Genomic DNA, 71,461 nt, shown 5'->3' on the forward strand with positions numbered 1-71,461 from the left:
CAAGCACTGGCAGAGAAAGCGCTAGTACCATTCAAAAGCCTGGAGTACTTTCCTCTATAGCCAGGTGTGATAGTGGGAAGTGCTGCCACTGAAATGGGCTTCCTGGTTTTGATGAGGTGTGGCAGAGTCTAAGTGGCAGCACTTACTGCCAGAGATGAGTTGGGTGCAAATACTCCACCATGGCAGCAGAGCCATAGCAACCACTGGAATATTTTGACCCACAGGGACTTTTACTGGAGGTAAATTAATCATATTGTCCCTAGAAATCAAACATTTGAGCAGTTTACTAAAGTCTTACTTGCTCTGTATAGTCAGAAAAACTTTGGATCCAGTGAGCAGAGACCTAACTTTAAGTGGAGATACGGTTTGGCTGTGTCCCCACCAAAATCTCATTTTGAATTCCCACGTGTTGTGGGAGGGACCCAGTGGGAGGTAATTCAATCATGGAGGCAGGTCCTTCCCGTGCTGTTCTTGTGATAGTAAGTCTTACAAGATTTGATGGTTTTGAAAAACTGGAGTCTCCCTGCACAAAGCTGTCTGCCTGCTGCCATCCATGTAAGCATGCCATCCATGCTTCTCCTTGCCTTCCACCATGGTTGTGAGGTTTCTCCAGCCACGTGGAACTGTTAGTCCAATTAAACCTCTTTCCTTTGTAAATTGCCCATTTTGGCTATGTCTCTATCAATACTGTGAAAACAGACTAATAAAGTGGTGAAACAGACTCACCATGCACTGGCTACCAACTTGTCTGAATCTGATGGGACAGAACACTCATATTCACAAGTTACATGAAGCAGATTTATTAGTTACAGATAGGCAGCAAAGGACAACAGAAGCCTGGTCCCCCAAGCCTCAGGAATGCCACCCAAGGTGGATAATGTCTTGACTGTGTATGCCTCACTTGCACTGCAGCAGTGGGAACCCGGAAGTAGCTTGGCTTGGGTTTTATGCCCCAGGGCAATGTGATCACTGGGCTAAAGCACTGAAGGGCATCCTGTTCTGGGCGGGCTTTGGGGGGATTGGAACAGAGCCCAGGAAGTTCTGGCTAGTCCCTTCTTATGTGAAGATATTACATTCCAGCACATTCTACTGTTATTTTAGAGAATTGTAAACACGAAAGTGGGGAGAACTGGGTCAGTCCAAGGACACCCAGAGAACTGTCCTGCAGAAGTGACCTGCAGAAGTAATCTCTTACCCAGTTGAGTGTCCTGGGGCCCATGAAATGTAGGGAAGGCTAGATCTCCTTGAGAAAAGTTCCTGTGACTGTCACAAGTATAAACTATCTTCCTTTAAGCTCTTCGGAGAAGCCTGACACTTACCTGGGTGTATCCCAGAGAAAAGGAAGAAATTTCAAGAAAGAGAGAAATACCCAAAGCTTTCAAGGTATATTCTACACTGGCTCTGAGTTGAAGCTACTCCCTGGGGACCTAAAATGCTACTGAAATCAAAAGCAGGGCTTATTTCCAAACTCATTCTATGAGATCAGTATTACCCTCATACCAAAACCGGACAAAGACACATTAAAAAAAAAAAAAAAGAAAGAAAAGAAAACTACAGGTCAGTATCCCTGATGAACATTGATGTAAAAATCCTCAACAAAATACTAGCAAAAAGAATTCAACAACACATTAAAAAGATCATTAATCATGACCAAGTGGGAGTCATCCCAGGGATGCAAGGATGGTTCAGCATATGCAAATCAACCAGTGTGATACATTATATCAATAGAATGAAGGACAAAACCACATGACAATTTCAACTCATTCTGAAAAAGCTTTTGAAAAATTCAACAACCCTTCATGATAAAAAACCTCAAAAAACAGGATAGAAGGAACGAACATATCTCAACGCAATAAAAGCCATGTATGGCAGATGCACAGCCAGTGTCATACTGAATGGGGAAAAACTGAAAGCCTTTAAGATCTAGAACAAGACAAGGGTGCCCACTTTCACCACTGTTATACAACTAGTACTGGAAGTCCTAGCTAGAGCAATTAGACAAAAGAAAGACATAATGAGCATCCAAATTGGAAAGGAAGAAGTCAAATTATCCTTGTTGGCAGATAATATGAGCTTATATTTGGAAAAAACAAAAGACTCCACCAAAAAACTATCACAACTGATAAATTTAGAACTGATAAGTTGCAGGATGCAAAATCAACATACAAAAACCAGTGGCATTTCTGTATGCCAACAGCAAACAATCTGCAAAAGAAATCAAGAAAATAATCTCATTTACAATAGCTACAAGTAAAATAAAATACCTGAAAATTAATTTAACCAAAGAAGTGAAAGATCTCTATAATGAAAACTACAAAACATTGATGTAACAAGTTGAAGAGGACATACTAAAAAAAGGGAAAGATATTCCATGTTCATAGATTGGAAGAATTAATACTGTTTAAATGTCCATACTGCCCAAAGCAATATACAGATTCAATGCAATCCCTATCAAAATACCAATGACTTTCTTCACAGAAATAGAAAAAATAATCCTAAAATTTATATGGAACCACGAAAGATCCAGAATAGCCAAAGCTATCCTGAGCAAACAGAATAAAACTGGAGAAATCACATTACCTGACTTCAAATGATACTGTAACCAAAACAGCATGGTACTGGCATAAAAACAGACAGATAGACCAATGGGAAAGAATAGAGAACCCAGAATTAAATCAGTACATCTACACTGAATTAATTTTCAACAAGGGTGTCAGCACTAAAAGGCCGGGCATGGTAGCTCACGCCTGTAATCTCAAAATTTGGGGAAGCCAAGGCAGGAGGATTGCTTGAGTGTAGGAGTTTGAGACCAGCTGGGGCAACATAGTGAGACCTTGTTTCTACAAACAAAATTTTAAAATAAAAATACTAAAGAGGCCAGGCACAGTGGCTTATGCCTGTAATCCCAGCACTTTGGGAGGACGAGGTGGGGAGATCACTTGAGGTCAGAAGTTTGAGACCAGCCTGGCCAACGTGGTGAAACCTGTCTCTACTAAAAATACAAAAAATTAGCCAGGTGTGGTGGTACATGCCTGTAGTCCCAGCTACTTGGGAGGCTGAGGCAGGAGAATCACTTGAACCTGGGAGGCAGAGTGAGCTGAGATCGTATCACTGCACTCCAGCCTGGGTAACAAAGTGAGACTCCATCTCAAACAAAAAACTAAAGAATATAATTGGATTGTTTGTAAGACAAAGAAAGGATAAATTCTTGAGGTGATAGATACCCCATTTGCCCTGTTATAATTATTATGCATTGTATTCCTGTATCAAAGTGTCTCATGTACCCCATACATACCACAGAAATGTAAAAGTAAATAAATTAACAAATAATTTTTAATGAGGCTTATTGGGATTAGGTGATAAATGGAGTTTTGGTTTGAAACCATCTCATAGTGAGTGGACCAGTGGCTCTGTGAACCCACCTGTGATTTTTACCCCAGGTCCTGAATATGTTGTTGGAACAAAAATTTAACAACTAGCAGAGCCTACACAGGACTCCTTGACCCATGGAATGAGGACTACTTAGGGTAAAAGGGCCAAGAGAAAGCTCCTGGAACTTCACACCACCACCACCTCACACACTAGACTAGTAAACTAAAAGCAATACTGTAAAAGGGGTGGGTCCAGAAGAAGGATAAGGTTTTACTGTGAACCCCCTCAGGTGGTAATTCAAACTGCAGTTTTTTCAGATGTGGTTTCTTTATTAATGCAAATCAACACAGTCTTTAGCACTTTGTATCCAGCTCTTGGTCTAGAAAACATTTATTCTATATATCAAATTAATAAGAATCACCAAAAGTCTTTTTTTTTTTTTTTTTTTTTTTTGTGATGGAGTTTTGCTCTGTCACTGAGGTTGGAGTGCAGTGGTGCAATCTCAGCTCACTGCAACCTCCGCCTCCTGGATTCAAGCAATTTTCCTGTCTCAGCCTCTCGAGTAGCTGGTATTACAGGCACACGCCACCATGCCCAGCTAATTTTTGTATTTTTAGTAGAGATGAGGTTTTATCATATTTGTCAGGCTGGTCTCAAACTCCTGACCTCAGGTGGATCCACCTGCCTCGGCCTCTGAAAGTGCTGGGATGACAGGTGTGAGCCACCGTGCCCAACCTTATTTGCTTTTACTTGACAGGGCAGTAGCATATCACTTTCTTCCACAGGACTATATCAGCTTTTCTTTTTCTGTCATAATCTAGTGTGTAGAGACCTTGATTATCTTGATTATCTATAACAAAACATTGATCTGCTACATTGATGACTCATGCTGTAACTAATGAGCAGGACGCATCAAGTACACCAGATGATTCACTAAGATCCAGGCTCACCAGAGGGTGGTATGTAAACCCCATGAACATTCAGAGTCCTGGAGGCTTGGTAAAGTTTTTAGCAACCCAGGGATCTAGGAAATGTCAGGATATCCCCTCCAAGTGAAAGATAAGTTGCTGCACCTCCTACTAAGACACAACTGGTGGCCCTCTTTGGATTTGGGAGGCAACATACACCCATTTGTTTTTATTTTTGTCTTTGTTTTTGGTGGGAGTGTTACTAAATTGACCAGTCTGGTCTCGAACTCCTGAGCTCGAGTGATCCTCCTGCCTCAGCCTCTCAAGTAGCTGGGATTACAGGCATGTGCCACTGTACCTGGCAGTACATCCATTTGTGTACACTGCTCCAAACCATTTACTGAATAACCCATAAGACTGCCAGTTTTGAATGGATCCCAAAGCAAATTCAGGCTGCCATGTAAGATGTTCTGTGAGTTCAGCCTTATGACCCAGCAGATCCAGTGGTGTTTAAGTCACCTGTGACATAGGCATCCGGTATGGAGCTTCCAGCAAGCACTAATAGGAAAATCTCAGTGCACATCCCTAGGACTTGGAACAAAGTCATGTCATCTTCTGCAAACAATAATGGTCCTCTTGAGAAATAACATCTGGCTTTCTACTGGGCCCTGGTAGAGACTGCACACCTGACCAGGAGACACCAGGTGACTATGCAACCTGATCTCCCCATCATGAACTGGGTATCATCTGATCCATCAAGCCATAAAGCTAGGCATATACAGTAGCATCATTCTACCATCAAGTGAAAGTGACATAGCTCAGACGATGGCATCTATTTCACCACATTGCTGCCTCTCCCTCAGTCAACACCAGAGGCCTTATGGCAAATGCCCTATAATCAGTTGGTGGAGGAAGAAAAAACTCAGGCCTGGCACCACCTGGAAGTGGATAGTTGCAGCACTACAGGAATGCTCCAAAAGACATTGCAGAAGGCAAATCCTCGCAGTGAACAGAATTTCAAGCAGTATGTCTGCTTGTCTGCCCTATCAAGCTAGAGACAGAAGTCCAGGAATACAGATCTGTACATATTCATGGGACGGATGGTTTGGGTGGATGCTCATGAACATGGAAAGAAGATTGGAAGATTGATAATAAGGAGCTCTGTGGGAGAAGGAATGTGGATGGGCCCCTAACAATGGACACAGAATGGGAGGGTATTTGTGTCCTATGCACATGTTCCCCCAAACAGTACCCACTGCAGAGGAAACCATTGTTCAAGAAACCAATGGACAAGATGCCTTGTTCTGTAGCTGTCTGTCATTCTCTTTCCCCAGCCACTCTAGTGCTTGCTCAATAGGCTGATGTACAAAAGGGCCATGGTAATTGAGCTAGAGGTTATAGATGGATACAACAACACGGACTTCCTCTGATTAAGACTGATTTAGTGAATACCACTGCAGAGTGCCCAGTGTGCACAATTCCTAATATGACACCGCTCGCCATAGGAACCAGCTATCTGAGAGCAGATAGGTCACATTGAACCCCTTCCATCACAGAGGAAGCAGCAGTTTGTACTCACTTATTCTCTGTATGCGTTTGACTTCTCCGACCACTATATCCATGGACTTATGAATGCCTTGGTTCCAGTATTGGTATTGCAGATAACATTGCTTCTGACGAAAGAGTTGATATTACCACAAAAGAAATTCAGCAATGTAGTTATACCCATGGGATATTGTGGCCTTACCATGTACTCTCTTATCTAGAAGGAGCTGGTCTTATTGAATACTGAAATGACCTCTTGAAGACTGTTACGGTGACAGCCAGGAGACACTGCAATGTGGAGTGCTGTCCTACAGGATACAGTATGTACTTTGAACCAACCACAGTGCTGTTTCTCCCACTACCAGAGAACACGAGTCGAGTCTAGCAATGCTGAGGTGGAAGAGACTCTCACTATTATACAAATAACCCATTCCTAAAACTGTTGCTTCACATCCCTGAAGCTTCGGATTTTAATTAATAGTTTAGAAATTATAGCTCCTAAGGGAGGAGTCCATCTATTGAGGAATAATTCAGTGGCTCAATTAAGTTAGAAGTTGAGACTGCCACTTGGCCATTTTGAGCTCCTCATACCCTTGAAACTGCAGGCAAAGTGTGTTTCTCTACAGGCTGGGATGATTGAGCTGATTACCAGGGCTAAATTGGGTTACTCCTGCACAACGATAGCATGGAAGAATAGGGGATTGTCTGCGGTGCCACATAATACTTCCACATCCAATAGTAATCGAAGACTGTAGCAATCCAAGGACCACCAGAGTCTGAGTCATGTCACTAGGTAAAATACCCTAACTAACTGAGGTGCTGGCTGAGGGCAAAGAGAACCTAGAATAGCTAGTGAGAAAAGAGAAATTATAAATATCAACACTGTCCTTGGAATCAATTACAGAAATGAGACCTATAGCGGTTCTGAGTATTTTCTTCTTTGCTTGGGGGTGGTGTGTGTGTGTATGTGTATAATTGACTATAGGGAATGCTAGTGATGGTCAAATTTATGTTTTCATCTGTATATTATAGTAGATTGAGGTATGGGTGTGATCTCTAGAGCTAGAGGAGGAATGAGAAGAGAATCCACCATTATCTAGAGCGATGTTACTGACTGATAGGGCTTGTGAGTCTCATTTTTGGAGAGAGGGTTAGCACATTCTCACTGCAGGAGGGCAGTAGATCCTGTGAGGATTGAGTATGTTGTTGTTCTTGAGCAGAAATTGAATGAAGAATGGGGAGGATCTGTGTGAATGCTTGATTTTTTTGTTTCTTTGGTTTTTGAGATGGAGTCTCGCTCTGTCACCAGGTTGGAGTGCAGTGGTGCGATCTCAGCTCACTGCAACCTCCGCCTCCTGGGTTCAAGCGATTCTCGTGCCTCAGCCTCCTGAGTAGCTGGGATTACAGGCACGCGCCACCACACCCAGCTAATTTTTGTATTTTTAGTGGAGACGAGGTTTCACCATGTTGGCCAGGCTGGTCTCAAACTCCTGACCTTGTGATCCGCCCGCCTTAGCCTCCCAAAGTGCTGGGATTACAGGTGTGAGCCACCACACCCGGCCTGTGTGAATGTTTGATTAGCCAAGGGGATGGATGGTGCCAGACAGTGTTCATGGTCTATAAGTTCCACCTTTGCCCTGTCTTGGCCCTGGATGACTAAGCTTTCTTTTTACCTTGATGAAAAAGATGTGCAAATTCTTAATTTTTTTTTTTTGCAAAATAAAGTAAAACTATGCCTTATATTCTATACATTATACTCCTGATTTAATGTTACTTGGGCATTTAAAATACATTTTTCCCTCTGGGAAATTGGGGTGGGGGGCATGTGCCCTGGGTGCCCCCTGAGGTCCATATATAGGTTTATTTTATTTTCTAGAGATGGGGTCTCGCTATGTTGCCCAGGCTTGTCTTGAACTCCTGGCCTGAAGCAATTCTCCCACTTTGGTCTCCCAAAGCACTGGGATTATAGATGTGAGTCACTACACCTGGCCCTTGCACAGGTTAATGAGAGCAAAGGGTTGTAAACATGCCCTGTAACCTGTAAAATGCTGTGCCTAAATGAGCTGGGTTGATGTTAAGGTCAGAGCCCTGGAAAGTCAATCTGGAAGCCAGCCCTAGACACAGCAACTTGAGACTGGGAGTCAACTCTTGCTTGCTCTTGTGAAGAACTGAGACTGAAACCTCACATCTCTCCCCTTCTGGCTCCAGCGCTTGGCAATGAGAACTAGATGGACAACACAGGTTTAGACATGAAAAGCAACTGCTCCTCCTGGATGCTTTATTGGGGCTTTCGGTGGTTTCTGTGCATGAGCGGCAGTGACACCAAGACCCTTTCCCAACATGCAAAAGGCACAGGAAAGTGAGACCCAACCGGGGTGGGTGGCGTGGATGCAGAGACTTCCCCCCTCCCCCCGGCTCCATGGCACGGTGTAGCATGGGGGCAACCCTGGTGGGGGGGGGGTATTGAAGGAGGTGGCTTGGGCAGAGGCTGGAAGGGGGACATAGGTTTGTCCACCTCCAGATCCGCCCCTGCACTTGGGCTGGACTGACCTTCTGAGAGAGGGTCAACGTGGCTTTTACTGAAAGTCCCACCTCACAGGATAGAAAAACTCAAGATAGGAAGAGGATGATGGCTGCTGCCTTCAGAGATTTCTATTAACGCCAAACCCAACACATGGGCCAAATCTGAAGGGCAATGAGAGGGTGTGCTCATGGTGTCCGTCCCCACTGCGGCCTGGTTTTGGAGTGCCACTGCCTTGGCTCAAGCCAGTCCATGTCCAGGAGAAGCGTGAAGCCCCTTCTGATCTTCAGGGACCTCCCATGGGGTCTCCAGTTATCCAGCCCCATTCAGAGGTACCGGTTAGAGGAGTTGAGTCTTGATGTTGGCTTTGTCCTGTGGAAGAGTTCCCTGGGCAAGAGGGAAGGGGAGGCGAGGGGTCAGGCCCTCTGAGTCCCCAGCACATCCCAGAATCTGGGCCCTGGTGGATGAAACATCCTGGGACTCATCTCAGATTCTAACCAGTCCCCACAGTTCCATCTTGAGACCTTGCATCGAAAGAAAAGGCATTCGTGTTTTGTTTCTGGTTTTTGTCTTTCTCTCTCTTGCTTCCTCTCTTTTAGTAGAGCCGTGGCCTTGAGTCACAGCATTGGCAATGTCTACTTCTAAACTATGGAATGTTTTCACACTGACGATATTATTACTCAGAACAAAGGGCGGGGAGGGCTGTCCAAGTGTTCATGAGACAGTGAGTTACTGAGAGCTCACGGGGAATCACACAGCACAGAGACACCGACAGTCAGACACCAAGCCCCAGGCCTGGCCCTAGATGTATTTTTTCTTGAGGTACCAGTAGGCAAAGTAGCCCATCCCGCCCAGGGAGCCCATGAGGAAGGATGCCCCAAAGAAGGATGGGGGTTTCCTCTTGACCAGCCGGAAAGCATTGGGGATGACGGCCGACAGCAGGGTGGTGTGGATGTCACCCAGGACTTTCCGGAAGGCAAAGCGTCTCTGGACCCTCTCAAAGAAGGACTGCAGGTTGGGCCGGCTGCCATCTTCCCAGTATTTCTTGGATAGTCCCAGGAACTTGAGGCGGTGCAGGGTGGCCCCCAGGAGGACATCAGCAAGGGTGAAGGCACAGCCACAGAGCCACAGCTCGCATTTCTGCCCTAGAGTGGAAGAGAGAGGAGGCAAGGGGATCAACCTCCCCTAACACGCACACTCACTTCTCTCCACGAGCTCCTCCGGCTTCTGCACCCCTGCCCCAGTATTTTCTGAGGGTTACTCATTCCTGTACAACTTCAGTGATTTTTGCCATATCCTTATGCTACTTCTATTATTATTTTTTTCTTTAAATTGAATTTTTTTTCTCTTTTCTTTTCTTATCCTCATTTTATAGCTGATACATCGGCTGACTTTTAAAGTGCAAATACGTGGCCAGGTGTGGTGGTTCACACCTGTAATCTCAGCACTTTGGGAGGCCAAGGTGAGCGGATCATTTGAGGTCAGGAGTTCAAGACCAGCCTGGCCACCATGGTGAAACTCCATCTCTACTAAAAATATAAAAATTATCTGGGTGTGGTGGTGCACACCTGTAATCCCAGCTACTCAGGAGGCTGAGGCAGGAGAATTGCTTCAACCTGGGAGATGGAGGTTGCAGTGAGTCAAGACTGTGCCACTGCACTCTAGCCTGGGCGACAGAGTGAGACTCTATCTCAAATAAATAAAGTGCAAATATGTGTCATGAAGCTCCAGACACATATACAACTACCCCTTTGACAGCTCCATTTGGTGTACGCTCTGCATTTCAAACTCAAAATGGAATTCCTGATTGTCGCCCCCAGAGCCACTATGCTCATCCCAATCTCAGTAATGGAACCTCCACCCTTGCGGTTGCTCTGCCCAAAATCCTCAGAGCCACCATGAATTCTCTTTTTTTCCTTCTTTTTTTTTTTTGAAATAGAGTCTTGCTGTGTCACCCAGGCTGGAGTGCAGTGGCACGATCTCAGCTCACTGCAACCTCCACCTGCCAGGTTCAAGCAGTTCTCCTGCTTCAGCCTCCCTAGTAGCTGGGATTACAGACATGCACCACCATGCCCGGCTAATTTTTGTATTTTTAGTAGAGACAGGGTTTCACCATGTTGGCCAGACTGGTTTTGAACTCCTGTCCTCAGGTGATCTGCCCACCTCAGCCTCCCAAAGTGCTGGGATTACAGGCATGAGCCACTGCGCCCGGCCCCACCATGAATTCTCTTTCACCCCCCACATACAATTTGTCAGCAATTTCCAACAGTGTTATCTTCAAAATACATCCAGAATCTGATACCGCCTCTACTTGTACCGTCCTTGTCCAAACAACCATTATCTTCTAAGTTATCATAATGTCCTTTTAAAAGTTCTCCGTTTCTGCCCTTGTCCCCTAGAATCTATTCTTGGCACAGCATCCAAAGGGGTCATGTTAAAATTTAAGTGTCGGATAACGTCACTTCTCCCTTCTCAAACCCCTCTAATGATGATGCACCTGTTGGGGCCAGAGTAAAAGCGGGAATCCTTCCAAGCCCTGTAAGGCCCTGTGTGATCTGGCCACCAGGTACCTTTCAGACCTCAAAGTCTGCTTCTCTCCCACTTCCTCACTCTTCTCCAGCCACATCAGACTCCTGCAGCTCCTCACATCTGGGACATTCCTACCACAGAGCCTTTGCCCTGGCTGTTCCCTCTGCCTCAGTCTTCTCCTGCACAGCCTCAGAGCTCATTTCTCTGCCTCCTTCACATCTTTACTCACATGCCATTTTCTCATGGGCTTCCCAGATCACCAATTTAAAATGGAAGTTTTGGCTGGGTGCCATGGCTCACACCTGTAATCCCAATCCCGACACTTTGGGAGGCCGAGATGTCTCTACTAAAAATACAAACATTAGCTGGGCATGGTGGCAGGTGCCTGTAATCCCAGCTTCTCGGGAGGCTGAGGCATGAGAATCACTTCAACCCAGGAGGCAGGGGTTGCAGTGAGCCAAGATTGTGCCACTGCACTCCAGCCTGGGCAACAAGAGCAAAACTCCGTCTCAAAATAAATAAAAATAAAAATAAATAAAATGGAAGTTTTAAATGGAAATTATAAATTGGTGGTCTGTGAAGCCCAGGAGAAGCTGGCATGTGAGCAAAGATGCGAAGGAGGTGGAGGAAGACCTTACCCAGCAGTCACTCTCCCCTCCCCTGCTTTGTTTTCTTCCATAGAATGTAGCGCCACATTTCACCATCTACTTGACACTCTCATTTTGTTTATTGTCTGTTGTCCTCTTCTAGAGTGGAAACTCTATGAGGGCAGGGATTTTGGTCTGTCTTGTCTGTGCCTGTATCCTCTGCATCTAGAACTGTGCCTGGCATACAATAGGTGCTCAATAAATCTTTACTGAATTATTGATGAATGAAAAAATAAACTGTATCATTAACTGTAGTATTAAATGCTTCGCTATAAACTATCTACAATGGTAAAAGTAAACATAACAAAAACAAAACAAATGTAATTAAATTCCAGCTGGATACTACTGCCTGTCAAGGTCTCTGCACCCAAGACTTTCTCTCTCTTTTTCTTTCTTTTCTTCCTTCCTTCCCCTTTCTTTTTCTTTCTTTCTTTCTTTCTTTCTTTCTTTCCTTCCTTCCTTCCTTCCTTCCTTCCTTCCTTCCTTCCTTCCTTCCTTCCTTCTTTCTTTCTTTCTTTCTTTCTTTCTTTCTTTCTTTCTTTCTTTCTTTTTCTTTCTCTCTCTTTCTTTCTTTCTTCTTCTTCCCTCCATCCCTCCCTCCCTGCTTGCTTGCTTTCTCTCTCTCTCTTTCTTTCTCTCTCTCTCTCTCTTTCTTTCTTTCGACAAAGTCTCACTCTGTCACCCAGGCTGGAGTGCAGTGGTGCAATCTCAGCTCACTGCAACCCACACCTCCAGGGTTCAAACAATTCTCCAGCCTCAGCCTCCCAAGTAGCGGGGACTACAGGTGTGCACCACCATGCCTGGCTATTTTTTTTTTTTTTTTTTTTTTTTTTTGGTATTTTTTACTAGAGACAGGGTTTTGCCACATTGGCCAGGCTGGTCTCGAACTCCTGACCTTAGATGATCCGCCTGCCTCAGCGTCCCTAAGTGCTGGGATTACAGGTGTGAGCCACCATACCTGGCCTCATTTTGTTTTTAAGAAAGGGGCAGATATTAAACACATGTTATAAAGGGGTTAAGCACTAATATCTTACTAATACTCTTTCTTTGATGTAATCAAAAGAGGATAACTCTCACGACGTGGTTTTACATTATTTATCACCATGTTTTTGTGTCATCTAAATTTAGCCTGACTCTCGCATTTGGGATTAAGAAAGAAACAATTAGCCTCATTTTTAGGAAACTCTTGTTTGTGCAATATTTTCTCCTAGTTGTTTTGACCTGAAATTCTTCAGCCCCTTTGGTCTCTTACATCGCCTCTTTGCTCAAAAATCTTTAATTCTCCCCACTGACTGCACCTTAATGTCCAAGTTCCTGTGCCTAGCTATTAAGCCCTTTCGAGAGTGAGTTTAGCTTTAATATACGTCTCTAATCTTGACTTCTCATGAATTGCCCATTGGTCCACTGTCTTCAGCCTCCGGGCCTTTGTCCCTGCTGTACCCCATGCCCGAATGCCTCTCCCTTCCCTTCCTGTGAGGGCTGCTTTCCTGGGAGGCTTGCCTCTGCACCTTTGAACAGGTTGCTCCTTTCAGTTCAGGAATTCCATGAATCCAGTGCTCCCTACCATCAAAACCTGAGCCCCCTCCTTCCGCTCTGCATCTTCTGGGTCACGGATTCATTCATTCAGCAAGTGGTTACCTGGCAGTATGTGCTGGGCGTGAAGACATGACACAATACAATGTCTCCCCTCGAGAGGGTCACCGTCACGGTGAAGGGCTAAAGTGTAATGAAGGCTCTCATCAGAAGGTTATCCATGAATAGGTAACCTTCAAGGCACCTGATGAGGCCGGGCGCAGTGGCTCACATCTCTCTCTCTTACTTTAGGAAGCTAAGGCAGGAGGATTGCTTGAGCACAGGAGTTTGAGACCAGCCTGGGCAACATGGCGAGACCCTCTTCTCTACAAAAAAAATTAAAAATAGCCGAATCGGCCGGGCGCGGTGGCTCAAGCCTGTAATCCCAGCGCTTTGGGAGGCTGAGGCGGGTGGATCACGAGGTCAGGAGGTCGAGACTATCCTGGCTAACATGGTGAAACCCCATCTCTACTAAAAATACACACACACAAAAAAACTAGCCGGGCGTGGTGGCGGGCGCCTGTAGTCTTAGCTACTTGGGAGGCTGAGGCGGGAGAATGGCGTGAACCCAGGAGGCGGAGCTTGCAGTGAGCCGAGATCACGCCACTGCACTCCAGCCTGGGAGCACAGCGAGACTCCGTCTCAAAAAAAAAAAAAAAAAAAAAAATAGCCGAATCGGTAGCATGCATGCCTGTGGTACCAGCTACTAGGGAGGCTGAAACAGGAGGTTGGCTTGATCCCGGAAGGTCGAGGTTGCAGTGAGCCTTTTTCACACCACCGCACTCCAGCCTGGGTGACAGAGTGAGACCCTGTCTCAAAAACAAACAAACAAACAAACAAAGAAGACACCTGATGGGCCCCCAGAGGGGAGATAATGAGTTGGGAGTTAGTGATGCAGGTTCTAGGCTCAGAGAAGCACCATCAATGTGGAGGTGGTATTTAAAGCCAGGAGAGTGGACAGTATCAGTATAGCCAGACTTGGAAATAGGGCAAGGGACTGAACCCTGGGTCCCCCTGCAAACTTTAGATATTGACACCAAGAGAAACCAGCAAAGATGACAAGAAGGAGCGGCCTTTGAGGTAGGAGAAGAACCAGGACAGTGTGGTGTCCGGCAAGCCAACTTAGGACAGGGTTCTGAGGAGGAGACAGTGCTCAACTGTGTTCAAACACTGTGTTGAGGTCAAATAGGAGGACTGAGAACTGGTGACTGCGTTTACCGACTGGCGACCCTGGCAAGAGGAGCTGGAGTAGAATGCTGACTTAAAAGCTGGTTTGGAGGGAGTTCAAAGAGAAAGGGAGGAGAGGAATTGGAGATGGGGAACAAAGATCATTCTGCCACGGAGTTTTGCTAGAATGGGGAGGATGGGCCAGTAGTGAGATACAAGTCAAGAGCATTTTCATAAGCTGGGAGGAATAAAATAGCATGTGTTTGTGGATGATGCCGCAGAGAAGGGAAAGATTCTATGGGGAAGAGTGGATAGAATGACGGATGTGGTGTTCTTACAGGGATGAGAGTGGATGGGATCTGGTGCACTAGGAAAGGGATTGGTTTTAAAGGACAACCCCTTCCATCCTTGGACAAGGACAAGAACAGTCCATCCCTGGTAACAAGAGAGCATATGTGCTACCATATTTCATCTAATCTAAGTTATTATTAAATGTAAGTACCTATCCAAAAGTAAGAAAGGAGAATCAAACTATTGACTGGAAGAAACATTCCAGTGTCAGAGATGCTAAGATGTGCTCTAACAAAGATGCATCTTAGAATTGATAGATACAGTGGGTGGATCATTGTGGGGATCAGAGCTGTGAAGATCTCTTTCTAATGCTTTGATTTTCTCCGTGACAGATTGCCTTACTTTTAATGGCCAAAACCACAATTATTTTTATGCTAACCTAAAGTGATCACTCTGAGTGAGAATGTGGAGGAGGTGGCTGGAGGGCTGAGGAGGAAGGAGAAGGCATAAAGGAGTCATCTAGAGAGTGAAGCGGGGAGGCCTGGGGCAGCATTGAGGTCACCTAAGGCTTGCAATCGTGAATACAAAGTAAGTCCCGCCAGCATCCTGCGTGTTTCTCCAGCCACATATAGGTTCATAGGTGAAGGTGCTGAGTAGGTGGAGAGCTGGGTTCAACAAGGTTTGAGGTTTTGCAGAGCGAGTATGGAGGGCCAGGGAGTCGAATGTGCAGGCACGAAATTTCTCCTAATGATGAACCAGGGAATCGCCACTTGGTACAGAGGGAGGTGCGATCGTGATGGGAGTGAGGGACAGTGAAAGGATCAAGTGACATAAGTCCCCAGCTGCAGACTGCATGCTACCAGCAAGGGAGTGTGGGTAGACAGATCAGAGAACGGGCCCAGGGACTAGGTTTAGATACTGGGCAACATGGAGAAACCAGCAAGGGATGTGAGAAGGAGCAGCCCGAGAGATAGGAGATGAACCAGGAAAGTGTGGTGTAATTCCCTGGACCTTCCAACAATTCTATAAAGTAGGTGATGTTATTATCCCCACTTTACAGATGAGGCAGTTGAGGCACAGAGAGGTTAGGTAACTTGGTCAAAACCTCAGCTAATATGTGTCAAAGCAGAGCCTATATTTGAACCCAGGCTATCTGGTTCCAGATTCTGTGGTTGTAACCACTCTATTAAGCTACTTATTTCCACATACAAATGAGCATGGACACAGCAGGTATCTCCATGACCACTCAGGCCCCCTTCAGTACGTGCGTTCTTTACTCAGGTCTGTGTGCAGATCTCTCCATGCGTCTGTATCCTGCATAGGTTGCATGTTTGCCCCATGCCTGCTTGCACAAACCCATGCAGCCGATTGTGTATATGCACGTGGATATCCGCTCCCATGGGCATCTGTGTCCACGTGGTATGGGATTACCACACATGTGAGTGCAGCATAAGCCCAAGTGCATCTGGATGTTTGCCTTAGACATGTTCACTATTATGTTCATGCCTGTGTTTATGTTTGCAGGCAAATGCTGATGGCCTTCTATGTGCGTCCGTGTTTGTGTGTGCGCCTGGGCAGCGATCTGGTATCTGACCCCTTCCCTGTTCTCTCTTCTCCAGTTGTGTGTTCCCTTTGCCAACCCCAGGCCTGGATGAGCCCTTTCTGCACTTCTCTGGATCTGCCAGCTGGAGGTGATCTCACAATGAGGCCAACTTGTTACACTTTAATGTTGGACCGCAAAGCCCAGGAGGGCACTCCGTGCTGCCCAGAATCCTATTATATTTCTTGAGTGCTTCCTGCTCCCTGTGGAGACAATTGCATCTTTCCATCCTCTCTTCTCACACTTCTCACGCCCTTTCCCCAGTTCCCTCTCAGCCGATGACATCACCTCATGCTTCGTTCAGAAGACAGCAGCTTTCAGACATGAAAGCCCACACTCCCCACCTCGATGCTGCATAACCGCTCCATGCTGCTGATGCGGACACAATACAGGGCGTGTCCTAACCCCACGGCCAAGCCCTCCATGGGCCCTCTGCACCTGCTCCGCGCCGCATCCCTGCATCTCTTCAGGTTGCCTTTCTAAGTCCTCCTCCCCCTTCTCCATGTTGTTCTGCACCCCAAGAAGCTCACTTGTTGGCTCCAGTCCCCGGGGCTCATGCCCTCTGGCTTCAGAAAGTTAGGCGAGTAGGAAACAGGGGCGGGCAGCAGTGACGTCGGACTGATTTCCCTCAGCTCCTCTCTGCGAGTCACCATGGGCTGCCAGCAACCACTTCTGTCCAGGTTCCTGAATCTGCTCTCATGACCCTGTGATCTCAAGACTTCAGGCCTGGGGTATTCCTCTCTGCCTTGGGATGTCCCTGCATCCCGCCTGTGCCTGGGTAAACAGTCCCTTTATTGAGCCTTCTTCCATTTCCCCCGTTTGCAGATGTCCTCTGTTTTCTATGGGGCCCCTGCCTGAACCACACCCTTCCTGTCTTCGTGGCGTCTGCATCGTTGTCCTGAACCCCCGATTCCTCTTTTCCACTGCAGTTTCCACCAGCACGAGAACATATTTGTACATCTCCTGTCCAAAAACAATTCCTCCTGTCACCCCACGTCCTTCTTCAGCCACCACCACCTTCTTTGTTCACCTCTATCCTTCTCAAAAGAGGTATCTACACTCACCACCTTCATTCCTCGCCTCCCATGTGGTCTTCAGTCCATTAGAGTCTGGCTTTTGCCCCAGGTTGCAGTGAAATGCTTTTGGCGAGGTCACCGCCGACATCCATGGTAGAAAGCCAAGGGCACGCTTTCCTATCCTGGCTTGCTCAAGCTCCCAGCAGCACTGACACCATTCTGTCTCCTTAAAACCCAGTCCTCCCATGGTTCCTCCTAACATGAGGGTCTTCCTACTTCACTGGCCTCAGTGCACTTTGCTGATTCCTCTGCCCTGATCCCTGCTCAGTGTGGGAGAACCTCTGCATAGATATGGTAGTTATGTTTTTTATTATTATCATTATTATTATTATTATTATTTGAGACAGGGTCTCACTCTGTCTCCCAGAAGATGCCTCACTGTAGCCTCAACCTCCCAAGCTCAAGCAATCCTCCTGCCTCAGCCTCCTGAGTAGCTGGGACTACAGGCATGTACTACCACACCAGCTTATTTTTGTACTTTCTTGTAGAGACAGAGTCTCACCATGTTGCCCAGACTGGTCTGAAACCTGGGCTCAAGTAATCCTCCTGCCTCAGCCTCCCAAGTGCACATGACCATGCCTGGCCCAGGTATGGTAGTTTTAAAGTACAGCCACAAATTACTTGATATGCTCCTCCCTTCTGCAGAGCCCAAGTCTCCTCCCCTTGAATAGGGGCTGTATTTCGTGATTTCTAATGAGTGATGGGGCAGAGTGACTTCCAGCAGTAAATCATAAAAGACATGTGATTGGCCAGGCGCGGTGACTCACACCTGTAATCCCAGCACTTTGGGAGGCAGAGGCGGGCGGATCACGAGGTCAGGAGATCGAAACCATCCTGGCTGACACAGTGAAACCCCGTCTCTACTAAAAATACAAAAAATTAGCTGGGCGTGGTGGTGGGTGCCTGTAGTCCCAGCTACGTGGGAGGCTGAGGCAGGAGAATGGCGTGAACCTGAGAGGTGGAGGTTGCAGTCAGCTGAGATCGTGCCACTGCACTCCAGCCTGGGTGACAGAGCAAGACTCCATCTCAAAAAAAAGACATGTGGCTTCTGTGCCTTCTCTTTCTCTGGGATAACTTGCTCAGGGAAAGCCAGCAACCATGCTGTAAAGAAACGCAAGCAGCCTATTGAGAGGCCCATCTCAATAGGATGTTGAGTAAGGAACTAAAGTCTCCTGCCAACAGCCAGCAGGGAACAGAGGCCTTTAGCTAAGAACCACATGAATAAGGCAACTTGGAAGTGGATCCTCCGGCCCCAGTCAAGCCTTCAAATCACTGCAGCCCCAGCTGACAGCTTGAAGGCAACCTGCATCATGCAACCATGACTCGGAGCTGCCCAGCTCAGCTGCTCCAGAACTCCATATCCACAGAAAATGTGTGACATAATAAATGATTTTAAAATTCAAGACACCGAGGTTGACAGCAATTTCTTATGCCACAATAGATAACTAATACAGCAAGTCCCGATTCCTCTTTTTGTCTCACTCTGCTCTCCTCCTTGATGAAAATGTCCAATACCATATATTGGCTGAGGACTCCTGAATCTCCAAATTCTGACCTCTCCTTTGAGAGTCAGGCTGGAATATCTAGTGGTTTCTGTGACATCCTCTCTTGGGTGTCACAAACTCACTGTCTCCCAAACGCCCAGGCTGGAGTGCAGTGGCACAATCTCAGCTCACTGCAACTTCCGCCTCCCGGGTTCAAGCAATTCTCCTGCCTCAACCTCCCAAGTAGCTGGGACTACAAGCACACGCCACCATGCCCGGCTAATTCTTTGTATTTTTAGTAGAGACGGGGTTTCACCGTGTTAGCCAGGATGTTCTTGATCTCTTGCCCTCGTGATCCACCTGTCTTGGCCTCCCAGAGTGCTGGGATTACAGGCATGAGCCACCATGCCTGGCCCAGGAGTTACCTTTGATTCCCTTTACCTCACTGCCAACCCCCATGTAAATTCCTGCTCATTTTATCTTCAAACTACCTCTCAAGTCCATTCACACCTCACCATCTCCACTGCAACCATCTCGGTCCACGCCAACATCATCTCTCACCTGAGCTGCTGCACCGGCCTCCCCTCTGTCTCCCTTGAAGTCCATTTTCACACAGCCATTGGAATCCTCTCAAATATAAAACTAGAACTACTCAGCCCCATGGAGACTGCAAACAGGGCCATGAGTCCCTCCCATTCCTGTACGCATGCCACTTTGCAATGTGTGCATCTTGATGGCTTTGCTCCTCCTGCTATCTAAGACTCATGGTTTTTTTCCCAAAGACTGCAAGCTCCGTGAGAGCAAGAATGATGTCTGGATTTTGCTCATTAATTTATCCCCAGGACCTAGCATCTAGGAGATGTTCAATAAATATTTGAATAAATGAATGAAAAAGAATGATGATAATAATAATTTTTAGAACATTTCACCTTGAGCTGGGCACTTTGCAAAGTAATCAACATTTACTGTCTTAAATTTGCTGGCCCGAAATGCAGGAATGAGGTCAGCCATTCCCCATGTGTGAGAGGCAAGCCATCCCAGCTAAGCCGAGCCCACACTGCCAAGCCACATATCATGAACAAATAAAAGGCCCTTCTTTTATGTCACTCAGATTTGGAATGGTTTGTTATACAGCAGAAACTAACTGATATAATCCCCTCCTCAAAGCCCTCCAGAGACTTCCCATTGTACTTAGTATAAAATCCAAACTTGTAAATGTAGGCTCTGAGGCCCGTGATCTCACCTCACCCAGTGCAGCTCTCCCCTCATTCCCACCACTCTCCCCAGAACTCCCCACGCAGCAGCCCGTTTCTGAAGAGTTACCAGTTCTCTCCCACTCCATGGCATCCCTCAGTCTGGGTCATATCTTCCCTGATTCTTCTCTAGGCTCCTTCTCATCCGTCAGGTCTCACTTTGAATATCACCTTCTCAGGGAAACTTTATCCACTTAATCCTGTTCATTTACCCTCAATCTTAACACTTATTGCTGTGTGCACTTCTGTGTTTACTTGTGGGATTATTTGACTTAATGTCTTTTTCCTCTGTAAGACTGCAAACTCCATGAAAGCAATAATGAGGTCTGAGTTTTACTCATTAATTTATCCCCAGGACCTAGCATCTAGTAGGTGTTCAGTAAATATTTGATTAAACGAATGAAAAAGAATGGTAATAATAATTATTTTTAGAACATTTTACCTTGAACTAGGCACTGTGCAAAGTACTCAACATTTACTATCTTAACAAATCCTCCACCAGCAATCCTGCTATGACTTTGATTCTATTATTATCAATATTTTATAGATGAGCTCAGAGAGGTGAAGTGAATTCCACAAGGTCACAGAGCTAGGTAGTGGTTGATCAGGAATCTGCATCAAAGCCATCTGGCTCCATGCAAGGGGTCTCAACTGTGACATTAAAATCCCTTCCAAAACTGGGCTGTGCCCACAAGAGAAGAAATGAAAGGCATACAAGTGTTTCACCCAGTCAGGTTCAGGGAACCTGGATGAGCAACAGAGGCCATGTGGGCCCAACCAGTCAGACCTTTAAAATCCATAACCACTTCCCTGGGGCTTCTGCTACCTCCCCCAGCCCCAGAGGGATGCAAGGACACCTCTCCATCTTGAACAACCCCACTTATCTCACCATGGGACAGTGCAGTGCTGTCTCCTCTCAGAAGGCCTCAGGACAGGGGTCAGCCGCAGGATCCCAGTCTAGGAATCTCACAAGGAATGCATGTCTGAGGCTATTCTCCAGAATCATCCACCCTAGCCTCCATCCAGGTCAGACCCTGTGTCTCTCTGGATCACAATATATATAGACACTTCTGTACTGTGTGCCCAGCACTGTGCTAAGCCCCTTACATGCATTTGCTCATTGGTCCTCGCAGCAGCCCTGGGACGTAGGCACTCATGCTATCACCCCCCACCTTTTTTTTTTTTCTTTTCGAGACAGAGTCTCGCTCTGGTGCCTAGGCTGGAGTACAGTGGTGTGATCTCGGCTCACTGCAACCTCCGCCTCCTGGGTTCAAGTGATTCTCCTGCCTTAGCCTCCCACATAACTGGGCTTGCAGGTGCCCACTACCATGCCTAGGCAATTTTTTGTATTTTTAATAGAGATAGGGTTTCACCATATTGGCTAGTCTGGTCTCGAACTCCTGACCTCAAGTGATCCACCTGCCTCAGCCTCCCAAAGTGTTGGGGTTACAGGCGTGAGCCACCGTGCCCAACCTATCACCCTTTTATAGAACAGGAAAGAGCCCAGAGCTAGTGCTTCCTCATCTGTTAAACAGGATCCTCATCTGTTAAACAGGATCGCTGGTATTACCCACCTCCTGGGATTGTTACGGGGATTGAGTGAGTTGAAATCTGTGAAACACTTAGAACAGTGCCTGACACACAGTAAGGTCTATTAAATACATAGATTTTTCTGGGCTGGATTGTGACCCTCCCAAAATTCACATGTTGAAGCCCTAAGCCTTAGAATAAGGTTGTCCAACTTGCAGCCCGTGGGCCACATGCAGCCCAGGATGGCATTGAATGTGGCCCAAAACTCATTCATAAACTTTCTTAAAACATTCTGATATTTTTTTTGCGATGTTTTTAAAGCTTATCAGCTATCGTCAGTGTTAGCATATTTTATTTGCGGCTGAAGACAATTATTCTTCCTCCAGTGTGACCCAAAGAAGCCAAAAGATTGGACACCCCTGAACTCTCAGAATGTGACTGTATTTGGAAACAGAGCTTTTAAAGGGATGATTATCTTAAAATAGAGACCTTAAGGTGGGTCCTCATTCAATCGGACTAAAGTATTTATAGGAGGAAATTTGGACTCAAAGACACCAGGCTTGTGCAGCACAGGGGAAGGGCCATGTAAGAACACGGCAAGAAGGCGGCCACTTGCAAGCCAAGGAGAGAGGCCTCAGGAGAAACCCACCCCAAGGAACCTTGATCTGAGATGTCTAGCCTCCAGCTCTGTGCGACAATAGGTTTCTGCTCTTTAAGCCCCTCAGTCTGTAGTATTTTGTTATGGAAGTCCTAAGAAACTAATGCATAAGTGAATAACATATACCTGATGTCCAAGTTCTCCCACCAAGAGCATGGCAGAGCTGGGACTCTGTCCCCCAAAGGCCCATCTCTGAACTACCAAGCCTTTTGGCCCCTGAGAGCCATTAACTCTGCAACAGCTCCCCTTAGCTACCATTAGGATAGAAACAGGAAAGTTCCTTTTTGTGTGTGTGTGTGATGGGGGGCGGGGGACGGAGTCTCTCTCTGTCCCCCAGGCTGGAGGGCAGTAGCACAATCTGGGCTCACTGCAGCCTCTGCCTCCCAGGTTCAAGTGATTCTCCTGCCTCAGCCTCTCAAGTAGCTGGGATTACAGGAACCCACCACCCCACTCAGCTGATTTTTGTATTTTTAGAAGCGACGGGGTTTCACCATGTTGGTCAGGCTGGTTTCGAACTCCTGACCTCAAGTGATCCACCTGCCTCGGCCTCCCAAAGTGTTGGGATTACAGACATGAGCCATTGAGCCCAGCCAAAAGTTCCCCTTTGAGATGTGTTATTATTTTTTACTCACTTAGTCATACCAGGCTTTGTTTCCAGAAAAGATTTAAGGCAGCTGGCTTCAGTATGCATGATGATGTCTCTGTTCGAGACATGAGGTCTCTGTGTGTGTCTTGTGCTTGTGGCATCAGTTGTGAGATGCTGGAAGCAACACTGGACCCATCAAGAGGGAACAAGTTCTGGCCCTAACCATGATGTCTATGAGCTGCCTAACCTTGAACAACTCGCTTCATCTCTCTGAGCCTCAGTTTCCTCACCTGGAGAATGGGCGTGCCTTTAGCTGCCTTATGTATTAAACTAGTAATGGCACAGGCAGTGTGTTGAGTACATTGAATTTTCACAAGAGTCCAGCAAGAGAGGGTTAAGTTGTATTACTACCATCCCATCTTATAGATGAGGAAACTGAGGCTCCAATAGGGAAAGCAACTTGTCCAAGGTTACATAGTTCAGGCAGCAAAGCTGGAACTCTAATTCAAGTTGTTCTTACTCTAACATACATAGAGATATATATGTACACATAGTCATGCATATGCAGGAGGCTGTTGCAAATGCTCCATAAATTTGCATTGTTCAGGAGACAAGACTCACAGGTCTTAAATGGAGCAAGATGGGAAGGCTCAGAATGAGGTTTGAAGAAGGGCTGTGGCAAAGATGGTGTGTAACAGGCAAAATGGAGTGGAGTGGTATAAGAAGGGTGGTCCAGGAGGGAGGGGCTGTGGGGGCAAAAGTGTGGAGGTAGAATGAAGCTGGCATGTCCAAGTCTAGAGGCCCAGCTGGGAGCAGGAAGAGTCAAGGACAAGGAGAGTCTGGGTGAGCTTGGATGTCTGGCTGGAGCACGAAGGAGCCATAATGCATTCTTGGGCAGGGAAAGTGGGATGGTGTGGAGGGTAGTGGCCATCACTACTCTCATCATCATCTTCACCTACCTTTATTAAACACCTACTATGTGCTAAGCCCTAATCTAAGCACTCTACATGTATTATTTCACACAATGTCTCAACAGCTCTTTGAGGCAGGTCCTACTATTATCCCCATTTTATAGATGGGAAACTGAAGTTCAGAGAGGGGAGAACCTGAGCACAGTTACTCAGCTAGGAAGTGGCCAAGTTATGACTTGAACCTTAGTCTGACTCCATAGCCCATCCTCCTAACCACCTAGGGAGGTCCTCTGAGACCTTTAGGGAAAAAAGAGGCTGAGACTGGGCAGGGGCAGAGTAGGCTAGGTGGGCTGCAGCCCCCACCTCCCCCAGGGCTGGCACCCACCCTCGTTCTCCAGCTTCCTCTTCTCCAGCTCGGCCTCGATCTGGTCCAGCACCATGGCCAGCTCCCCAAGGATCTTCTTCAGGTAGCTCACATCATCGTGCTCCAAGATCTTGGCCTGGGGGCAGGACAGGGCCAAGAGAAGCTGAGTTGGCCTCAATAGAGCCAGGATGTTCAGGGATGGAAGGAGCTTTGCTAAACTTCTGCAAACCCAGCCTCCAAATACCCCCCAAGTGTATAGGATGCCCCCCTGTTTTGAAGCACCCTCATCTGGTGCCTACAACAGTCCTGTGAGCTTGACTGTCCTGCCTAGATCCCTGGTACATTCTTATACCCCGATGCTGGGAGGGCTGGTTGCTAGTGGCTCACAGTTGCCCCTTCTCTCAGCCAATAAGGAGCTGCATTGCCCACAAATACTTGGGAGGTTACCTGCCCTCACCCTCCCTCCAATAATCTGTAGCCAATGTCCCACTGATATGAGGGGATAAAAGACTGGCCCCTTACTTCAAGGTTGATCACCTTTGTGGTACCATTTGTGCTCCAGAGATTCCTGTGGAATCAAATGAGGCTTAGCTGCTTCCTCTTCCTTATCCCTCCCATCCCTCTGAGGTCCCCCTCAGAGCAATCCTTCAATACCTCCTTTTCCCAAGAACCCCTGTTCAGTGCTCTGCATTTATTTTTATTTATTTATATATTTATTGTAATTATTATTATTTGAGATAGAGTCTTACTCTGTTGCCCAGGCTAGAGTGTAATGGCCCGATCTCAGCTCACTGCAACCTCTGCCTCCCAGATTCAGGCAATTCTCCTGCCTCAGCCTCCTGAGTAGCTGGGACTACAGGTGCCTGCCATGATGCCTGGCTAATTTTTGTGTTTTTAGTAGAGATGGGGTTTCACCATGTTGGCCAGGCTGGTCTCGAACTCCTGACCTCAAGTCATCCACTCACCTCGGCCTCCCAAAGGGCTGGGATTACAGGAGTGAGCCACCATGCCTGGCCAATGCTCTGCTTTTAAAGACACAACCTAACACATGAGGAAACTGAGGCCCCAGGGCAGCAGTGGCTTACTCAAGGTCTAACAGCTAGTAAATGGCAGGGGACAGGATTGCAAAAGCAAGACAGGGGCTTTTCCATTTCATATCATCAGCTGATCTTCTACTTAGAACTGCTTATCTTCTACTTAGCTTCTCCTCTTGTTCATTTCCATTGAGCAGCTGGTAGGGAAGGGGACTCAGCAGGCCTGGAGGTACTCACCATGAGCTTCTTCTGTTTAGAAAGGTAGGGCTCGGAGAGCTGGGGCTCCTCTTCATGGTCCAGTTTCATGAGGTCTGTGGTGGCATTAGCTAAATGTCCTGGGGAGAGAATAGGAAAGGTCCCATCCCTCTGACACCTGGGTTGCTCCCCCATCACTTCCCTTACACAACTTGAAGTAGGCCCCATCCAAACACTGGTCAGAGGAGTAATACTGTCAACAGCCAACACTTAGGGAACACTGCAGGCTGCGCTATAGTGACGGATGAGATGCCATCCTGCCCTGAGCTCAGGCTGGTGGGAGAGACAGGTACATAAATCTCAGCCAATGGCTCACTCCTGTAATCCTAACACTTTGGGAGACTGCGGTGAGAGGATCACTTGAGTCCAGGGTTCAAGACCAGCTTGGGCAACATAGCAAGAACCCATCTTTAAAAAAAAAAAAGTTAGCCAGGTGTAGTGGCGCACACCATAGTCCCAGCTACTCAGGAGGTTGAGGCAGGAGGATCGCTTGAGCCTGGGAGGTCGAGGCTGCAGTGAGCTATGATTGCACCACTGCACTCCAGCCTGGGTGACAGAGTGAGACCCCTTCTCTAAAAAAAGGCAAGATAAATAAATAATACACTTCAGCAATATTATAAAATACACATTTAAAAAAATAAAAGTAAACTCTATGGTACAGCATGATTAATCTGTAGGGAAGAATGAACGTAAGGCAGAGGGACCTAGGGGCTGCCTGCCTAGGGCACAAGGGGATGAGAAATCTCACGGAGGAGGAGACTCTACCCTTGAGGACGAGTAGTAGATGCCAGAAACCGATAGACCCGACCATAGACCTGGTCATCTTCCCTGCCCCACTGCTTCTCCCCCTGCATTCTTCCCAAATTGCAGCATCCCCTCCCCGACACAAAGCCCAGCCAGATTCCTGGATTTGCCCTCAGCTCCTCCCACTACCCCACTCCACATCAAGTCATTCCCAGGTCCTGTTGATTCTTCCTCCTCCATCTTTCTCATATTTTCTCACATTTAACCTCCTCCATTTAACTGACTCTTAGTTCAGACCCCATTAATGTCTCACCTGGATGATTTTACCCACCCTCTGCCACCTCTCCTCTCTCCCTTACGAGCCCTTCTCCCCACCCCTGCCAGAGATATCTTCTTCACACACTTGACCATGCCACTCTCTGTTGAAAACCCATCCCTGGCTCCTCACTGCCCTCAGATAACATCCTGGTTCCTCAACTTGCCTTCAAAGAGCCTTCAGGATCCACTTCCCTCCCTCTCACCAACTCCATCTTTCACTGAGTTTCCTCAGCTGTTCCTGTCCCAAGATGTACATTTCAGCCACTCTACATGCTTGCTGTTCCCTGAATGTGCCAGATCACTCCACACCTCCAGGCTTCTGCTCGTACTACTACTTCTTCCTAAACTAGCCTTATCCTCCTTTCCTGAAAGCCTCCTTCTAGATTCAGCTAAAGATTTCCTCCTCCATGAAGCCCTTCCTGATTCTCTAGGACGTTGGCCCACTCGATGTCTTTCTTCCCCAATTTACACCCTACAGAGTTAGGCCAGGGAATGCAAACACACTAATCAGAGCTGCCAGTCACAACTCCATTAACCTTGCTGTATGTTATGGAGCCCTCCCAGAGTTGTGCAGTCCACCACCTGCCTGCTTGCTGGACATGGAGATTTTAGTGCTAACGTAGTTATCGCTGAATGTGCATATCTCCCTCTAACACTTGAGCTTCTGGAGAGAAGTGGCTACGTCAGTATGTCAGATTCATCTTTGTTCCCTTAAAACCCAGCACAGGCCTGGCACAGAGCAGGAGCTCAGTGAGTGTTGAATGAATGAATGAAATGAATTAGTGACTTAGGTTGTTTAGCTTCTGTCCTCTGAGATTTCACCACCCACTGCCCCATCTCCTGTCCTGACACAAATCCCAGTAAACACACTCCCAGATCATTCAGCTTCAGGGCTATATTAAGTCTCATTGATGTTTTATGAATGTGAAGGTCAAGGACAGCATCTTCTTTCTTGCCTGTCACCCGTGCTGCCCATGTGGCTGGCTTTAGACTCCAGGAGGGCAGGCCAGCCCAAGAGAAGATCTGAGACTGATTAAGGGGTCGCTGCAGGCTGGCTTCTACTCCTTCTGCACTCTGGGACCTCCCACCCCTCATCGCCCAGCTGGACTGGAGTCCTGAGATCCTCTCTGCCTCCTCAGAGAATGAGGGGGAGGGAGGGAGTGGGCTGGGTCTGCTCTGGCTCAGGGCAAGATTGAGGGAGTGCCCCCAACTCCCAGAAGCCCTTGGGGACTGCCTCCAGCCCTCGGCCAGGCCCCTGCCTACCAACAGCCAGGGCCTGCCCCGTTCATTCTTCCCTCAGAGGAGAGATCTTCATAAAATGCAGATCTGACCACATCACTTCCCATCACCGTGTCTCCACTGCTCTTTGGACAAAATTCAAATTCTGCCAGACCCTTGTCCCCAGACACGCACCACGACCATTTCCACCCCACCTTGGGTTACACCTGCACCACCCTGAACTTCCTCCATTCCCCAAACACAACACACCCTGTCCTACTCCAGAATGTGAAAGAATTCTCCCTCTTCCTCCCCTTCTACCTGCTACACATCCTCGGTCGCTGCTGCATTTTGGAAGGCTTCTGTGGCTCAGAGGCTGGGGTGGACATCGTGTATGTCCACAACCTCCCTGATCTCCTGCTCATAACACTGATGGGCACCAGATTAATTATTTTTAAATGAATTTATTTTTGAGCAGGTTATACGTGTATATTGTTGAAATTCAAACAATATTGAAGAATGCACTCTAAAAGTAAATTTCTGTCCTCTGCAGCTGCAGTCTCTTAGTTCTACTCCCCAAAGACACAAACTATTGGCAGCTTCTGTGTATCCTTCCAGAAATACTCCTTGCAGTGCAAGCACCTGTGTGTCCATTTAACCCCCTTCTGAGTACTAATGATAGCACACTAGATGGGTTTTTTTTTCTTTTTTTGCCCTTCACTTTTTTCCACTCACTAATGTATCTTAGGGAGCATTCCATACACCTATTAATTTTTAAAAACATCTGCACAGTATTCCATTGTATGGAAGTACCCATAACTTATTTACCCAGTTCCCAATTCGTGACAGCTTGGGTTATTTCCAGCAATATTCTTGCTCTTGCCAACTACGCTGCAGTGAATACCTTTGCTCATACTTCTTGGTGCATGTGTTCAAGTGTAACTGCAGGGTAATCTCCAAGATGTGGGCTTTTTCATGTTTGACATAGAGTGCCAGGCTGCCCTCCTGAGAGCTTGTTCAAACTCACTTAGTCCTGCACTGTAATTGCCTGGTGACTTGTCTTTTCTTCCATGGAACTTGACCCTGGGATGGCAGAAGCTGTATCTATTTCTGTTTGTCCCCAGTCCCCTGCCCAGGGCCTCATAAATGTTGTTGAGGGGGCTGTCGCTGGGAGCCAGATGTATAGGTCAATCCTGAGTCTTGGTCACATACAGTGGCTCATGCCTGTAATTCCAGCACTTTGGGAGGTTAAGGCGGGCAGATCACCTGAGGTCAGGAGTTCAAGACCAGCATGGGCAATATGGCAAAACCTCATCTCTACCAAAAATGCAAAACAATTAACCAGGCGTGGCAGCATGTGCCTGTGGTCCCAGCTACTTGGGAGGCTGAGGTGGGAGAATCACTTGAGACTGGGAGGAGGAGGTTGCAATGAGTCAAGATTGTGCCACTGTACTCCAGCCTGGATGAGAGTGGGAGACCCTGTCTCACAAAAAAAAAAAAAAAGAAAAGAAGAAAAAAAATATTCTGAGTCTTGTTCAATGACAGTGGTTCTCAAGGGACAGGGACAAGGGACAACTTAACACCGCCTCAACCCTGCCTTTGAACATTAGCCACGTTCCTTTGAGGAGGATGACATGACCATTTACTGAGCACCTATTATTTACTGAGAATCTTCAGGTGTCTTTTGGCTGTAGGACCCCATGGTGTTTGTTCAAAGCCTAGATCGTAGTCTGTAAACAGTTGCTGAGGGATTATCTGATTTAATCCAACATCCATTCACTGGGTGTCAGATACAAAAGGACAGGCTGTGAGCATGTCCAGGCTGGCCATTAGTACAGGACATGCTCATGGGTGACCTTCAATCCGAGACCCCACTGGGGGCCTTGTCACATCTGGGCAGCCTTCCTTGGTAATCCTAACCCTGAGGTCACTCAGTGCCCTTGGCCACCGAGCACAGCCCTGACTATCTAAGGCTGAAACTCGTACGGGGAGAACAAACCTTGTGGGGTCAAACAGCCGCATAGTCTCTGTATGGGAGGGCAGGACAAGAGTAGGGGGCAGGGGAGGGGGATGGGTGTGAGACTGGCAGACAGGAAGAGAGACATATTCTGTTAGAAACTGGGTGAATGCGATGGAAGGCTGGGAAGTCGGAGGTGAAGGGGATGGCAAGCAAGAGGCACAGAGAGAAAGAGCAAGAGTGAGAGAGAGAGATCAGCAGAGTCAGAAACCAACCCTGAGCACTCAGAGAGAGGCAGGGACAGACGGAGAACGCAAGAGGGAGAGAAGGAGGAGGAAGGGGAGGACAGAGAAAGGCCTGGGAGGGGGAGGACTTCCTTTGGAAGAAAGGAGTGGCAGGGAATGGGGGAAGCGGAGGGGCCGTCTCGCCGCCCCTGCACTCACTGCGGATCTCCGCCGTGGCGTACTTGGGAATCATGGAGTCGGTGGTGAGCTCGGGGTGCAGGATGCAGCCGTGTGTGTAGGCGTCCATGGGCAGCGCGTCCAGCAGCTCCCGGTACTGCAGCACCCGCGCATGCTGTGGGCTGCCCACCTCGGGCATCAGGGCCACCACGTGCTCTGTGGGCACCGCCAGGGGCTGGGCAGGGCAGCCAGAGGTGCATCTGCCCCGGCCACCTGCCCCCGGCATCCCTGAGCCCCAAGATGTCTCTGCCCAGAGGCCCCGGGCCCACCCACACTCGGGCTTGGCTGCTGGCAGACAGGGGTCCTAATGGTGGCCCGGTCATCTCTCCTCACTGGGCTCTGCCAAGCCGTCCCTGAGGGTTAGCGCCTCTCAGCTCCAGACTTGCTGCCTGGCGAGCACCTAGGCCCCAGTGTTGCGGGATTTAAGAGAAGCTGCAACCTGGGTGTTCAGTGCTTGGGTCCCCTTGACTTTTAAATGTTGGCAACCAATTCACATTCTTTTAAAACAGTGCATGTCTGGGCCCTGATGCCCTCCCAATGTCTGTCTGAGCCTCTGTAATGGGCAGTGAGTTCCTGAGCCTGATGAGGGCCTAAGTGGGGAGAGGATGGGGGCGTCTGTGAGGTTCTGGGGTATCTGGGCCCTCCCCTGTCTGCGGGGTTCTGAGGTGTCTGGGCGCTCCCTTGTCTGCAGGGTTTTGGGGTATCAGGGCCGTCCCCTGTCTGTGGGGTTTTGGGGTGTCTGGGAGCTCCCCTGTCTGCAGGGTTGTGGAGTGCCTGGGCCCACCCCTATCCACGGGGTTCTGGGGTGCTTCCCCTATCTGCAGGGTTCTGGGCTGTCTGGGACCTCCCATCTCAGGGTTCTGGGGTGTCTGGGACCATGTCTTCAGGTTCCTACGGGTTTCTAGGGAATCTATGTTCCAGAGGGAGCTGGGCCCTGCCCTTGCTCTGGAACCCCTGGAGATCTGGACCCTGTCTGTGGGGACCTAGAGGGTGGTCTGGAGCCACTCATGCTGAAGGGGCCGTGCCTGTGACTCCAGAGCTCGGGGGAAAGGGCTATAGCCCCACTGCTCCTGGTGGGGGTGGTGTCTGGGTTGTGCCCTTACAGTACCAGGGGACGGGGAGGTCTCTGGGGTCCTTATGGATCAGTAGCCACGCCTGTGGCTCTGGGACTCTTGGGGGCATCTGAACCCTGCCTGTGGCTCTGTGGATCCTTTTTGGAGAGACTGGGACTTGCCCATGGCTCCAGTGAATTTCCCAGGCTTCCCAAAGTTCTGGGACCCTGTCTGAGCCTGTGGGGGCCCCTGGAGATCTGTGGTATGGAGTGGGCCCCTGGGGGGGGAGGCAGCCGTACCTCCTGTGAAGGTGCGCTCCACATAGTCAATGATCTGGTCATAGTCACTGATGATGTTGTCGCGGTGGATGATGACGGGCACCTCCTCGCCCAGGTTGAGCCGCATGAACCACGGCTCCTTGTGCTCGCTCTGCGGCAGGCTCACGTCCCGCTCCTCGCACACCAGGCCCTTCTCGGCGATCACCAGCCGCACCTGCAGGCGCCAGGGTCAGAGCGGGGAAGGCGGGCGGACACAGGGGACACTCTGCCCAGGTGGGGCGGGGGTGTGCGGGGAGGGAGGTCAGAGGTCACACACAGGAGGGGACACGATTGCTTTCAGCCCGTTCTTGGGCACCTGGGTTTGGGGGGGATATCTCCCAGGGGCAGGTGCCTGGTGGAGGGAGGAACGCAGTTCTGCTTGGGGGACAAAGGGCAGTGCGGCCCGGTGGCTAAGGGGCTGGATTTGACAGCTGGAAACACCTGGATAGGATTCCTGGCTGTGTGAATGTGGGCAAAGTCCTTAAACTTTCTGAACCTCAGTTTCCTTATTTTAAAAATGAGTGTATTGACAGTACCAACCCAGTGTCTGGGACAAATGCTTGGCACTCAATTCGTGATCATCGTTATCACAGTTGAACACTCAGCCTGGCCCCAGGAGTGGATCTGGCCAGGAAATTCACAGAAACTCTTTTTTGTTTGTTTGTTTTTTTCGTTTTTTGAGACAGAGTCTCGCTCTACTGCCCAGGCTGGAGTGCGGTGGCACAATCTCAGCTCTCGGCAACCTCTGCCTCCTGGGCTCAAGCAATTCTCCTGCCTCAGCCTCCCGAGTAGCTGAGACTACAGGCTCCCACCCCTCCGCCCAGGTAATTTTTGTATTTTTAGTAGGGACAGGGTTTTCCCACGTTGGTCAGGCTAGTCTTGAACTCCTGCCCTCAAGTGATCTGGCCACCTCGGCCTCCCAAACTGCTGGGATTACAGGTGTTAGCCACCGTGCCTGGCCACAAACTCTTATCATTGTCATAATCAATAGCTAAATTCCTCAAATTATTTGGGATACTAAGTGAGGGGAAAAGTAATTTGCCAACATTAGTCGAGCCCTTTATTTCCGCCAAACACCTTCTCATCTGGTTGCCTGGTTGGAAACTCACAATGGCCCCTACAGCGGGGTAGATTTTTTTTGATGAGAAAACTAAAGCCCAGAGAGGGCAAGTATTCTACCCAAAGTCACACAGCAATTCAGCAGCAGACTTAAAACTGGAAGCAAGGTTCTTGACTCCCAAACCAGTGCTCTCTGCCCTGAGAGCTCCTTCCAGGGAGTTCTGGGCCTGCCCCTTCCTGAGTCTTTACGTTTCTAGGGGGTCCCAGACAAACACTTGAGCTAGTAGAAGCTGCCAGAGAGCCTTGAGGCTGGGGCATGCTCCTGACCCAGCCCAATATTTCTGAGCTAGAAGACGGTTAGAGATCACCTAGTCCTATTGCCCCCTGCCTGTGGACTGAGACTCAGAAGGAAGGATGGACTTGTCCAAGATCCCCTGGCAAGATGGCAAGTGGCCCCATTCTTACGCTTTCCTCCCCACCTTCCACTCTGGTCCAGGGGAGAGGGAGGGTATCCCCAAAAGAGGAAAGGCCCATTCCCCTTGAGTATCAGTGTCTCCACCCACAGCTGAGATGGTGGTTCTTGGAACAAGTTAAGCATCCAGAACTTGACACAAGTTAAGTGGCGTCATGGGCAGAACCTGCATGGCGTCGGTTCAAATCCCAGCTTTACACTTATTTGCTAGATGACTTGGCTTTACAAGTAGCTTCACTTATTTTTATTTTTTATTTTTTTTGAGACAGAGTCTCCCTCTGTTGCTCTGGCTGGAGTGCAATGGTGCGATCTTAGCTCACTGCAACCTCTGCCTCCTGGGTTCAAGCAGTTCTCCTGCCTCAGCCTCCCGAGAAGCTGGGATTACAGGAGAGTGCCACCACACCTGGCTAATTTTTGTATTTTTAGTATAGATGGGGTGTCACCATATTGGCCAGGCTGGTCTTGAACTCCTGACCTCAAGTGAGCTACCTGTCTTGACCCCCCAAAGTGCTGGGATTATAGGCGTGAGCCACCATGCCTGGCCAACTTTACTTCTTTGTGCCTCAGTTTCTCCTCTTATCCAGTGGAAGTCCTATAGTAATTGCCTCGGAGGCCTGTTGTGAGGATTAAGTGCATTAGTCCCTGTGGAATGGTGCCTGGAACACAGTAGCGATAATGTGTCTTAGCTGCTGGTATGAGGGCAGGTTTTGGAGGCAGACAGACTTTGACTTGGAATAAGCTCTACTGCTTATTTGCTCTGTGACCTTGAGCAAGTCACTTGCTCTTTCTGATTTCTAGCTTCTGTGAAGTGAGGAATGCAAGTGTGAGGTTGAAGTGGGGTGTTGTGGAGACAGCCCCAGCATAGAAGCTTAATATATGAGTTCTAGCATTACTTATTACACACACACACCACGCACACACCCTGGTGCGTCCTAGAGGTCTTCATGCCCCACCCTCACAGTGAACATAAACACCTCTTCCTGTTTAGTGGATCATGGGAAGGGAAAGGTAACTTACCCTGAAACACCCAACATTCATTCACAGACTTATTTGCTCCATTAGTCAAGAGCAGGTCCTATAGGTGGGGCGCATGGTGCAGGTAGAGACCCTGAGCTAGGAGGCAGGGACTCAAGTCCTCATCTTGGATATGCCATAGCAATGCTGTGTGACCTTAGAGCTATCGCTGCCCCTTTCTGAGCCTCCCTTTTCTCATCAACAAACAAGGGGGCTGGATTCAGTGTTCACGGAGTGCCCCGCAGCCCTGCTGCAAGCCGACACTGCTACATTCACAACCTTGCAGGAGGCAGGAGACAGGGCTGGCTGTGCCTCCCTCCTCGGCAGTGGGAGAGAGCTTCTGATTCTGTCTGAGAGAGGTGGAAAAACTGTTGCAGAGAGTGAGCAGCCCGGGGGCAGCATCTGTTTGGGTCTGAGTGTGTGAGTGCGTGTGTATGAGTGAGCAAATATGTGTGCGTGTCTGCGTGTGCGTGAGTGTGGGTGTGCATGGATAAGTGTATGAGTAAGTGTGAGTATTCAAGGACTGTGTGAGTGTGGATGTGAGAGTGCCCATGTGTGCACATATGAGTGTGTGCCATGTGTGTGCCTGTGTCAGTGTGAGTGTGCATGCGTGGGAGCATGTATGCATGTGTATATTTGAGCTCATAGGCGACCTGTGCCCTGGAGAAGCCCAGAGTAGTGGAGATTGGAGTTTGGCTGGAGCAGAGAGCCCCCGTCTCTTGTCTTTACCTGGCCCTCCATCCTCCAGGCCAGGGTGGGACCTCCGAATGGGTGGAAACAGCCCAAACCAGGCCTTTGCCCTTGGTAGGGCCAGACGGTTGGCCTTCCATCTTGGCAGGGCATCTGCCTCCAGGGGCCGCTCCCATGACCTGCCCTGGGTCTCCCTTGAAGCTGTCAGATAGGGCTGCTATTTGGGGAGGGGACTATCTTTAGAGGCCTGATAATCCTTCTTGGCGCTGCTTTGGGGTCACCCTGGCAGGCAGCCAAGGAGACTTTCACCTTTAGCAGAGCTGCAGGCCACAGCCATGTGTCACCCTGTGGAGGAGGGGGACCCAGAGAGGAAGCCAAGCCTAAGGGAAGGGCATTCAGCTACCAAGGCCATCTGCCATCTCTGCCCCCTGAAGGCTGGACAAGAGCTAGGTGGTCATCACTTAGTGTGATCAGACATCAACCATCTCTGGGTAAACGAGCTTCCCTGTGGGTGCCTGAAAATCACCCACAGTGCCTCGTTGTCATGGTCAGGCTCTGCTGCTCCTCACCCAGGCCCTTGTTTATGTGATGGGCTGGGTTGGTGTCTCTGCCTAGTCATGTAGTTGCGGTGTGACTTTGTAAAAGACACTTAGCATCTCTGACCTCAGCTTATTTCAAATTCTTTTTTTAAAAAAATTAATAGGTCTTATTTTTAGAGCAGTTTTAGATTTACAGGGTCAAATGGCTTTTTAACATAACACCTTACAGCTTGCAAATCCATCACTTTTCACCACTTGTTTATTGCCTGCCTACTATGTGCCAGGTCTTGTTGGAAACTCAGCAGTGAACAAAACGATGATCCCTGCTCTCAGGGAACTGACATGTTAGTGGGGGCAGGCAGATGATAAGCAATTTGGTCTGTCAAAAGATGGTGAGTGCTTCCGGAAAAAGAGAAAATAGAGCAGGGAAGGGGAATCTGGGTACCAAGGTATCAGGGGAGAAAGGTAGCAATTTTAATTAAGGTGGTCTATTAGGGCAGGCGTCTCAAGAAGGTGGCACTTGAGCAAAGGCTTGAAGGAAGTGAGGGAGTGGTCCACACCGGGACCTGGGGAAGAGAGCTTCAGCCAGAGGGAACAGCCAGTGCTAAGGCTCTAAGCATGTTGGACATACTCAAAAGACAGCAAGGAAGCCAGTGTGTCTGGGGCAGGGCAGTCAGGAATAGACAAGGAGGGTAGAAGCAGAAAGGGTTGCACACAGGATCTTTTTTTTTTTTTTTGAGACAGGGTCTTATTCTGTTGTCCAGGCTGGAGTTCAGTGGTGCAATATTAGCTCACTGCAACCTCCGCCTCCCGGGTTCAAGCAATTTTCCTGCCTCAGCCTCCCAAGTAGCTGGGACTACAGGCATGTGCCACCATACCTGGCTAATTTTTGTTTTTTGTTTGTTTGTTTGTTTTGAGCTGGAGTTTCACTCTTGTTACCCAGGCTGGACTGCAGTGGTGCAATCTCAGCTGACTGCAACCTCCACCTCCCGGGTTCAAGCGATTCTCTTGTCTCAGCCTCCCGAGTAGCTGGGATCACAGATGCGCACCACCATGCCCAGCTAATTTTGGTATTTTTAGTAGAGACGGGATTTCACCATGTTGGTCAGGCTGGTCTCAAACTCCTAACCTCAGGTGATCCACCCACCTTGGCTTCCCAAAGTGCTGGGATTACAGGCGTGAGTCACCACACCCAGCCTATATTTTTAGGAGAGACAGGGTTTCACCTGTTGGCCAGACTGGTCTTGAACTCCTGACATCAGATGATCTGCCTGCCTTGGCCTCCCACAGTGCTGGGATTACAGGTGTGAGCCACCACACCTGGCCGGGTTGTACATAGGATCTTTTAATTCACACTCCCAGGCCAAGGGGTCCATGAATTAATTCAGAGACTCCTTGAACTAGGATGGGAAAATTACATGTTTATTTTCAGTAATCTCAAACTGACAGTTAGCATTTTCTTCAATTATGAATGTAGGCGATAAAGTAGGGTAGCGTTTAGCAGTGCCTGCAATATTGTCACCACTAGCAATCAGATATTTTCATCACTTCACAGTTGTTGCAGTTGCCTCAAAATATCATGCGCATTCATCACGACTCCAACATGACAGTTGTTATGAGACCAGCCACCAGACCGTGTTATATAAGGGGTTAATACAGAAACATAAATATTATTATATAACGCCATACTTCAATATGATTGGTTTTCGTTCTAATCTAAAAATCCTATGCATTTTATTTTATTCAATTAAAAACATTATTCTGAGAAGGGCCCATACGCTTCCCCCAACTTAGGTCTTGACTCAAGTAAGGTTAGGACCCTGCAGGAGGGCCTGAGGCCATTGTGAGGACTCTGGAGTTTTCCTGGAGGGACCTGGGGAGCCACAGCAGGCTTCTGAGCAGAGAAGCAGGAGGATGTGTCTTGTTACTGTCCCCATCAGCTTTCCTCTGTGGGGATCCTCTTAGGTGAAGGGAGGCGGTAATGGTCAAGTGCAGCATGGACAAGTTGGAGGACCAGCCCTAAGAGTTTGAAAGGCAAGGGCAGGGTGGGAGAGAGACCCTTCATCCTTCACCCCTTGCTTCATCCTTCACCCCTGGCTTCTCTCCTGCCATGTCTGGGTGTCAGAACTGGCCTCTGGGAGGCCCCAGACTTGGGTCTCTTGCCCCTGGGAGCTGAAGGCTGGGCTGGGGGCCCTCCAGAGGTACATCCAAGACAGGGCAGACCCTGAGAGGAAGCAGTAAAGGAACCATGAACCAGGCTTGCTGCAGGGAGCCAGGGACAATCCTCAGAGACTCACTCTGGTGGAAATAACAGCAGTAACAGCAGCCAACTCTTATTAGCATCTCCTCTGTGCCAGGCACTATTGTAGAGCTTTACACGCATTAGATCTTAATCCCTGTGAATTCCAATGAGATTGGTACTAGTACCTCCCAGTACCCTCACTTTTAAGAAGAGGAAACAGGCATAGAGATTGTAAGTAACTTGCCCAGTCACACAGCTAGGAAGTAGCAATCTTGGTTTTTGAAAAGTGGCAGGTAGGAGGACAGATGGATGCCCCAAAGGCAGGGGGCACCGAGAGGTAGGGCAGTTCTTCCTGCCTGGGGAAGGAGGAGGGAGGCAGGCTGTATCAAACATCTGCTTCATTTCCCTCTGAGAAAACTGAGGACCAGAGAGGGTTAGGTCACACAGCCAGTTAGTGGGACTGGCAGCGCTAGAACCTTGGTCTGACTCCCTGCATTTCTGGCCCTCCTGACCTCACTCTTCCCCACAAAGGATGAGGAGGCTGGGGGCAGGAATAGCCTCAGAAGCATCCTAACATTGATCTTAGGCATTTAGAGCCTCCTTCAAACGCTGTGGCCCCAAATCATGACCTATGATAGTGCTTGAAAGCTCACTATTAACAGGCAATTATTTAAAGCATTGTGCTAAGTGTGTGAACATGCATGATATCACTCAATCTCCCCAACCCTCTCCCCCAAATATATGAGAAAGCTGCCTTAGAGAGATAAAGAAGATACTTGCACAAAGTCACATAGCTGGGAATGGCAGAGTTGGGGTTTGACCGCATGTCTGGCTGATTCCAAAATCCATGCCTTTATAACAGCACCTAGCACTTAACTGAGCACTTTCTATGTGCCACGTGCTATTCTAGGTGATTGACATGGATACATTTGCAGAATCCTTACAATGACCCTGTTGGGGAGGCACCATTAATATTCTCAATTTACAGGTGTGGATAACTGGGGCATGAGAGGTTAAGCAGCTTGCACTGGATTACCCAGCTGGTCAGCGGTAGAGCTGAGATGGAAGTCGGGCAGTCTGGTCATAGAGTCTGGGTCCTGGGCCCACACACTGTCCTCTTGCCCTCTGGGTCTGGAATGATCTCCAGATGCCCAATGGAGCCACCATCACTCCTAGACTTGGGCTATTTTTCTCCATTAACATTTCATGTGCCATTAAAGACAGGTTATTTAGATGCTTGACAATGGGGGACTGCCCTCTTTATATAATTAAGGCCCTTCAGGATTGGAGAGAAGGAAGCAAACTCACCTGCTCAGCTCCTACTACATGCCAGGCAGTTAACATATGCCTATGTCTTCTAAAGGAATTCTGCAGGGTAGGATGTAAAATCCCCCTTTCCGGATAAGGACATTGAGGCACAGAGAGGTAAAGTGACTTGTCCAAGGTCATTCAGCCAGTAAGTAGCCAAGATGCAAATAGAACCCAGGACTATATGACTGCAGAGCCCATGCCCTTTCTGCCAAGCTACACTGCTTCTAGAATCCACCATGGGCCCCTGGGTAGGGGGAAGGCCCTGGTATGGGAGACAGAAAGATGCCCAGGTTAGCTTGGCCAGAGACTTGGTCCAAAGTGGGGCTGCAGCAGATGGTCTCATCCTGACTCAGGGGCCACCTCAGCCCTGAGCTCAGGCTACATAGGAAATATTTCATGGGGCAAAGAACAGGAGACTCCCTCATGATATGGTTATGGGAGATGCCACCTCCCTGCCCCCCTCTGGTCCCAGCTGCTGGGGCCCACTTCCTGATGTTCTAGGTGGAAGGAGATTCTAGAATCTGAAGGGCAGTGTGAGTCATCTCCAAAGCCCCCATCCCCAGGCTCCTTGCACGAGACATGGCATGTGCAAGCATGTGCAGAATTTGTGTGTGACTCCAGTATGACCTTGATTAACTCTGACCCCTCCTTTACCTAGTGTTTTAATAACATCATAATGGCAGCACGTGGTGGTTCATGCCTGTAATCCTAGCACTTTGGGAGGCCAAAGCGGGTGGATCACTTGAGATCAGGAGTTCGAGACCAGCCCGGCAAACATGATGAAACCCCATCTCTACCAAAAATACAAAAAATTTAGCTGGGTGTGGTGGTGTGCCTGTAGTCCTAGCTACTCAGGAGGCTGAGAGAGGAGAATCGCTTAAACCCAGGAGGCAGAGGTTGCAGTGAGCTGAGATTGTGTCACTGCACTCCAGCCTGGGTAACAGAGCAAGACTCTGTCTCAAAAAAAAAAAAAAAAAAAAAAAAAAATTCATAACACTCATTATCAACAGTCTTGACCCCTCGCCAGGCAGTGCCATCAGTACTTTTTGTGCATCATATCACATTTCACTCTCACAATAGCCCTCCGAGGAAGTTACTGCATTCACCCCATTTTACAGATTATAAATCTGAGGCTTTGGAAAGGCAAAGGGACCTGTCCGCAGCGCCACAGTGAGTCAGTGGATAATATGATTGGTGGACCAGCTTCATCAGCATCACCTGGTCACTCGTTGGAAAAGCAGCATCTTGGACCCCATTCCAGACCCACTGAATCAGGATGATTGGGGTAGAATCCAGCAGTCTGAGTTTTAAGCAGGATCCTCCAGGGATTCTAATGCATGCTCAAGTTTGAGTAGTCCCAGTTTATAACACTAAGTTCCTAAGTTATACCCCTTCTTCAACAACGCTATCAGCAACCCTGAGAAGGGGTTGGGATTGGAAGTAGCTGTTGTTATTATCACTATCCCGCTTTCCAGATGATGAAATGAGCCTGGACCAAGACTCAAACCCAAGTCTTTGGGTTTCAAGGCCCTTTTTCTTCATGGAATCTGTTTTTCCATCTGGAAAAAGAAGCGAGTGGAACAAAAGGATCTTCCAGGAAGAACAGGAGTCAGAGTGTCAGGCAGTGGTGCCGCTTAGGCCCCGGCAGGACCTGCCTCTGGGCCCTGGCCATGGTGCTGAATCCGTGGCCCAGAGACGGGACAACCGCCTAGGATGGGAGATTGCGCCCCTAGAGGCGCCCCTGTCTGAGGGGTGCAGTTCACTGCCTCACCCCCAGGAAGCGGGAACCCTGAGAATCCAGCATAAGACTGGATTTCCAACTGCCCCTCAGCTCCCCTAGGTCCTAGAAGCATTTTAGGGGCTGAAGCCACTCTGTGCCTTTAAGAGCAAAACAGAGACCTGATGGGCTGAGCCGAGCTGGTGTGAGGGGATAGTTTAACTCCTTCCTTCTCAGCCCAAGACACGGGGTGGGGGGTGGGCGACGACTGGGGACAGACCCTCCAAACCCCAGCCAGAAGAAGGCCCGCAGACAGAGGGGCAGAGGAGCTGTGACCTGGGGGGCTGCAGTGTCCGGGAAGGCAGCGTGCAGGGAGGGACTGAGAGGGGGCTACCGGGGCTGGACCCCAGGAAGCGCTTCTTCTCCCTCCCTGCAGCAGCAGCACCTCCCACCCCACCAGGCCGTCTTCCCAGCAGTGCCCATTCTCTTCCCCTTGCCTTTGTCTCTTTTCTCAGCACCCACCCCCCCACCCGCCTGCGCCCCGCACCCCGACAGACCTGCTGTTTCTGGGAGGGAAAGAGGCAGAATAGATGCTCCTAAAATTGAGAACTGTGCTCCTGGGGCCCAGGCAGGGCCTGTCGCCTCCCAGGTGAGCAGCCCTGGAAGGAACCCCCGCGTCCCACGACCTCCGGGACCCCCAGACCCCAGGTTTCCCCCTTCAGTCTTTCGCTGCCGTCAGATCCCTCAAGCCCTGGGGCTCCCCTCCCCAAGCCTCCCGGCCACCGGCGCAGGCGGCTCCCGGCCCGGCTCTACCTTCTGTGAGCTGAAGGACTGGGTCCAGTGGTACAGAACCAGGCTCTCCCTGGGCCAATGGGCGGGGCTGGCCGCCTCGGGAGCGTCGGGGGCCTCCGCCGGCTTGGCCGCATCGCTCTCCAGTGCGGAGATGGGCCACCAGCTGCAGTTGGTGGGGGTCAGATTGTTGGGGGTCGCCATGACAGCCCGGAATCAGAGGCAGGAAAGAAGGAGGCTCCGGCGCGGCGGCTCTCTCTCGCCCAGCATCACATGGCCTCGCCGAGCCTGCCCCTCTCCTCCCTCCCTCCCCGCTCCGTGAATGTCATTACTCACCGGGCAGTTGGGGGAGGGGGCAAGGGGATCCCGGGAGCTCCTTCCTTCTCCTCCCCCTGGCCCGCCCCTGGCCCGCGCCAGAGAAGCCGCCAGCCCTCAGTATCAGTCTCCCTGCAAGGATGGAAGGAACCCGAGGAAGTAGATCGTGCCCCCCAAACAGCTCAGCGTGTGGCGCCAGGCACCTGCCAAAGATTCCACCATCATCAACGCTTTCCTGCTTCTCGGTCTTCTAAGGGGCAAATACCTCTTAACTGGGATTCTAGAGATCTGTTCCTTTAGAAATTAGTGTCTGGAAATTTCTTGTCTCGCGTTGAAGCTGTTATCTTCTAACTTTTCCCCTGAAGGGCCTCGAAGGGTAGAGGGAACAGACTATGATATATTTAACAGACACTTACATAGCACTTACTGTATGCCCAGGCACTGTTCTAAGAGCTCTACAACTATCAGCCCATTTAGCTCTCACAATAGTCCTATTAGCTTCATTTTACAGAGAAGGAAACTGAGGCACAGAGAGGCTAAGTGACCTTGCCCAAGGTCATCGAGCTGGTAGGTGTTGAGGCTGATGTGAACATAGGCAGTCTGGCTCCAGAGTCTGTGCTCCTAGCCATAAGGTCATGATAATATGGTAAGAATATAAACAACGGCACAGCAACCATTTATCAACCTGAGCCCCTTACATGCATCATCTCATTTCATCTGCACAATCATCATTTTTCACAGATGAGAAAGGCGAGGCTCAGAAATGTCAAGTCATTGGTTCCAGGTCGCATCTTCTACTAAGGCATAACCAGGTGAGCCCAAAGAAAGCCCATAATGCCTTTGCTGTCACAAAGTCTGCCCTAAACATTCATAAGAACTTCAGAAAAGTTCCTTAATACACCTATACTTCCATTACTATAAATACTGTGTTTTAATTTATTTACCATTGAGGAAATACAGAAGCAGACCCTGGGACAACAGATGGAAATAGATGTACTAGGAAGATAAGCTCAGTCCTCCCTCTTACCCCCGACCACCCACCCCCATCCATCATGCTGCTAAGGACTCCTGGGTACCTCATCCCCCAGGCTGTAAGCCGTACTCAAAAGGAACCGGTGAACCTCCTTCTACCAGGTAACAGATGTTCTGTGGCCCCTGGGTTTCCCTTTTGCCTTGGCTGCCACAAAACCTATAGCTACATTTTCTATCAAGTCTCAGTTGCTACATTAGCCTCCCTCGTTCAGCATACATTTTTTGTCACTCTTTTGTGAAATTTTTGTTGTTGTTCACTGTTCAATTTTGCAAAAAAGGGCATGGTATATCTTGAAGGAAAATTCAATCCTGTATGCTCCCAGGGTCACAATCTTGCAGGTTTAACAAGTGCCATAGGCGATTCTCATGAGATGCAAGGTTGGTGATACAGTTTGCATCTGTGTCTCCACCAAATTTCATGTTGAAATGTAGTCCCCAGTGCTGGAGGTGGGGCCTTGTAGGAGGTAATTGGATCATGGGGGTGTACCCCTCTTGGCTTGGTGCTGTCCTTGCAATAGTCAGTGAGTTCTTGTGAGATCTGATTGTCTAAAAGTGTGTGGTCGGGAACAGGTTAAGAAAGCAAAATAAAAAAATAAGTATGTGGCACATCTTCCCCTACTCTGTCTTGCTTCCTCTCTCACCATGTGATATGCCAACTTCCCCTTTGCCTTCAGCCATGATTGGAAGCTTTCTGAGGCCTCACCAGAAGCCAAGCAGGTGCTGGTGCCATGCTTCCTGTATAGCCTGCAGAACCATGAGCCAATTACCCCTCTTTTCTTTATAAATTACCCAGTCTCAGGTATTTCTTTATCTCAATGTGAGAATGGTCTAACACAGTTGGGAAACACTGAGATAGAGGAAAGATCCCTAGATTGGAGGCAGTAAGATAGGGCTCCTGGTTGGGTGACTTCTCACAGGTCACTTACCCTCTCTGAGATTCAACTCGTCATCTGTGAAGTAGAGATGATGATAACTGCACAAGGCAGAGATGGATCACTGTCACCCAGTGTTCTCAGTCCATAGGACACAGTAGTTGTTGGAAAGTGGCTGCCACTCACCAGGGACTACTCCACTTTGCATTGAGGTGGGGCAACCACATGACTGAGTTGTGGCCAATGAATGTGGGCAGAAGTGAGGAATGCTGCTGCCCATAAAACCCCCATGATCCTCCACTCTCTCTTCCCATCTGCCTATTGAATATCAATGCCTGGAGGAACTTGAAAGCCCCAAGGGAAAGTTGATAAAACTCCTTGTTCCTCCCCACACCTGCTGCCAAATGGACTTTATATGAGTGAAAAATAAAATTCTATTGTGTGAAGTCACTGAGGTTTGTATCTGTTATAGCAACAAGTGCTGTGTTACTGAACATACTGCCTCCAGCAGTGTGGCAAAAGTTAAATACGCTAATGCGGAAGTTGCAAACTGACAATGTGTTGGCTTGGACCCACCCTGCAGATATGTTCTCTTATGCCTACCCCAGTGTTATTTTATTGACAAATTTTAAAATGAGCAATTTCACGCAAACATCTGGATTTCCAGGTTCATGAAAACCCAGACTAGCTGGCACCTGGGTTTGCATGCCAGCAGTTGGACCGGGAGCGGCCATCCTGTTGGGTGGAAATTTGATGGTATGGAAAATCTGGCCCCTATCAATGTCTTGAAACTGTTGGCATTCAGGGAGCCTGACTCACAGCAGTCATGCTCAGATACGTGTTCATTCCCTCAACTAATATTAATTGTGGACCCACTGTGTGCCAGGTGTGTTGCTAGGCACCAGAGATATAGCAATAAGACAGACAGACAGACAGACACTGGCCTGCTCTTTGGCTTGTTCACTTAGCAAGACATCTTGGAAAGAGTTTCCTATCAGCACAACAGGTCTACCCTATACTTTGCAGGACTCTGTACTATATGGATAGATCACAAAAAATTTACTTAACTTCTACTGATGGACATATGTGTTGTTTCTAATCTTTTATAATAAAGATAAAGCTGCAGTGAATATCCTTATTTATATATATTTGCCCATATTTCTATATAATCTGTTTGCTAAATTCCTAGAAGCAATTGAAGGGCATGGCTTTGCCAAACATCACTTCAAAGAGGTTATACCACAGTGCCCATTTCCCTCACCCTTGCCAACGCAGCCTATTTTAAAACTTTTTCTTTGTGAATCTATGGGTAGAAAATGGTATGTCTTTAGTTTGCTTTTGTTTTTCTTCTTATTACAAAACAATTTCAAACATGTGAAAGTAGCTTAATGAACATCCATATATCTATCACCTAGGTATAAGCATTGGAAAAAAATTGCCATATTTGTTTAATTGGGGAGTGAAGTATTTTGAAATAAATTATAGGCATCATGATATTTCTCCAACTAAATATATCGGTATTCGATACTTATAAAGTATCAAATAATTTGTATCTAACATATGTCATTTTCTTACATAAAATGCAATTTTCATATTAAGAAATTAACAATATGAAGGCCAGGTATGGTGGCTCACGCCTGTAATCCCAGCACATTGGGAGGCCGAGGCAGGCATATCACTTGAGTCCAGGAGTTTAAGGCCACCCTGGGTGACATGGTGAGGCCCCATCTCTACAAAAAATACAAAAATTAGCCAGGCATGGTGTCATGTGCCTGTTGTCCCAGCTACTCAGGAGGCTGAGGCGGGGGGAATCGCTTGAGCCTGGGAGGTGGAGATTGCAGTGAGCTGAGATTATGCCACTGCACTCCAGCCTGGGCCACAGAGTGAGACCCTGTCTCAAAAAATATATTTATATTCAAATCTCTCCAGTTTTGCCAGAAATGTCTTTACAGGTGGTTTCAACCAGGATCCAATCAAGGACCACGAAATGGATTTTGTTCCTGCAGTCTTAAGTCTATTTTAATCTAATATGGTCCTCACTCTATTTTTTTTTTTTTTTTGACCCCCAATGGCAGTGACTCATGAAGAGACTGGGCCAGTTGTCTTGAGCAATGTTCCTCTCTGGGATCTGTCATGTTGCTTCACTGTGGTGTCCTTTAACTTCTTAACTCTCTCCTATATTTCCCCAAAACTAGGATTTACATCCAATGGATGGATTAGATTTAGGTGGAACATTTTGGGGTAAGAAAGTAATTATATTTTACGAGTGGTGCTATGTGCTCCATTTCACCTCACTTCATGTCTAACTGTCCCACTGCTAATAATGCCAAGCCTGATCATGGGCTTCAGGTGGTGACCACACCTCTCTAGGTAAATGTCCACTTCTCCTCTTCTGACCAGCTCCTTGTGGGTGTCCAGTTCCTCATTCATTGATGGTCTGTGACTGAATCAGTTACTATCATTAGAAAATGCTGATTTTCTAATTTTGTCCTTTTGTTGCCATTTGTCAGCTGGCATTCTTTATGTGAATTTCATTAATTATGAGTGAAATTCACCATTCCTTCAACTGTTTAAAAACCAGGCCGGGTGTGGTGGCTCACACCTGTAATTCCAGCACTTCTGGAGGCCGAGGTGGGTGGATTGTTTGAGTCCAGGAGTTCAAGACCAGCCTGGGAAACATGGCAAAACCCCGACTCTAGTAAAAATACAAAATATTAGCTGAGCGTTGTGTCACGCACCTGTAGTCCCAGCTACTTGGGAGACTGAGATGGGAGGATTGCAGTGAGCTGAGATTGCACTACTGCACTCCAACTTGGGCGACTGGAGTGAGATCCTATCTCAAAACAAACAAACAAACAAATAAAAGCCAACTTAACTTCTTTCCTGGTGAATCATCTGTGTTTCCGTGGGGACCTGGACAATGATAGGACTGTGTGATAAGTGCTGTGACTGGGATGGGAAAGGGGTGTGGTAGAGCCAGAAAGGGACGTCTGGATCCCCTGTCTGAGCACTGGTGATGCCAGGGAAGGCTTTTCAGAGGCAATGGCTCTCAGTATGGGTTCCTGCCAAGCAGACCCTAAGACAAGTACTCAGGGCACATAATTAGCTTTGGAGAAAAAGGACATCCTGCGAGGCAAGTGGGGCAGACAGGAAAGACAGCCAAGGAAGGTGTATTGCCAAGCAAGTTACTACTGTGGGTGACCAGGGCTTAATCCCAAAGGGAAATTCTGAGAGCCACACGAAGGCCCTCAGCATTCCCCTGCCCAAGGAGGGAGAGAACTGGGGTATTTACACAGAAAGTCCTGTCAGTCGTTGTTTGAGGGCTGCTTCTTGAGAGAAGTTTTAATTCCCTGGCACTTCAGGCCTGCCCTGCAGTTGGCAGAGTGGTTCCCAGTGGCCACAGAAAGCCCTCGGGCAATAAACATGAGTGTTGTGAGCTAGGGGTCAGCTGATGTGCACTGAGTGGGAAGAGTGGGGCGTCCAGGCAGGCATCATCAGCGTTTGCTCAGGGACTTGAAGCAGAGGCTTGTGGGATGAGGGGGCATAGCCAGCTGGGGAGAAGGAGGTGGAAAGGATGCATGCTCCAGGTAGAGACACAGGCCCAGAGGTGGGACAGGGGCAGAGTGCTTGACAGGCTGATGCCCACTCATCTGCTGGAGGCAGAGTGGAGACGTGAGGCTGAGTAGTACTGCTAGGCCACTTAGGCCACCTGTAGGAGTCATCACATTGTGCCAAGGGCACTGGGAAGTCCCTGAAGAGTAGTTTTTTTCTTTTTTTGGGTGGGGGATGGAGTCTCGCTCTGTCGCCCAGACTGGAGTGCAATGGTGCCATCTCGGTTCACTGCAACCTCTACCTCCTGGGTTCAAGCGATTCTCCTGCCTTAGCCTCCTGAATAGCTGGGAATACAGGCATGCTCCACCATGCCTGGCTAATTTTATATTTTCAGTAGAGATGGGGTTTCACCATGTTGGCCAGGCTGGTCTTGAACTCCTGACCTCAGGTGATCTGCCTGCCTCGGCCTCCCAAAATGCTGGGATTACAGGTGTGAGCCACCATGGCCAGCCCCCTAGAGAGTTTTAAGTGGTGAAATTATTGTCCAGTTTGGGTGTCAGAAATCTGAAAAGTACATATTCCTCACAGGGTGGGACTACTCCTCCCCTCCTTCTGTGACACCTAGAAATGGACTCAGCCAAGTGGTTGCCACTGAATGTGAACTCAGGGCACAATGAGATGGGACACCTGGGGAACATCTCACCCAGACCTATACTGGCAGGCTATATAATAAAAATGTCTGATAACACATATGATCATATGTTATCATGACATAATAACAGCCAGGAGGATGTTCCATGTGCTCAATACCTCGCTAAGCACCCCACTGCCATTATCTCATTGAGGCCGATACTGTTATCACCTTGATGTGAGGATGGATGGTTCAGTTGGCCCATTCTGGGATTCCCCAGCCAGTGTCTCTGCTCCCTGAACATGGCTAGGACACACGGCTGACTTCTGGCTCTCTGGGGCCGCCTTTCCAAGTTTTTTTTACTGACTCTGTCTCCTGTCTTTTTCCAGGCAGGTTTAATACAAAGATCTCAGGGGTGTTTAGTGACTCACAGTCAATCCTCCAGTGGTGCCTCATCTCACACAGAAGAGGGCCAAAGTCCTAATGACTTAAGGTGCTACCCGATCTGGCCCCGTCTGGTCCCAATCTGGCCCCGTCTGGTCCCCATCACACCTCCCCATCTCCTTTCGCCCTCCCTTGCCCGCTGCCCCAGCCCATCGGCCTCCCGACTCTTCCCTGGAGGCAGTGGGTGCCGCTCCACACTTTGCCCAGGGTCTCTTTACTTGCTGTTCCCACTGCCTGCCATGCTCTTTTTTTTTTTTCCCCCCCAAGCTGTCTCCCTCAGCACCTTCATATCTCTGCTCATGTAAATGCCAGCTTAGAATTAGCTAAACCTGGCCGGGTGTGGTGGCTCAAGCCTGTAATCCCAGCACTTTGGGAGGCCGAGACGGGTGGATCACGAGGTCAGGAGATCGAGACCATCCTGGCTAACACGGTGAAACCCCGTCTCTACTAAAAAATACAAAAAACTAGCCGGGCGAGGTGGCGGGCGCCTGTAGTCCCAGCTACTTGGGAGGCTGAGGCAGGAGAATGGCGTGAACCCAGGAGGCGGAGCTTGCAGTGAGCTGAGATGGCCACTGCACTCCAGCCTAGGCGACAGAGCGAGACTCCGTCTCAAAAAAAAAAAAAAAAAAAGAATTAGCTAAACCTTTCTTGACTGCCCATGTAAAAGAGGTAGCTACTCTGACCCAGCACTCCTTTACATGACTTTATTTTTCTCCATAGCACTTACCAACAGGGGGTCTGCCACGCAGGGTTTTTCTGTTTGTTTGTTTGTTTGTTTTGAGACGGAGTTTCACTCTTGTCACCCAGGCTGGAGCGCAATGGCTCGATCTTGGCTCACTGCAACCTCTGCCTCCCAGGATCAAACCATTCTCCTGCCTCAGCCTCCCAAGTAGCTGGGATTACAGGTGTGCGCCACCTTGCCTGGCTTATTTTGTATTTTTAGTAGAGACGGGGTTTCTCTGTGTTGCTCAGGCTGGTCGCAAACTCCTGACCTCAAGTGATCCACCGCCTCGGCCTCGCAAAGTGCTGGGATTACAAATGTGAGCCATTGCACCTGGCCTGCCGTGCAGTTATTATCTATCTCTCTGATAGGGATATAAGCTCCATAAGGGTAAGGACGTGGTAATGTTCACTGCTGCCTTCAGCTCCTGGCCCAGAGCCTGACACAGAGTAGGTGCCCAGTATTAAATAAACAAGTCAATCAATGAATGACCCCTGGCCTGCCCCGGAGATGACCTCTGGTCAGCCTGACGGAAGTTTGCCGTGACCCTAAAGTCTCCGTTCCACACTTTTACGCAATCTCTCAATTCTCTTTTTCAGAACACTAATCGCATTCACTGGGTATCATTTTAATTCCCAGAGGGGACATTATTTCCAAGGTCTTGAAGGGCACTGCTGCTCCCCATCATTTTCCCTTCCACCCCAAAACACTTTAAATCCTGCTTGGACTAAAAGAGTAGGGGAAGGGCTGACAGATTTGATACACAAAGCTTAACAAATTTTGTACCATGAAAATTATAAAATAAAGTTAAAAGAAAAGCAATAGACTGGGAGAAATATTCACAATTTACATAAAAACATGTATTCATCCATTTCCATATTGCTATGAAGAAATACCTGAGACTGGATAATTTATAAAGAAAAAGAGATTTAATGACTGAGGAGGCCTCACAATCATGGTGAAGGTGAAACAGGAGCAAGGACATGTCTTACATGTACTCTCTTGGCAGCAGGCAAGATGAGTGTGTGCGGGGGAACTGCCCTTTATAAAACCATCAGATCTCATGAGCCTTATTCATTATCATGAGAACAACACATGAAAACCCACCCCATGATTCAATTACCTCCCACCAGGTCCCTCCCACAACATGTGGGGATTATGGGAGCTATAATTCAAGATGAGAGTTGGACACAGCCAAACCATATCAAGACATAATATTCGTCATACATAAAGAGTTCCTGCAAATCAATAAGTAGTAGTTAAAATTAGAAACAAGCAATTCATACTAAAATCTGTGGTGGACACTGTAGTTATCTGTCCAACATCCATTCTACACACATCTACCTCCCCTCACCCCACCCCTTCATGTTGCAGCCAAGGGACTAGGGTGGGGCTTACCTTGACTTCTGCCCCAGTGGTCAAAGCCAATCAGGTTAATCTCATCCTCCCTTGTTCCAGTGGTTGTTTCTAATACGTGAGCCAGTCAGCCCAGAGCATTTTGCTGGTGGTCCAGGGGTGGTCCTGTTAGTGCAAAGCTCAGGTTTTTGTGCAGTGCTTGTGGGATGTATCTGCTCTTTTTTTTTCTTTTTCTTTTTCTTTCTTTCTTTTTTTTTGAGACAGAGTCTCACTCTGTTGCCCAGGCTGGAGTGCAGAGATGTGATCTTGGCTCACTGCAACCTCCACCTCCTGGGTTCAAGAGTTACTGCTGCCTCAGTCTCTGTGTGTTTGGGATTACAGGCATGTGCCACCACACCTGGCTAACTTTTGTATTTTTAGTAGAGACGGGGTTATACCATGTTAGCCAGGCTGGTTTTGAACTCCTGACCTCAGGTGATCTGCCCACCTTGGCCTCCCAATGTGCTGGGACTACAGGCATGAACCACTGCACCCAGTCATGGAATGTGGCTGCTCTTTTTGCTAAACTTTGGCCAGGAAGCCTGTAGCCTCCACTGCTCCTGGCAGCCATTCTTGAGGGGAGCCAGGCTTGAATGAAGCTGACACCAAATGACAGGGTACTGAGCTGGAAGCAAATGACCTCTGGGTGAAATAACTGAGTTGCTGTCTTAAGCAACCCTGCAGCTCCAGCCCACTAAACTTGCCAGTTATGAAAGCCAATAATTTGCTAACTGCAATTTTAAAGTCCAAAGTTATAAAATCAAAAGTTTTCTCTCTCTATCCCCACTGCAAGTTCCAAGTTTAAGACAAACTCATTTAGTGGCAACATCTGCACTGAACTGATATGAGACTATGATTTTTATTTATCTTTCTCTAAAGAAACATTAATGTATTTGATTATGAGGTGCTGCCCCAGCCCCCACTGGGAATTTCATTAATATTTAGTATAGCACTACATTACCTTTCTAAAATCCCACAAAAGCCAAATTCAAAAATTCATTTCAGATAAGAGATTGTGGATTTGCCTAGCCTTTCAGGAAGAAAATTTGGTGAAATTTAATGAAAATCTGTCAAATGTACTTACCTTTTAGGAATTTATCCTATAGAAACTATTAGCTAGGTATACAAGGTTGTAGTTGTACAAATTTATAATAATCATAATAACAGCTACGAGGGTTTTCCATGTGCCAGACAGTGCGCTAAGCACTTTATGGACATTATCTTGAGATAGATATTGTTATTATCCTGATAATATACATCGGGAAACTGAGACTCATCTGGATATGAATGATAGTAGCCTAAAGTCAAGAGCTAATGAACACTAAGTCCATAGAAAATGAATTTTGAAGTGTCCAGACAATAGGGGATTTGACTTAAAAATTAGAGTATATCTATAACACAGTTGGATGAATTGATTGATTGAGACAGGGTCTCACTCTGTTGCCCAGGCTGGAGTGCAGTGATGCAATCATGGCTCACTACAGCCTCGACTTCCACAAGCTCAGGTGATCCTCCCACTTCAGCCTTCTAAGTAGCTGGGACAACAGGCTTGTGCCACGATACCCAGCTAACTTTTGTACTTTTTGTAGATATGGGATTTCACCATGTTGCCCAGGCTGGTCTTGAACTCCTGAGTTCAAGCAATCTGCCCATCTAGGCCTCCCAAATTATTGGGATTATAGGTGTGAGTCATCATACTGCACCATGGAATAATTCATATCCACTAAATATAAGGAAGGATTTCATGATATGTTTAAATTTTAAGAACAGGTATTGATTATATAAGGTGTTTTAAAAATTCTATTTAGCTTAGGTTATTACAACCTTTAAAATGTAAAGAGGAAAAAAGCAGGTTACCAAAAAAGTATGTACAATTCAATTTTTTAAGACATATAAATAAAAGTTTAATAGTAGTCATGTGGTTATATTGAGATGGGTAGAGACAAGGGTAAGAAGAGATCATGAGTGGGGTTTTTTTTGTTGTTTATTTTTCTTTCTTTCTTTTTTTTTGAGATGGAGTCTTACTCTTGTCACCCAGGCTGGAGTACAGTGGCACAATCTGGGCTCACTGCAACCTCCACCTCCTGGGTTCAAGCAATTCTCCTGCCGCAGCCTCCCAAGTAGCTAGGATTACAAGCACATGTCACTACACCTGGCTAATTTTTGTGTTTTTAGTAGAGACAGGGTTTCACCATGTTGGCCAGGCTGGTCTCGAACTCCTAACCTCAAATGACCCACCCTCCTTGGCCTCCCAAAGTGCTGGGATTACAGGCATGAGCCACTGCACCTGGCCTGTTATTTATTTTTCTTAATTGGAGTTTCTGGTTTTCCTTCTGTTATGGACTTAATTGTGCATCCCAAAATTGATATGATGAAGTAATCCCTAATGTGGTTATATATGAAAATAGAGCCTTTGAGGACATAATAAAGGTTAGATTAGGTCATAAGGGCGAAGCCCCAATTCAACAAGACTCTTTTTCTTCTAAGAGGAAGAGACATAGGAGTGCTCACAGAAGAAAGGCCCTGTGAGGACACAATGAGAAGGTTGCTGTCTGCAAGTCAGCAAGGGGGGCCTCAACAGAAACCAACCCTGCTGGTACCTTAATCTTGGATTTGCAGCTTCCACAACTGTGAGAAAATGAGTTTCTGATTTTTTTTTTTTCTGTCTACTTCTTTCATTTAGTTTCTGATGTGTAAGCCACCTCGGGTGTGATACTTTGTTATGGCAGCCCAAGCTGACTAATATACCTATTGTAGACATGCATTATTCCATCGTTTTAAAAAATTTTTTAAATCTAAGTTGTTCAGGAAAAAAAAAAAAAGATACTGCTTGATTTCCCCGTGCCAGTCCTGGTCCTCACACTGCAGGAAAAGGGAAGGGACTTCACATTGTCTGAGTGTCCTTCTGAGCTAGACCTGTTACCAAAATCTCATGGAAAGGGCATTAATGTCCACATTTGACAGATGGAAACAGTGACTCAGTAAACAATAAATGCTGGCCAGGGCTGTGGCTCACACCTGTAATCCCAGCACTTTGGGAGGCCGGGGCAGGCGAATCACCAGAGGTCAGGAGGTCGAGGCCAGCCTGACCAACATGGTGAAACCCTGTCTCTACTGAAAATACAAAAATTAGCTGGGCATGGTTGTGGGTGCCTGTAATCCCAGTTACTTGGGAGGCTGAGGCAGAAGAATTGCTTGAACCCGGGAGGTGGAGGTTGCAGTGAGCCTAGATTGCGCCATTGCACTCCAGCAAGCATAGCTGGCGTTGGGACCCAGGGCTATCTGACCCCCAAATCCAGCTGAGCTTGTCCCATCTCTTACCTCTGCCTCCATATAGTGGATGCTGAAATGGCCACAGATATGGGTAGGGTTGGAGTGGGGAACATCTTTCAGCCTGTAAGGAGCACCCAGAATATTTTGCTTCCAAATTCTGGGCAAGAATAGCTTTCCTGAGAGTAAGAAGTCACTTGAATTTTGCTGTGACAAATCTTAACAGGTAACGCATCACTTCTACATCTATTGCATCAGGGTTTGTAGCAGGACGAGCCGCAGACAAAACTACTCAGACACCAGATTAAAGAAGGAAGAGGTTTTTTTTTCCTGGCCGGGAGCGTCGGCAGACTCGGGTCTTAAGAGCCGAGCTCCCTGAAGAAGAAATACGTGGCCTTTTTAAAGGCTTACAACTTTAAGGGATCCATGTAAAAGGGTCGTGATAAACCAAGCAAGCGTGGAAAACGTGACGAGGGGCTACATGCATCAGCTAACAGAACAAAAAGTTTTACAGTGCTTTCTCATACAATGTCTGGAATTTATAGATAACACTAGTAGTTTTGGTCAGGGGTTAATATTATTATTATTATTATTATTTTAACCACCAGGGCCAGGTGGTGGTGCCAAGGTCATCTAGCTATTTATTTATTTATTTATTTTACTTCTGTTTCTTTCCAACTTTTTGCTTTCTCCCCCTTCTCCTGTCTTATAAACTAGGGAAAAGGGGAGATGGGGAAAAGCTGGGAAGGACAACAGGAGAAGTGGTGGTCTCATTCTATAGGTTCACTGACTCGAGAAGCTGCAGGCATGGGAGAAGTGCCATGAATGAGGCAAGCCAGGCGTAAAGCAATGCTGTGTGGTGGAGACTGTGGCAAACTGGAGAGCACAAGTTCTTCTCAACACGACAGTCGCTCCTCGTCCAGCCACTGGAATGCAAACCCAGGTGCCAGCGATTCTGGGTTTTCACGAACCTGGAAATCCGGATGTTTGTGTGAATTTGCTCATTTAAAAATTTATTGATAAATTCGGTTGGGTGCAGTGGCTCCCGCCTGTAATCCCAGCACTCTGGGAGACCAAGGCGGTGGATCACCTGAGGTCAGGAGTTCGAGACAAGCCTGGCCAATATGGCGAAGCCCCATCTCTAAATACAAAATTAGCTGGGCATGGTGCTGTGCGGCTGTAATACCAGCTACTTGGGAGGCTGAGGCAGGAGAATCGCTTGAACCTGGGAGGCAGAGGTTGCAGTGAACCAAGATGGCGCCACTGCACTCCAGCCTGAGTGACAGAGCGAGACTCCATCTCAAAAAAAATAAAAATAAAAATTTATTGATAAAATTATATAAAAAAGAACACTGGGGCAGGCATAACAGAACATGTCTACAGGGTGGATCCAAGTCCATACATTGTCAGTTTGCAACCTCTGCATCAGAGCATTTAATTTTTGCCACACTCCCAGAGGCGGTATGTTTGGTAACATAGCGATCCTTACTGTAACAGATACAAGTCTCAGTAGCTAAACACATGGAAGTTTACTTTTCACTAATATAAAGTCCAGTTGGCAGCAGTGTGGGGAGGAACAAAGAGTTCTATCAACCTTCCCTTGGGGCTTTCACGTTCCCCCAGGCATTGATGTCCAATGGGCAGATGGGAAGAGAGAGTGGAGGATCATGGGGGTTTTATGAGCAGCAGCATTCCTCACTTCTGCCCACATTCATTGGCCACAACTCAGTCATGTGGTCGCCCCACCTCAGTGCAAAGTGGAGCTGGGAAATGCAGTCCCTGGTGAGTGGCAGCCTCTTTCCAACACCTACTGTGTCCTATGGACTGAGAACACAGGTCTCTGGGGGCAGAGATGGATCTCTGCCTCATGCAGTTACTCTATTTTACAGATGAAGAGAAGAATCTCAGAGAGGGTAAGTGACCTGTGAGAAGTCACACAGCCAGGAGCCCTGTCTTACTGACTCCAATCCAGGGATCTTTCCTCCATCTGTGTTTCTCAACCTTGCATCTCGTGAAAATCACCTATGGCACTTGTTAAACATACAGGTTCCTGGTCCTCACCCCAGACTTTGAATCTGAATGTTCAGCAGAAGAATGTGGTAATCCTAGATGGTTCTTATATTAGACTCTACACTGGTGGCTGAACCTCAGCAGCATCTGGGTAGCTTTCTGAAACAATAATCTCTTGGCCCTGACACCTAGTAATTCTGATTCAGTTGGTCTGGGGCAGGAGCCCTGACATGGACATTTTATAAAACTCCCAGGTGATCCTGAGAACCATTGCTTCTGCTCCAAACCAAACTGGGCTGGCATCAGTCTCACCCAGTAGAGATTTCAAGCTAAAGCAGTGAAAGAGAAGGTGGCGGGGAGCGGAAGGGTGTCAGTCAGTGATTTTTTACCCTGTGTGCACTTTAGAACTAACTAAGGTCTTTTATAAAGTAGCAATGCCAGGAACCCAGCCCTAGAGATTCTGATTTAATTGGTTTATAGTACGGCGTGGGAATCCACATTTATTTATTTATTTGTTTATTATTTATTTTTAAGATGGAGTCTCACTCTGTTGCCAAGACTGGAGTACAGTGGCATGATCTCAGCTCACTGCAACCTCTGCCTCTCGGGTTTAAGTGATTCTCCTGTCTCAGCCTCCCTGAGTAGCTGGAATTACAGGTGCCTGCCACAACAACTGGTTAATTTTTGTATTTTTAGTAGAGATAGGGTTTCACCATGTTAGCCAGGCTGGTCTCAAACTCTTGACCCTCAAGTGATCTGCCCGTCTTGGCCTCCCGAAGTGCTGGGATTACAGGTATGAGCCTGTAATAAAATAAATAAATAAATAAATAAATAATATGAATATAAATAAAATATACATATAAATAAATAAAAATATAAACATAAATAAAAATAAATAGGTGCCCGGCCTATTTATCAAATAAATTTATAAAAATTAATTTATAAAAATAAATATAAATAAATAAAACATAAATAAATAAAAACTGTAAATATAAATAAATAAATAGGCTGAGGCAGGAGAATTGCTTGAACAGGGGAGGCAGAGGTTGCAGGGAGCCAAGATTTCACCACTGCACTCCAGCCTAGGTGACAGAGTGAGACTACGTTTCACTAAAACAAATGAAAAAGAACCACATATCTGGAAGGCTTCCACCAGGACGCCATGGCCTCTGAGTGGGTGGCATCATGGGTGTTCTTTAGGAGTTACTTTTTGCTTGGCCGTATCTTTTTTTTTTCTCTTCCTGTTCTGAGCATTGCTTACTTTTGAATAAGAGACAGGAGCTGGACTTACTCTAAACTCTACTTTAAATCTCTAGTTCATTTTAGCCAGCCTTCTCTAATTGGCAGTGTTTTTAAGAAAACTTCAGATTGAAAAAGGGTGAATGCTTTTAATAAACAGTTAATGAAGAAGCTGAAACCCAAGAGGTCCAGTGATTTATCTGCCCAGGGCGGGCGGCAGGGCAGGCTGAGAACTCAGATCCGTCTCCTTACGTCCTCTCCTCCTCTCCCGCTTACTGCCATCTCTCCAAGTCAGCAATGCCTAGGTGTCTCAGGCATTCATGGCCTCGCAGCTTGGACACTCCGTGCCCGACATGACTGGTGTGGATTCTAGGGAGTGGAGACTTAGACCACGCAGCCTCCATATACGCCTTTGCTTTACTGGAAAACCACACTGGGCTGCAGATCAAACACACAGAACTGCTGGCAGAAGTCCTGTGCCCAGCACCAGGGCCAGGAGCTGTCTGACCACTCTGAACGTCGGCTATTGGAGGAGCCCACTCCACATGATTCACAAGGGCTGCAGACAAGTCTACGCCACTTCTACCATGTGGGACATTTTCTTGGGAATATCCAAGTGTTATCAACAAGTTCCCCAGGACGCTTCCTCCAGGCTGACTCTGGCTCGCTCTGCACCAAGTGGAAGGAGCGTGGCACTGCTCCGGGAGTCCTTGCCCTGCCGGGGAGTGGGTGGGGAGTGGGAGTGGGTAAGACTGGGCTCCACTCCATTTCCACTCTGACGGGATGTGGTGGAGATGAGGAGGGAATGTGACCCCCACCAGAGCCTATGCCAGCAGCTCCAGCTCTGCAACAGCACCAGGGGGCTTGGCTCAGCTCTGACAGCCCTGGAAGTTCACTGGGCAAATAGATCTCAGATTTCAAAGCTGGGAAATGAACGTGAGCATGAAATGTGCCCCTGGGCAGATGAGTTCATGGAGTATGTGCTGGGTTTCCCAGGGTCAGCCGCAAGGTACATTTTGTTTTGGAGGTCTGCCCAGTGGTAAGGAGTCTCTCTGGCCCAAGATGATTCTTGGAGACAGACCCTGGGCCTGGGTGTCCACCAGGTGAAAATGGTTTGGAAGAGCAATAGAGGAATTCTCAAGGCCAGAGGATGGGAGACTGGAACCTGAAGCACGATGGATTCTCAAGGCCCACACTGAGGACTTCTTTCTATACCTTATCAGGGAAAAACAAGCAGGCACATACACAATTGTCTTAGGAACACACTGCAAAGTCAGTCAACAGTTAATGGTCCAAGAGGTATAGATCTTAAAAAAAAAAACAAACAAACAAACCTTAATGGCGCCAAGTGCAGTGACTCATGGCTATAATCCCAGGTCAGGAGTTCGAGACCAGCCTGGCCAACATGGCGAAACCCCGTCTCTACTAAAAATACAAAAATTAGCCAGGCATGGTGGCGGGTGCCTGTAGTCCCAGCTACTCGGGAGGCTGAGGCAGGAGAGTTGCTTGAACCTGGGAGGTGGAGGTTGCAGTGAACCGAGATCATGCCACTGCACTCCGGCATGAGCAACAGAGCAATACGCCACCTCAAAAATAAATAAATAAAAGATCCTTAATGGCTTTTCAAAAGAATTATAGAAATCATACGTTCATTATATCAAATTCGAGTAATATATAAAGAAAGAAATAAAAGATTTCTCTATTATCCTGAAGAGGTACAGAATAAATTATCATTTTGCAAACTACCACATTGGCAAGACTGAAAAGACTGACACTGTCAACCATTGGCAATCTTGGTGGAGGCCAGGGTTTCTCATCCTTGGAACTACTGACATAATTCTTTGTTGTGGGGGACTCTCCTGTTTATTGTAAGGTGTCAAGCAGCATCCCTGGCTTCTGTCCACTAGATATCAGTAGCATCTCTGTCACCATCCCCTAAGTTGTGACAGCCAAAAATATCTCCAGGCATTGCCAAATGCCCCCTCAGGGGCAGAACCTCAGAGGAAGAAGCATCTCTGGCTGAGAACCACCGTAGGCCAATGGGTGCCCCAAACACCACGGGTGGGAGTGGAATCCAGGAATTCTGCCTGTCCATCAGATATTACAATCTGTGTCACCAGCAACTTCACTTTAAAATACATTTACAAGAGTACAAACTTGTTTGACAAGCATTTTAATGCAGCACAATTGGTAGTATTTTAAACATTGGTAATAACCAGGCCAGGTGTGGTGGCTCACGCCTGTAATCCCAGCACTCTGGGAGGCTGAAGCAGGTGGATCACCTGAAGTCAGGAGTTTGAGACCAGCCTGGTCAATATGTTGAAAACCCATCTCTACTAAAAATACAAAAATTAGCCAGATATGGTGGCGCACGCCTTAATCTCAGCTACTCGGGAGGCTGAGGCAGGAGAATCACTTGAACCCGGGAGGTAGAAGTTGCAGTGAGCCGAGATCGCACCACTGTATTCTAGCCTGAGTGACTGTGAGACTCTGTCTCAAAATAAATAAATAAATAAAATAATAAAAATTGGTAATAACCCAAATTAATACATTAAATATATATACCTGTAAAATGCCCAGATAGAAGAGTTTCTATGTCTTTTTTTTTTTTTATCTTCTGAGACGGAGTTTCGCTCTTGTTGCCCAGGCTGGAGTGCAATGGCGAGATCTCGGCTCACTGCAAACTCCGCCTCCCGGGTTCAAGCGATTCTCCTGCCTCAGCCTCCTGAATAGTTAAGATTACAGGCGTGCGCCACCATGCCCGGCTAATTTTTGTATTTTTAGTAGAGACAGGATTTCACCATGTTGGCCAGGCTGGTGTTGAACTCCTGACCTCAGGTGATCCACCCGCCTCGGCCTCCCAGAGTGCTGGGATTACAGGCGTGAGACCGTGCCTGGCCATGTCTTTCTAGAATAGAAAAGTAGCTCTGATATAGCAAGGTCTTAAAATTATGAGGGGGATCAGTCGAGATGCAGTATAGAGGACATTTTTATAAAATTTAAAGAACAAACTGTATGAACAAGTGCACGTGTACATGTACTGAAAAAGTATACACAGAGAAATATGCATGGGTTTAGTTTATGTAAAGCCTGGAACCAGGTGTACTAAACCACAAACAGTGGCTGTCTCTCTGCAGAGTGGAATGGAAGGGCGTGGTGGAGCACGTGACAATTTTCATTTCTACTTTAAGTATTTCAGCACCATCCCAATACTGGATATATTATACTCAAAGGAAAAGAAATCATTCTACCACAAAGACACACGCACCCATATGTTCATTGCAGTGCTATTCACAATAGCATAGACATGGAATCAACCCAGGTGTGGATCAACAGTGGATTGGATAAAGACAATATGGTACATATACACCATGGAATATTAGGCAGCCATATAAAAGAATGAAATCGTGTCTTTTGTAGCAACGTGGATGCAGCTGGAGGCCATTATCCTAAGTGGATTAACATAGAAACAGAAAACAAAATCATGCATCCACGTTTTTTTTTTGTTGTTGTTGTTGTTGTTTTGAGACGGAGTCTTGCTCTGTTGCCCAGGCTGGAGTGCAGTAGCGCAATCTCAGCTCACTGCAACCTCCACCTCCCCGGTTCAAGTGATTCTCCTGCCTCAGTCTTCCAAGTAGCTGGGACTACAGGTGCCCACCACCACGCCTGGCTAATTTTTTGTGTTCTTAGTAGAGACAGGGTTTCACTGTCTTAGTCAGGATGGTCTCGATCTCTTGACCTCGTGATCCACCCACCTTGGCCCCCCAAAGTGCTGGGCATGTTGTTACTTCTAAGTGGGAGCTAAACATTGAGTACACATGGTCATAAAAACGGGAACAGCAGACACTGGGGAATACAAGAATGGAGAGGGACAGAAGGGCTGAAAAATACTACTTACTGGGGACTATGCTCACCACTGGGATGACTAATTCATTCATACTCCAAACCTCAGCAGCCCACAATATATCTATGTAACAAACCTGCACATGTACCCCAATCCTAAAATAAAGGTTAAAAAAGAAAAAAAAATTCAGCAACACTTGTTTCATCTTACAAGGGCATTGTAAAATAATAAAGATAAAAGTTAAGAGATAGGGAAAGAAAAAAAAGGGAAAAAGAAAAGAACCCTCATTGGAGTCCTGTTCTGCCCAACCCTGGAGTTACTAAGTAAGCCCAACTTAAGGGGTCGCTTGAGCTCCAGACTTTAAAGCCCCCAAGGCAGCAGCATCTACACCACCTTATCAGATCCTCAAAGCAATTCTTCTAAGTTGGTAGACTGGGATAGTTATTTCCATTCTGCAAATGGGGAAACTGAGACTCAGAAAGTACAGTGACTTGCCCAAGGGCCCACAAGAAGTGGTGGCCCTGGAGGGATGAGAGGGAACGTGTTCCCCAGCTCTCTAGAGTCTCAGGCCGCTGTTCCTTCTGCTGCAACTCCCCAAGTAACAGGAACAGGTGCAACAATGGGCCTTTACAATCAAGGGCCAAACACGCAACCCTGTTCAAGCTTGTGCCTCAACTCCTTCAATTCCTCGTCAGCTTTTATTCCTTCAAAGCTGGTATTCATCTTTCTAAAGTAATTTTCATCCTTCTGGCTCTTTTCTGAAGGCAGCACGCTTTAGAAAGAGCAGGGCTTGAGATCTGTCACTCATGAGCTCAAATGGCTTCGCCTCTCTGGGCCTCATCTGCAAAATGGAGATAAACTTATGTAACTCCCAGAATCATTCTGAGGATCAAAGTAGTCATGTGTGAATGCATTTTGTAAAATACAGAGCACTGGGGAATACTGATTTTACTTTAACAAAATAAAACTCTAGCCCTCTTTCTGGGAGGTCAGGATACTAGTAGTAGGGTAACTTAAAGGGTGAGTATACTGAACGGGAATCTGAAGTTGAAACAGACACAAGTATTGGCAGTATCAGTTGGGAAGGTCACACACAGATTTCAGATAATGGGCCAGTCCAGCTAAGCTTGTACCTTACCTGAGTCAGATTTCTTTAAAATCTATTACTGGGCTTTGGGACTATGCCGTCACCAGGGAGGGAGGGCACATGCTAAACACCTTAAAGCAGGGGCAACAGAGAAACAGAAAAACCAACGTATTGGCCAGGCACGGTGGCTCACACCTGTAATCCCAACACTTTGGGAGGCCGAGGCGGGTGGATTACTTGAGGTCAGGAGTTTGATATCAGCCTGGCCAACATGGTGAAACCCTGTCTCTACAAAAAGTACAAAAAAGATTAGCTGGACATGGTGGTGTGAGCCTGTAATCCCAGCTACTCAGGGGGCTGAGGCAGGAGACTTGCTTGAACCCAGGAGATGGAGGTTGTAGTGAGCCAAGATGGTGCCACTGCACTGCAGCCTGGGCAACACAGCAAGACTCCATCTCAAAAAAAAAAAAAAGAGTATTTCCAGCACTGAAATTATATTTCCACCTGCAGGAAAACAGACCAGGCAGGAAACAGGTAAATATGTCCACCCAGGGCTTATGGGACTGTTAGCTAATTTAAGAACATTGTAACAGGCAGCATAGCTGGAAGCACCTTGGGCATGGGACCTACCCCCACCATCCCAGGGACATGTAGTAAAAACCTGCCTTGTAAATAAATAGCAACAAAGGTGAACTTTAAAAAAAGCTCGCCTCGCTGCCTGAAAGGGTGTGGTGAGGACAGCCCTAATATACACACTGCTGAGAGTAAACGGTTGAGAGCTTTCCTTTGAAGCAATTATCAGTGTGTTGCTGGAGACTTTAAACTGTTTATACCTTCTCACCCAGGAGTTCCAGGTGTAAAACTCTACTCTAAGAAAATAATCAGACAAGGATTTTTGGTTTAGAGTTTTTTATTACAACAAACACCCACACACACCCCTAATTGTCCAGAAACAGGTGAATGGTTAACTACAGAATAAGTTATGAATATATTTAAATGATGGACTATTATACAGTCATTCAAATAATGTTTTGAGGAATATATTGTGACATAAAAATGCTCATAATAGTAAACTGAAGGAAAGCAGGATATAACACGTATGCCCAGTGTATGAGGCTGTTCATGCACTGATATAAATAAATGCCTGAGTCTGTGTCTTCATAAAGAAAACAGGTTTAATTTGTTCTTGGTTCTGCAAGCTGTACAGGAAGTGGGGTGCTGGCATCTGCTTCTGGTGAGGCCATAGGGAATTTACAGCCATGGTGGAAGGCAAAGGGGAGCCCGTGTGTCACATGGCAAGAGCAGGAACAAGAGAGGGGGGAGGTGCCGCACACCTTTAAACAACCAGATGTCCCGTTAGTTCACTCATCACCACGGGGATGGCGCCCAGCCAAGCGTGAGGAATATGCCGCCATGATCCAAACGCCTCCCACCAGGCCCCACCTCCAACACTGGAGATTACAGTCCCACATGAGATTTGGAGCGGACAGACATCCAAGCCAGCTCACACAGTGTACCAGCAGTTAAAATGCACACACTTAAAATACTAATGATAATAGTAGCAGTGGCTAATGTTGTTGGATGCTGTATTAGTCTGTTCTGTGATGCTATAAAGGAATATCTGAAACTGGGTAATGTATACAGAAAAGAAGTTTGCTTGGGCCACAGTTCTGCATGGCACCAGCATCTGCTTGGCTTCTAGTGAGGTTCTCAGGCTGCTTCCACTCATGGCGGGACGCGAAGCATAGCTGGCCTGCGCAGATAACGCAGCCAGAGAGGGAAGCAAGAGAGAGGAGGTGGGAGGTACCAGACTCTTTCTAACAACTGGGCCTGGGGTGAACCCATTACCATGGGAGGGCACCACACCATTCCTGAGGGATCCACCCCCAAGACCCAAACATCTCCCATCAGGCCCCACCTCCAACAATGGGGGTCACATTTTGACCTGAGATTTGGAGGGGACAAATATCTAAGCCATTATCAGATGCTATGAGCCAGGCAGTGTTCTACCACATTGGTCATTCCATTCTCTCCTAGTCCTCTAAGGGAAGCCTATGATTACTATCATCATTCCCATTTTTCCGAGGAGTAAACTGGGCACAGAGGCTTGGGCAGTGTGTCCAAGGCCACACAGAGGGGTGGGTGTGTGAGGCAGGGCTTCTCAGAGTCAGTGTGGCTCCTAGGCACTCTGCAACACCATGACCAAATGCTGCCAGAGGACATCCTCAAGAGGGGGCCAGGTCGAGTCCTTCTGAGGCAAAGGCCAAGCCCTTCAACTGAGTATCCCAAAGACAAGACCGCCTCCAGCTCGCAACCAGAAAGACCTGGGCTCAAATCCGGCACAGATCCTTCTGACCTGTGTGAAAGCAGCAAGCCACGTTCCTCTCTGAGCCTCAGTTTCCTCATCTGTAAAATGGGGATAAATAACACTGTCTGCCTCCCAGGGCTAACCAGGGGATAAAAAAGATAAAGTGCCTGAGTCCTTATATTTTCTAAATTTTCTACAGAGGTATATTTTTCTTTTGTTAAAACTACTTTTTATTTAAAAAATAATATATTAACACATTAAAATATTTCCAAAGTTTGGGGGGTATTAACCCAGAAGCCAGACAGATGGGAGGAGGTGAATTACATTCGATTTGATTCAATTAAATTGGAAGGCACTGGGGAAAGGCCAGGAGACCAGGCTTAGAGGGAAAGATAACCTGCTCAATTAGAAACACATCATGTTTCACCAGGTGTCAGAGGGACATCCATGTAGGCGACTGACTAGGAGGACAGTGGACACAGAGGCGTGGTGTCAAGGAGACACACAGGCTGCAGATATGAATGTGGTATCAGCAGCAGGCAGACGTGACCTGGAGCTATGGAAGACATTGACTGTTTCTGCCTGCCCTTTCCCTCCACCCCTTTTATGGGTGACAGCAGCCCACTTTTCCCTTTGGAGAAGTACCCCACCCCTTTCCACACAGTCTTGGTGAGACAATCAAAGTGTCCTGCCACCCAAGCAGTGGGCACATCTGCCACGACAGGTGTAAAGGAGGATATTTCTTGAGATAAAACCAATGCACTTCTGTTGTGGCTAATTCCTAATTCCTAGTTAGCCTGCAGCTCCCTCCAGCCAGTCAGTCAATGGAAGCCATTGCCTGGCTCTGTTTTAAATTAGATTTTCTTGAGTCCACAGCGTGAGACATTAGTGTTAAAATGTGACTTCGTTGAGGCAGAAAAAGTTTTCTTAACTTCCAAAATCTTCCTTTTACAGAGCAAGAAGACAACTTGGAGATTAAATTATTACATATATGTACAAATGTCATCTACAGGGTAGATTCTTAGACTTGTAATTTTGGTAGATATTGCCCAAATCAACAGGGCTGTCAATTTCACAATCCCACTGGTAATGTACTAAAGGGCCTGCTATTTATTCTTCCGACTCCCCCACCTCCAGCCCCATCCACAGGGCATGCTGTCAAGCTTTGGGATTTCTGCCAATCTGACAGGTTAAAAATGGTATCTCCGCATACTTTCTTTTTTTTTTTTTTTTTTTTTGAGACGGAGTCTCGCTCTGTCGCCCAGGCTGGAGTGCAGTGGCCGGATCTCAGCTCACTGCAAGCTCTGCCTCCCGGGTTCACGCCATTCTCCGGCCTCAGCCTCCCGAGTAGCTGGGACTACAGGCGCCCGCCACCTCGCCCGGCTAGTTTTTTGTATTTCTTAATAGAGACGGGGTTTCACCGTGTTAGCCAGGATGGTCTCGATCTCCTGACCTCGTGATCCGCCCGTCTCGGCCTCCCAAAGTGCTGGGATTACAGGCTTGAGCCACCGCGCCCGGCCAATCTCCGCATACTTTCAATAAGCACTTCTCTTTGAAGATTGAGACTGAGCACCTTTTCATACGTTTAAGGGCTATTTGTATTTCTTTTGCTGTGAACCATCTGTTCATGTCCTGCGCTCACTTTCTCTATTCGGCGGCTGCTGCAGAAGTCCTTAACCAGTCGTTTGTGGCTTTCACAGAGGAAGGGAGGAAGGGCTGTCTTGTGACTCAGATAAGGTTAAGAATTGTAGGGAAAAGAACAGCTCACCCTAACCTGACACCTATTTTGTGGTATACATAGAGATGTTTATTTTAAGTTTTAAAAACTTTTAATTGAAGTTTAGTTATACACACAAAAAAATGTACATATAGTACATTACAGCATACACTCCTATAACCAACTTCAGATGAAGGAACATTACCTGCACCCCAGAAGCCCCTCTCAACACTCCCAATCCTTACCATGTGGAGATTCTTCTGCAGCGTTATTTCTTGATTCTATTCTAAAGGCAAGTGATCCACAAATCCAGGGTCTTCCACAGTTTTGAAGCCACAGTGAAGGGCTTTACCATCGGTAAGGGAAGAGGCCCTGTGGTCCTAGGGCTCCCTCTGCTGGTGATCAGCAGTTACCTGGAGCTCTGAGGATTGACTGCAGTCTTGGAAATCAAATTCATGCAGAATGGGAATCCGCACACTGGCGCATGGCTGAGGTATCACAGACTCCTCCTTCACTCTCCATCCTGTTAACATTTCGGGAAAGCAACTATCAAAACAATAGACCACAGTAGCTTGGGGGCTATGAAGAGAATGACAAGAAAGAGCAGCGAATGCCCGCTTCCCAAACCTTGCCTATTCCCCACCCACAAAAACAGGAGGCTGTTGTGAAAGGTCCTGCTGCTCAATCAACTGTCAAAGGCATCGACAGTCCCCAGTCATGTTTCTAGAAATCTAGTAGACAACTGGAATTATTTGCTAAGATGACTGACTGACTGATGGACTCCCTGGCTCCTGTGCTAGGTACAGAGATACAAAATGCAGCTCCTATTCAGGTGGACTGCATGCGAAGTCCCATGGGACAATGGCGTCAGGCCATTTAACCCACACAGGGGAGCAGGGGTTGAGGGAGGGAAAGTCAACGTAATAGGTTCTTCTTGCCCTCCAGAAATTTAGAATCTAGCAGGAGATACAAGAAATGTTTGGATAAAGGGCTGAAAATAAGTTCAGGAGGGACCTGAAGAAGCTCCAGGTGAAATGTTACTGTGGTCCTAGAAACAGGGAGGGGACCTGAGCTGACAAAGTCGACGGGCGGTAGACAGAGGAGCTGGAGGCTCTTCAGTTGTAGGGAGGGGCAAAAAACAGATGCCCAGAGAAGCCAACAGGCCCACAGTGGACTCTCCTGGTAGAAGAAAGTGGGGAGGATCATCACCACTGAGGCAGGTCCTTAGGGTTGTGGGTCCAGGAACTCCATTTTTGTCAGGGTACCCAGAGCCAAACAAATTCAGGGGGATGGACTGTCTGTTGACTGAAGATCTACAAGCCAGGTGCAGCATATTCATTTGCAGAAGGGACTATGTCCTTCCCACAAGTGGAATGCTTGTTCGCCTTCCAGGGCTCCCTTGTTTCTTTTCTCCGATTATTTCCCACCCTCTCCTTAAGGGTCCTGTCCTTTCCTGTGGCTTCAATGGCCACCTGTATGCAAACTCCACAGTCTTTATTTCCAGTCCCCACTTCCCATGTGAGCTTCAGAACCATGTATCTTCCTGCCTGCTGGACACCTCTACGTGGCTGCCCCACGGATCTCTCAGGTTCAGTGTCCAAACTGAGCTAATTTAGAGAAATATCAGCACAGAGAGGCAGTGACAACACAGACTCTACCAGGTTGCCTGGGTTCAAATTTTAGCTCCGCCACTTGTTAGCTGTGTGACCTCGGTGAGTTACTACTCTTTGCTTCGGTTTCCTCATCTGGAAGATGATGGTGATAATAGTAATCTCATAGGATTGTGGTGATAACTAAAATAAGTCTTCTGATACATAGGAAGAGCTATGAAAGTATCAGTTCTCATATGCTGGGCACAGTGGCTCAAGCCTACAGTCCCACCACTGTGGGAGGCTGAGGCGGGCAGATCACTTGAGGCCAGGAGTCCAAGACCAGCCTGGCCAACATGGCAAAACCCTTTCTCCACCAAAAAAAAAAAAAATTAGCCAGGCATGGTGGCACATGTGGGTGACTGAGGCAGGAGAATCATTTGAATTAGGGAAGTGGAGGTTGCAGTGAGCAAGAGTGCGCCACTGCACTCCAGCCTGGGCAACAGAGCAAGACTCTGTCTCAAAAAAAAAAAAAAAAAAAAAGAAAAGAAAGAAAGAATAAAAGAAAGTATTAGCGTTACTATGATTCTCCATTTAAATGTCCTTCCTCTGCTCACTGTCAGCTGGGTTCAACAGAGTTTAATTGAGACGGGCACCAATATCCATTCAGTTGCTCAAGCTGGAAAGCAAAGTATCATTGTCAGCTTTCTCTCACTGCCCATCCTGTTCGTAGTCAATCTCTCCCTGAGGCCTGATCTACACAACTTTTCAATCGGGTCACTTGTTCTCCATACTTAGGGCCACCTGCCCCTTCGATCACCATCATCGCGGGCCTGGATCACCATGCTGGCTCATGCTGAAACCAGACAAAATAAATCCGGTCATTTCTTTCCATAGCTCCTACAGTTCTTAGAAGGAGAAACCTTAGGATAAATCCCTTGCTGCAGCCTTTGGGACCTGATTCCTGCTTTCATCTGCACTTGAAATTTGTATGTTCAAAACCAAACCCTCCCACTCCCCAAACCTAGTCTTCTTGGATTCCCTTCTTTAGTGAAGGGGGCCACCTACTGGCTTGGCTCAGGCCAGACATCTCTGCTCAGCAGGCCGCGGAGCCCTGCTGGTCTCACCATCCTTCAGCCATGGTTCCCATTCTGGTCTTCCCTCAGATATTTCGAGTGTCTTCTAACTGGTCTCTCTTACATTCCCCACCCTCCCCATCTACTTTCTAAGAGTCTACTAGAATGATATAAATTGCTACTAAAAATAAAAAAATTAGCAGAGCATGGTGGTGCTCACCTGTAATCCCAGCTACTTAGGAGGCTGAGGCACGAGAATCAGTTGAACCTGGGTGGTAGAGGTTACAGTGAGCCAAGATCATGCCATTTCACTCCAGTCTGGGTGACAGAGAGAGACCTCAAAAAAAAAAAAAAAAAAGTTTCAATAGTTTCTGGCACACAACACTCAATGCCTTCCTTTAACAAGTAATTACTGAGCGCCAACTACGTGCCACATAGAGTTCAGGCCCTGGGGATACACGGTATTTTCATCAATTCCAAGACACCATGATTTTAAAGACTCACCACTTACTGTAGGTACAAGAAAGAAAAAAAAAAATACTACCAACTAAACCAGAACACACTGGTGATTATAAGACACATCCAGATGTTCTAACTGCTATTAATAAATTGTGGGAAAATGTGCATCTTTGATTCAACAGAAATAGTGACTAAAAAAAAAAGACACAAAGTCCCTGTCCTCAGGTAGCTTCTATTCTAGTGACGGGACCAAAGAATAACTATACATTGTCAGGTAGTGATAAGTGCTATGATAAAGCAGGGTAAAGGGATACAGAGGGAAGGGGGTGCTGGGGAAGCCAAAGAAGACCCCCCCCCCCCGCCCGGGGAGCTGATATGAGCAGAGACTTTGAATGACGAGATGAACTGTGGGTAAACAATGCTCCAGGAGGGGAAACATCACATACAAAAGATCTGAGATCTGAGAGGGAAATATGCCTGCTGGGTTCAAACACATGCAAAGAAAGTGTGGCTGGAACAGTCCTAGGCCCTGGGCAGCCAATTTCCTCAAGCCCAGTGGTATTTTCCAGGTGAAAGCAGGTATCCCTGGTCTAGCTGGGTACCAACTACAGGAGGTAAAGGTGGGGAGGCTAAGAAAAGCAGCGTAACTCAGCGATCAGCAGGGTGGATAGCCAGACTGCCTAGATTGGAATCCCCGTTCTGCCACTTACAAGCTATGTAACCTTGGACAAGTTATCTAACTATTCTGAGCCTAGTTTCCTCAGCTGTAAAACAGACATCATAAAAGTACATTTCACAAATTGGTTATGAAGATTACATGAGCTAACAACTTGTAATCAAGACAAACAATCATTATCACTACCTTCTGTCCCAAAGTCATTTTCATTTTCATTTTAATTAATTGATTAATTATTTATTTTTTGAGACAGGGTCTTGCTCTGTAGCCCAGGCTGGAGTGCCATGGCATGATCTCGGCTCACTGCAACCTCTACCTCCTGGGTTCAAGTGCTTCTCATGCCTCAGCCTCCAGAGTAGCCAAGATTACAGGCATGCGCTACCACTCCCGGCTAATTTTTGTATTTTTATTTATTTATTTTTTTAGGAGAGATGGGGTTTCACCATGTTAGCCTGGCTGGTCTCGAACTCTTGACTTCAAGTGATCCACCCGCCTCAGTCTCCCAAAGTGCTGAGATTACAGGCGTGAGCCACCACACCTGGCCTACCCCAAGTCATTAAGAAAAGTATATCGAGGTAAGAAATAAATTAATTTGAGTCTTAAAACATAAGAACAGAATATTTTCCAGATTACCAACTGGTAGGATGGCAGTCACATTGTTAGGGAAATAATTTTCTTTATTACTTTGAACTTGGCTTCTCCAAAGTTATTTTTTAAGCAAAACTATTATCTTCCTATATAAATTGTTCTTGCAGTACAAATTCATGGAATTAAGTCTCTCCTACTAAAGTATGTACAAGACACTTGTAACAAGAAGGAAGCACTGTTAGAGGAATTTTACATCTACCACAGCTTTTTAATTAAATGGCATTACCATGTGCATTAATACAAAGTTGATTTCTTGAATATAAAGTCCACACACAAATTCAGGCTTTTTTCCCATGGTTAAAAAGACCCAGAATTGCTGGTATAGGACAGTGATCTGGCTTTTTGTTCACTCAGATCCACCCCATTTTGTTGCTTTTCTATCTCATTCCAAGTCATGATGTACTACACCGTGAGCCAGTCCTATCTATAATGACTTAGAACTTCAGGCCACGTCAGGTGTGTGAGTTAACAGGCTTCGGTATTCACAAGAGGTTCTCATCTTCCAAGTACTCCCTGAGTAATGAGTCACATTCTTGGAAAGCATCTAACGCTTTATGATGGAGATGTGCTTACACAAAATGAAATATTGTAACTTTTTACTTTTTAGTATTTAATATAATTAGGGATGGAAAGCAGGTAAAATGAGAATTCATCAAAACTGTATTTAGCACCTACTAACCCCCAGGAACTGTGCTAAGCTCTGGGAACTCAATCAGGATTCAGACAATTCTTTCCCCTCAAGGATATATGAGATTTTTTTTTTTTTTTTTTTTTGACAGTTTTGCTTTTTTGGCCCAGGCTGGAGTGCAGTGGCGCAATCTCCGGCTCACTGCAACCTCTGCCTCCCGGCTTCAAGAGATTCTCCTGCTTCAGCCTCCTGAGTAGCTGGGATTGCAGGTGCATGTGCCACCACGCCTGGCTAACTTTTTGTATTTTCAGTAGAGACGGGGTTTCGCCATGTTGGCCAGGCTGGTCTCAAACTCCTGACCTCAAGTGATCCATCCGCCTCGGCCTCCCAAAGTGCTGGGATTACAGGTGTGAGCCACCGTGCCCGGCCTTCTCAAGGATATATGAGATTTTATCTGAAGTTATATTTTGAAGTGGCAGCTTAAAAAGATGCATTTGGTCTTGATACATTTCACTTGGCAAGGTCTGAGAAACAAAAATGCATCATATTTCCCGCTTTTTCTTTTCCAAGAGATGTTGAGAAGGGCAGTTTAAATCCTGACTTACCAGCACTGTGAGACAAAGGACAAAGCCAGCTAGAACAAGTTATCTAATCTCTAATATACTCTAATGCTATCTAATTAGCATCATTAGGTTACAATGAACAGTTTTCTTTCATCCCGTCAGTTACTGAACCTCTGGTATGA

The 71,461-nt window shown here is 47.4% G+C and overlaps 1 protein-coding gene and 1 long non-coding RNA gene across 8 annotated transcripts in view; both read right to left on the bottom strand.

Annotated features, from left to right (window-relative positions):
- Positions 1–8,089: 8,089 nt before the first annotated feature.
- Positions 8,090–41,654, bottom strand: GDAP1L1 (ganglioside induced differentiation associated protein 1 like 1). 7 transcript variants are annotated; one of them, XM_025399016.1, is made up of 7 exons: positions 41,291–41,340; positions 41,228–41,252; positions 31,353–31,545; positions 29,984–30,157; positions 25,286–25,383; positions 24,036–24,150; positions 8,090–9,491 (listed from the first exon to the last, which is right to left on the bottom strand). In XM_025399016.1, exons 1-7 carry the CDS (start codon positions 41,338–41,340, stop codon positions 9,148–9,150), a joined length of 999 nt encoding a protein of 332 aa, XP_025254801.1. In that variant the 3' UTR covers positions 8,090–9,147. The 7 variants fall into 7 exon arrangements, with proteins under 7 accessions (XP_025254801.1, XP_025254805.1, XP_025254800.1 ...); XM_025399020.1 differs by lacking the exons at positions 41,228–41,252; positions 41,291–41,340 and adding an exon at positions 41,540–41,654; XM_025399015.1 differs by having other exon boundaries at positions 41,228–41,527.
- An 18,512-nt stretch (positions 41,655–60,166) lies between these two features.
- The window catches only part of LOC112633234, a 12,768-nt gene continuing 1,473 nt past the window's right edge, over positions 60,167–71,461 (bottom strand). The window contains exons 2-3 of the long non-coding RNA XR_003121502.1: positions 68,526–68,642; positions 60,167–61,369 (exon numbers count right to left, since the gene is read on the bottom strand). This is a non-coding gene — a long non-coding RNA (uncharacterized LOC112633234). The remainder of the gene's footprint in view (positions 61,370–68,525; positions 68,643–71,461) is intronic.

The sequence above is a fragment of the Theropithecus gelada genome, chromosome 10 (assembly GCF_003255815.1).
Source record: "Theropithecus gelada isolate Dixy chromosome 10, Tgel_1.0, whole genome shotgun sequence".
Taxonomy (NCBI): Eukaryota; Metazoa; Chordata; class Mammalia; order Primates; family Cercopithecidae; genus Theropithecus; species Theropithecus gelada.

Excerpts from the sequence above, each read along its gene's own strand:
- GDAP1L1 (XM_025399013.1), bottom strand. The coding sequence starts at position 41,407 with ATGGCGACCCCCAACAATCTGACCCCCACCAACTGCAGCTGGTGGCCC. Across the intron at positions 24,151-25,285 it reads CTAAACAGAAGAAGCTCATG|GCCAAGATCTTGGAGCACGA; the intron begins GTGAGTACCTCC and ends TCCTGCCCCCAG. Across the intron at positions 9,492-24,035 it reads GAGGAAGCTGGAGAACGAGG|GGCAGAAATGCGAGCTGTGG; the intron begins GTGGGTGCCAGC and ends CTTCCACTCTAG.